The sequence below is a fragment of the Monodelphis domestica genome, chromosome 3 (assembly GCF_027887165.1).
Source record: "Monodelphis domestica isolate mMonDom1 chromosome 3, mMonDom1.pri, whole genome shotgun sequence".
Taxonomy (NCBI): Eukaryota; Metazoa; Chordata; class Mammalia; order Didelphimorphia; family Didelphidae; genus Monodelphis; species Monodelphis domestica.
This window is the reverse complement of record NC_077229.1, coordinates 6,972,153-7,033,100: the sequence shown is the minus strand read 5'-3', so window position 1 is coordinate 7,033,100 and position 60,948 is coordinate 6,972,153. Positions and strand designations below refer to the sequence as shown.

The window sequence follows — 60,948 nt, the reverse complement described above, 5'->3', positions numbered from 1 at the left end:
GAATCAGAGGATACAACCTTTGATTTTCCATACCCTGATGTCTTACTGCCTGTTGTCCCTATCCATTGCCCCCCATACTAATTAGCCCCATGTAACATTAAAGGTTGGTAACACCTATTATGATTGCCTTTTGGACACTCCAGCCCATTTGTACATTAGTACAACTCCATCTGGAGAACTCAGGAGAAAGCATTTCTTCCAAGAACTCTCCACAATGCGCCTGCTTGACAATCACAAGGATTTTGTTCTCTGACATCCCGTAATCAGTCCTGCAAGATTCACAAATTCCCTGTTCTTCTACAATCCTTGATTGCCTCAATGGAGCAATTCTCGAAAAGAGGTCACTCCGAACGCAAAATCTATCCACATAGTACTAATTATGATCCTTAAAGGGTTTGGTACTATTAAGTGTCATGAATGCTTTGTGTCTTGAAAAAAGCCCATGAAGGTTTGAGAGTGATTTCAGAACCATGCTTCAAAGACCCAAGTTCTAATCTTGCCAGAGTTTACTTTTTAAATGTCTTCATTTTGAACATTTTCCCATGCTTACATGAGCCTTGACTTTTCCCAGCCCTCTTCCCTACCATTTCAAAGGACCAAGAACTTGAGGCTGACATCACTGTCCTGTTTCAGGGGATTTTCTAACAAAGAAATCCTTTTACTGAAACTTTGCTCTACAAATTCCTCTTGGTTCCCTGTTTTCTTCTGAGGAACTATAGACGGAGCCCTTCCAGTTGTCTGTGATGCTCCCTTTAGAAGATTCACAAATATTTGCCTCTCATTCAACTTCCATTGGAATTCCCTTCTATCACACAATGTAAGAGGAAGCTTTTCTACCATTTATCTGAGGCCTCTAGGAGCTTCATCAGAATGACATTGAAGGCAATGTTAGAAACTGACTGTCACTCCCTGCCTGCCCAGAGCTCCCTCCTACTCCTGTCCAACATCCGCATTAGGGCTCTCAAAGGAAACTGGAGAGGGGCCCCCTTCCCCCCGCCACCATTTCATAAAACAATTATGGAAGCATCAGGCAGGGGGAGAATGAAGTTACTGTTATAACTTCAAAGTTATGAAGCTCTTCTGATCTTCTACTTGTCTGGAGTTGATAGTTCCTGACTGGATTGCATCTGTAATTTAGAGATGATCATAGACTCTGACCAGTACTAAGTCTAATTTGGCACACAGCACTAAGATGAGAGTTATGACAAATATGTGATACAATTTGTAAATTAAGCTCCTTTGATCTTTAGCATAAATTGTAGGTAACTTCCAGGTTCCCCTTGTAATCTTATTCCCTGCTATAACATTCTTATTGACCAGGAGAGGGAGTGGCCAGTGGGACCAGAAAGAGGCAAAATTTTAAGCCAATCTATGCCCTGGTGTCCTGTCCACCATGATGCACCACCATGTCTAGACAGTAATCCAACCAAAATCATAGCAAAAAGAACAACATAAAAAAATCATGACAGAAGAGTGTAGGCCAACTTCCCCTCATCTAGTGTGATGAGTTCTGAGTCTGAGCACAGAACAACTTTGAGATGCTGGGACTCAACCTAAATCAACAGCAGAACATCCCATGCCTAACCTTTGAAATCCGAGGCCCCGGCATTGGCCTGAATTGAGGTCCTCAAGTCTCTGAAGCTTGGTCTAAGCCTGTGGTTTTGAGGCTCCTGGACACAGGAGCTTATTGCTTATTAATAACTGCTTATTAATATGATCAATTATGTGGATGATTTTCCTAATATTGAACCATCCTTGCATTCCTGGTATGAATCCTACCTGGTCATAGTGAATAATCCTTGTGATGACTTGCTGGAGTCTTTTTGCTAGTATCCTATTTAAGATTTTTGCATCTATATTCATTAAGGAGATTGGTCTATAGTTTTCTTTCTCTGGTTTTGAGATCAGTACCATGTTTGTGTTGTAAAATGAATTTGGTAGAACTCCTTCTTTACTTATTCTGTCAAATAGTTTATATAAAATATTGGGATTAGTTGTTCTTTGAATGTTTGATAGAATTCATTTGTGAATCCATCTGGACCTGGGGATTTTTTCTTAGGGAGTTCTTTGATGGCTTGTTCAATTTCTTTTTCGGATATGATGTTGTTTAGGTAATTTATTTCTTCCTCTGTTAGTCTAGGCTGTTTATATTTTTGTAAGTATTCATCCATATCACCTATATTGCTATATTTGTTGCCATATAATTGGGCATTATAGTTTTTAATGATTGCCTTAAGTTCCTCTTCATTAGAGGTGAGGTCTCCCTTTTCATCTTGGATACTGTCAATTTGATTTTCTTCTTTCCTTTTTTTAATTAGACTGACCAGTACTTTGTCTATTTTGTTTTTTTTTCAAAGTACCAGCATCTAGTCTTATTTATTAAATCAATAGTTCTTTGACTTTCAGTTTTATTGATTTCTCATTTGATTTTTAGGATCTCTAATTTAGTCTTCATCTGAGGATTTTTAATTTGTTCACTTTCTAGGTTTTTAATTTGCATGCCCAATTCATTGACCTCTGCCCTTCTTAATTTGTTAATATATGAATTCAAGGATATAAATTTTCCCCTGAGTACTGCTTTGGCTGCATCCCATAGGTTTTGAAAGGATGTCTCATCATTGTCATTTTTTTCAATGAAGTTATTGTTTCTATGATTTTTTTCTTTAACTAACCAGTTTTGGAGAAATGTATTGTTTAATTTCCAATTAACTTTTTATTTACCTCTCCATGTACCATTACTAATTATTATTTTAATTGCATTGTGATCTGAGAAGGTTGCATTTATTATTTCTGCTCTTTTGCACTTGTTTGTAATGTTATTATGCCCTGATACATGGTCAATTTTTGTAAATGTACCATGTCATGCTGAAATGAAATATTCCTTTTTGTCCCTATTTATTTTTCTCCACATCTACTAACTCTAATTTTTCTAAGATTTCATTCACTTCTCTCAGCTCTTTCTTATTTATTTTTTTGGTTTGACTTATCTAGTTCAGAGAGAGGAAGGTTCAGGTCTACCAATAGTATAATTTTTCTATCTGTTTTATCTTTGAGCTCCACTAGTTTCTCCTTTAGAAATTTGGATGCTATGCCATTTGGTGCATACATGTTGAGTATTGATATTTCCTCATTGTCTATACTGGCTTTAATCAGGATGTAATAACCTTCCCTGTCTCTTTTAACTAATTTATTTTTACTTTGGCTTTGTCAGATATCACGATTGCGACTCCTGCCTTCTTTTTATCAGGTGATGCCCAATAGATTTGGCTCCATCCCTTTACTTTCACCCACCCTAGGCTTATCTACCTTCCTCATGTGTGTTTCTTGTAGACAGCATATGGTAGGGTTTTGGTTTCTAATCCACTCTGCTATTTGCTTGCATTTTATGGGTGAGTTCATTCCATTCACATTCAGAGTTATGATTACCAGCTGTGTATTTCCCAGCATTTTGATTTCTACTCCTAGTCCTGCCTTTTCTTCTTTCACTATTTCCTTCTACATCAATGTTTGTTTTTATCAGTCCCCCTAATTCCCACCCTTATTTTACTTCCATTTCTACCCCTTCCTTCTTATTCTCCCCCTTATTTTCTTTACAGTCCTTTTAAACTACCCCCCCATCTTCTCCCTCCCTTGTACTGCTTCCCTCCCCACCAATCCATTTGTTACCCTTCTACTTCCCTATAGGGTGAAAATCAATTCTCTGCCCCAATGTATTGGATTGTTCTTCCCTCTTGGGGTCAATTTCAATGCATGTAAGAGTTGAGTATTTCCTGTCTCCAACCTCTTTACCCTTCCACTGTATTGATATTCTCCCCCTCCTGCCATGAGCTTCTTTGTGACATAAAAATTTACCCCTTTTGTTTCTTTTCCCATTTCTTTAAGTACTAACATCTTTTTTTTAGCTCGAGTTGTATATATATATATATGTATATACACATGAATATGTATTTATGTATACATATATCTATATACCTATTTATGTCTATGGCTGGATGTGCCCTGAGGCCAAAACCTCCTGGAAGGCTTGAGCAATATGGAGGGACTCCGCAGCTCGGTCCAGGCTGCCAGCTCTGTGTTCCCTCTCCAGCTCCTTCTCTGCTGCCTGTTTTCATGCTCTGAGCCTGGCACAGCCCTGCCCACAAGGTACATTCTCCTGACCAGCACCTTTGTCCTCCAAGAGGTTCCTGCTGCCGTTGGAGGCTTAGCATTCTAGGTGTGGGGGGGGGAGGGTCCTGGATCTTCCTTCTGCATTTCCGTTAAACCCAAGTTTTCTCAGATTCTGGCTTTTGGGGGGGGGGGTTCACCTTTTGGATTGAGTCCAGCAGGAGGGTTCCTTGGCTCTGTCCTGTTGTTAGGTTTGATTTTCTGTCCCCTAGGAGCATTCAGTTTGTGATTGGTAAGGACCCTTCCTTACCAATTTTCTTTTGATTTAATCCAATCAAAAGCTTCCAGAGGACAGGGAAGCTCAAACTCCAATCCCCCCCCCCCCCCGACTGCTGAACATTAATATAATCCAATCAAAAACCTTTACTGGTTTTCAGAGATCTGAACTTCTTCTGCTTCTAAGCCACCATCTTGACTCCATCCCCTTTTCTGTACTTTCTGCTGTGTTGGATGTTAAGCTTTCATCATTTGTTGTGGTTGTAGGTATCTGTGTTGATCTTTTGCATGTAATTCTAGAGAATGTTTCTTTTTGATCAGTCTACAACATTGAGTTACTTGTAATATGAGGTGTAAAGGGAATGTATGATGGATCCTGTTTTCCGTCTCAATCTGACATGTTTTCAAAATTTAAAGAAATTTATAGTTTGTGGGTGAACAGACAGCTATGATGAATGTTTTTAGCTGTGTTTCCCCATTCCCATTCCTTCCCTTCTCTTGCATCTTCCTGTTGGTGTTTAAGATCTCCCATGTCTTTCTATGTTAAGCATTCAGGACATAATTTACTTCCAATATGCATTTCAGTGCTGGAAGCCTGAGTTTGTGATTTTACTATCATGGATGTTGTTGTTTCTTGGTATCCCTGTTAATGCTTTTGGATGGAACTCTTTTCTTTTGGCATTTAGTTTTGATTTCTTTTCAGTGTCACATAACTTTCCCTTTACAAAACATTTCCTAGCATTCCTTGGTTTGGAAGACTGTGTGCTTGGGTGCTGGAAACTGCTTTTTGTCCCTCACAGAACTCTTCAGCTAAGTTTTCCTGTTTATCTTCTGCCTTTTTCATTTCAAGGTTTATGGAACATTCAGGTAGCCTTATATCTTTTGCTGTTATTGCTTTTTTCCAGTTTTGGATAATTTTTGCTTTGTATTGAGGACTTTGTACGTTTTCTCCTATAACTGCTACACATTATCTGTGCAAGTTAGAAACTATTCCATGTGTGTCATAATGTGGTTTATGCTATTTTCATTGTTTTCTTGCACCACATTCTATGTTCCAAAGATTTTGTTTTTTATCTCTGTGACAACCCTAAACATTTCCATCTCCTCTTCAATCTGTTCAAACTTTTGCCCTTTAGTTTTATATCCCCATAGCTTATTTCTTCCACTAAGTATTGTGCACCCAGTTCCTTTACCCTGCAACTTTGCTTGCACCTATTTTTCAGTTATTTTTGTTAGTAATGCATTTTCCTGGCTTCATAAAGTTAATTCTTATTCCCAGTTGATAGAACAGAGGAATACTTAGGGTGAGCCCTCTGTGAAATCAGTTTTTGCATTGTATCCAGGTCTGGGACTTTGGTCTTTAGTTGGCAGTGGTCACAGCACTGGGATCTATTGTTTCCCACATTGGTGTTCCTATTCTATTTGTATTGGTTGTTGCTATTAGATTTTTTGCCATTCTTTTGATTTATTTGGGCTTTTAGGGAGCAAAATCTCACTATGTTGCCAATCCTGCCACAAAGGAAGCACCTTTTGGGGATAGATTGCTGGAATTGAGGTCTGGGTTGTCTATAGGTTTTACAAGTGGCTAGGTTTTTCACCTCCTCACTCTCCTATTTTATGGTGTTATTTGCCTCTTTCAGTTTTTGTTTGAGGTCTTTAATCTGTTCATCCCTCTCTCAGTGCTGTTCCTGGTTTGAGCAAAATAAATATGATGAAGTATCTTCCAGGTTCATTGAGTCAAATTTGGGACAAAACCCATCTTCACTTCCAATAATGAATGGCATCAGGAGGAGAAGAAATCCTGGAATCAACTGTTCTCAAACAAGCACAGCTTAATGAAGATTGTCCTTGTCACCAGCTTGAATCCTCCCACCCAACCACCCATTTACCTCAAGCAAAGTGGTACCTACTTCCTCTGTCCATCCTTCCTTCCAGAGGAAGCCCATCACACTCTTTGGCATTACTCACAGTGGCAAAGCTCATTTAATCCCTTCAAATATCTGAAGACAGCATGTGCCCCCAGAGTCTTCTAGATACACACCCCTAGTTCCTTCAAACTTATCCTCTTATGGGATGAACTTGAGGTTCTTTACAATCCTCCACATACCCTCCAGGGTGTGCTAATAGCAGCAATCACTGATCCTTAGGGCCTAACAGTTGTTTGAGTCCAGTAAAACTTGTTTTGAGGAAACATGCCTTTCTTGTGATAGGCTTGTCTCTGCTCTGCATCTGTCCTTTCCTCCTTCCTGACAATTGCTCCCTTTTTCTCAAATCTTTCCTGCTAGAAACTTTCATGCTTATTTGTAGCCTTACTAAGTAGATCTCTTGGATAGGATACCAGAAACAAGAAATTATCACCAAATAGAGACCCTATTTCTCCCTCTAATCCTGGTCCTGGCCTATTGCATGGCTGACCTAGTAGGGAACTGAGTTAGAAAATGCATATGGACCCCATTTCCCCATGGATTTAGAGGTCCTGGCTCCTGGGTGCCTTTGTAGAGGAGATAGGGCCTTTGCTAATCCATACTTTGATTGATGAAAAGGACTTGCCCCAGTAATGGAAGCTAGGAATGCCAGTCTCAAGAATGTCCTTTGCTGAACCCACTTCATCTTACCATAATTCACTAAATGCTGTGGCCATGAGTTTCCCAGTATCCCTGCCTTTCCCTCGGTGCTCCCTTACCCAACTGTCACCATGAATCTCACTCCTTTGTTCCCATGAGCTAAGGGGTTTTGCTTTTAGCCTCATGGGCTAGCCTACCCTGGTGCCTAGAATAACAAGAATAGACTGATATTCCATAGGGTTTTCATTTCTTCCTCCAGTTAACCCTATGAGATAAGTAGCATGGGGATCGCTATCTACTGCATTTAACAGATGAGGAAGGTAGCCCAATAGCAATGATCTTTAGCACAGCTCGCCAAATCAGGAAGTAGGAAAGTGAGATTGGATCCCAGGGCTTTGGCACCTCCATCTAGACCATCTAGGTGGTCACCCTACCCTGTCCCTGATGTTGACTGAAGCCATGCAGGTGAGTTTGGGAATGGAACCAAAAAAGAGTTATGCATGGAAGCCCAGAAGGTACAAGGCTTGTTCTAGTTCCCTCTGCCTGCCATATTTCCATCAGCCACTTCAGAAGCAGGAAGGAGGACCATGGACCCAGAAAAGGAGTTTCCAAATCTCTTAGAATAGGCTCAATTGGTCTGGGCTGGGAGGACAGGGGGACCTCCTCATTTGCAACCTTAGGATGAAATGTGCTCATTTCATGAGGAACCACAGCTGAATATTGTTAGATGTACGTATAGACTTCTATTCAGGTATTACATGTGTGTGTGTAGATATAATGACATAGATGAAGGGATAGATGCTATAGGTATAGATTTGTAGGAGAGAAAAATCAGATCCAGCATGCAAAAGAACAGCCCAAATGGGGGAAGGGCAAAGAAAGACTGAAAATTCCAGAAGGAACACAGATGAGCTGAGAGAGTGAAACTGCCAGATGACTTTTCTTGTCAGCTCTCCTGGAGTGGATGGTCTGAGAGAGGACCTCTGAGATTGAGGATCCCTCTGGACATTGACTATCATCCAGTGAACCCCTGAATCTTTCTGGTTTCCAGATGGAGACAAAAAGTAGATTGGGACTTTGTAGAAAGCCATCTACTAAAGAAGATTTCTCTCCATCCACAAATCCTGTCCTGGAATTCATCTCTTTGCTAGAATAGCTTAGGAGGAAAGAAGTTAGTTGAATAAGATATAGATGCACATTGTTGGCATTCAATTGTTTCAGTCATGTCTGACTCTTCATGTCCCCATTTGAGGTTTCCATGGCAAAGATACTGGAGTGATTTTTCATTTTCTTCTCCAGCTCATTTTACAAGTGAGGAAACAGACAAATAGGGTTAAGTGACTTGTCCAGGGTCACACGGAGTCTGAGGCCATATTTTAATTCCAATATTCCCAACTCCAGGCTTGATGACCTATCCACTGTACCACCTAGCTGCCCAAGGATATACATATTTAGATAGCGAGAGGGACTGTGGCCATCATTCCCTTTGGGGCTCTGCTGTGGAGAAGAGAAACAAACCAGGAAAAGGGGCCCATGGACAGTATGGGAACCCCAAAAAGAGAAGAACATGAGGTGATTCCTACCAAGGGTATAGAGGCTCATACACAGGATAAAAAAGGGGACTCATCTTCTCCAGGACTTGGCCCTCTGACAGCTCCAGTCATGCCTCTCCTAACCCTAAAGGGAAGGGAAAGGAATGAGCATTTCTATTGTGCCTACCATGTGCCAGCCACTACACTAACCCATTTTTTACAAGTATCTCATCTGATTCTCACAACAACTCTGCAAAGGTAGGTGCTGTTATCCCTATTTTATGGCCAAAGGAACTGCGACAGAGAGTAAAGGACTTGCCCAAGATCACACAGCTAGTAAGTGTAGGAGGCCAGATTTGAAGCAAAGTCCTCCTGATTCCAAGCCCAGAACTCTGTTATGACACCAAGTGTCTCAAATATCCAAATGGGGCTTGCTGTGGTGTCAGAGGAGAGTCATGAAGGGCATGAGAGTCTAGCCCACCTGGAGCCCTAACAGAAGTCTCAATAGTAATGAGAGAAAACTGAGGCATATAGGGATTGAATGGCTTGACCAGAGTCATATACCTAAGAGCTGAGACTAAATTTGAACTCAGGACTTCCTGATTCCAGACCTAATGCTTTTTCCACTCTGTCACCTGGAATATCAAGGTTTTACTGACATTAAAGCTAAGCTTATCTCTCTGTGATCCTTCCTCATCCCGTATAGTTCTGTCCTCCAAACTAAACAAAGTATGCCTTGTCTATGCGGAAGCCTTCAGATATATGAAGACAGTCATCATGTCTTTAGACAAGGTGCCTGAACACAAACTATAAGTTTTCCAAGTACAACACCATATTGTCACCACACAGGGATAGTATCATCTCCTCTTCCCCAAGCTGATTCCTTTCACTCCTTTCTCTCATCTTCTTCCTATGGCTAGAATTTCTAGAATAATATCAAGGACCAGTGGGGAAATGGGCATACTTTCATCATGCCTGTATTTGGGGGAAAAGATTCTAGTGTATCACCATTTGGCTGCAATATCTGCTTGGTTATCAAATTCATTAACTACTGCAGCTCCTATATAGTGCACACCATCTCTCATGAATGAAGAACCATCTGTAAATAATAGTAGTAGTAGTAGTCTCTCGGTAACCGAGGATGACGATTTTCTTTGTGCATTTTCATCTATGGTGTATAGTTGAGTGTGCACAAAGACACTTGTGCGTGAAGGAGATTTAAGTGGAAAAGTCATTGCACAGACAGTCTCACTTTCTTGGCGTAGGAAACCTGGGTCCAATGGCACGAAAAATCATTACACCTGGAGACTTCCTCAGCTGCACTGGATGGCTGTGTTGTCCTTTGTGCTCCAACACATATATAGGGATAATTGGCATTAAAATATCAGCGTCTAGAAAATCAAAGGTTTTGTTCTTTGATTCCAAGGCACCCCCCACCCCCAGGTGCATGGGTAATTTTCCGAATTCTCCACACTGATGGGGATTTTCACCTTGGGTATAGCGTGGACAAGCTCCATTTTTATATATTGTAGTTGAGTATTTTGTTGTGTATATTCATTTGTCTCAGTTTTGAGAACTGTCATTATTCTGATTAGTATTATGATTCCTGTGGTTATTATAGTATTTCTATCAGTCCTAAAGTTGTAATTTCTGTGATCATTATTATAGTCATTTCTATAGTTATTATTTCTAAAGTTGTTATTTTTTCCCATAGCCAGTTTTCACAGACCATCATTACATATTCTCTTTTTCCACAGTAAAGGCAGTTTATTGATTTATCTATGGATTCCTGCAAGGGGGTATAGTCTCTCCCTGATTTTTCAGTTTTCTTTTTAACATTTTAATTTCTTTCTCTAAGTCTTCCACTGACTTAGTCCCCCCCACCCCCCATCTTTTTGTATGGCCCTTATAAACATAGACTGCTACTCTCCTCAATTCTTTGAGGTCCATAAGAGTCCCAGTTTGGGCAGCTTGTTTTAAAGTAGTCTTTTCCTACTGAACAACAATGCTTAACGAATTGTCTACGTAGTTGTCTAATGTCCCTTTCTCTGGATTGTTCAAAGTCCATATACATGTTGCCCACAATAAGTCTGTCCATAAACTGGGAGGGAGTCTCATCTATTTCTTGTTTGGTGCTTTTGAATTTAGACCATGAATCGGGTCTATCAGAGCAAGCTCTTGTGGTTGTCAATAATGCTTCTCTGGCCTGGATTATTTTTGTATAATCTGGTTCAACATTTGGGTTCCAATGTAGATTTTCAGTTGGTCAATTGTTTGCTCCCTTACCTCACTCGATTAGCCAAAGAGATGACTTTTATTTTTGTTTGTCAGAAATTTTTCTAATATATTTTCAATACCTATCCAAGTAGAGTCAAACGTTTTGAATACGTTCTCCAATCTTTTTATACCTAACATTGGGGCTTCCTCAAATGTGGGAGGATCTTCCTTGAATTTGTTTAAATCCTCAGGACTGAAAAGTGTATATTGTCTTATAGATACCAAGTTCCCATTTTTATTGAAAATTGGAACTTCCCTTAAGGGGAATAAACTTCTATTTGAATTATCTTGTGTTCTTGTCCCATTTTCAATGGGGTAGGTAAGAGAAGGGGAAGGGGTGTACAAGGTGAGGGGGAGAGGCTGTGGGGCCTGGAGTGTTAGAAGGATGAGATGTAGGAGCAGTATGAGAAATGAATTGGGCAGGGTGAGAGGAAGCATGGTCGAGGGAAGTGGTGGGATGGTTAGGAGGGGATTAAGGTAGTGTGGGCAGGGTAGGCAGTATGGGTGGGGGGTAGCAAGGGCAACAGGGTTGAAGCTGGAGGCATCATGGGTGGGGTGGGGGCTAGGACCAGTGTGTGTGGGGGGACTAGGAGCCATGGGCAGAGGAAGGGGCTAAGACTGAGGGGGAAGGGCAGGGGGAGGAATGGGTTGGGTAGTAAGGGGAGGAGGAAGTTGGGTATGGGAGGGGGCGGTTTGAGAAGAAGCCAAATTGTATAGAGCAGGGTGGGACAGAGATTCTCATAACCATGAAATGTGGAGAGATAAATCACTCCTATTCTGGGATGTTAAGTTCCTTTTAATCCTTTTCACAAAAGCCATGAGCTCCCCCAAACTTTCCTCTATGAACTCAAGGCGAGTATTTTGTTCCTCATACTGTTGAATAGGAACAATTGGTCGGGTTAGGTGGGAAATGTTTTCTAAGGAGAGACTGACATAATTCTCCTATTTGATTCTCTATCTTATGTATGGTATTTTCCAGGTCTCTCTTAGAGAAAAATAGATACAATATTATAACTCCAACAACTGAAATCCCAACCAGGCACAGTGTGGAGCTTAAGCATTGCCATAAGTTCGCTGGGATGAGCCATTTCAAAGAGACAAGCAACAATACATTTCCAAATTTGATCATGGCACTAAAAAGACAGTTATTAAGGACCATGTGCTTTCCTCTTTAAGCAAAGCCCATTTAAAATTTAAAAACCAGTGAGGCTGGAAAATAGGAAAGTAGACTTTAATACAATCACTCTCTCTTGGAGGGCTTTCTCCAGGTTTTCCTCACTGATAGTTAAGAGCAATCCAGCCAGCTAGTATTGTGAGGGTTGGCTAATTGAGTTCTTTGTTTCCTAGGACAAGAGAGAATTGGAAACACATTTCCCAGCTAGGACCCAATTGCTAAGATTAAAATGGCTGTGTTCTATCTAATTTAAGGAAAAAAGAAAAAATTGAACTTACCTTTACAGCTGATCAAAATAAGCTATTAAAAAGTGACTTAGGTAGTCACAACAGTAAGGAAAAGTTTAGGAAAGTTAAGAAGATTGAAGGTATTTTGCCACAACTGACAATGGATGGGCTGAATATTTAATTGGTCACCAGGGATTTAATTTCTAAATCCCAAAAATGAATTACTAATGTCAAATTGAATTTATGGTAGCTTATTTTAAAATAGAGGGAAGATATCATGGAAGACACAGAGAGCTAGAGATCCTACTTCCTCTGACCCTCAAAGCAATTCTAAGGCCCCAGCCAGAGGAAAGGAGTCTCAAGATGATGGGCCATGACTGGAGACTCATGCCTCCAGAAAGGGCAAGGAAGGAAGTCAGTATTTACACTCACTATGGTGTCAGTTCAATCAGCAGATTCTTACCTTCCCACTCAACTTCAAGTACTGTATTTACACTCCTGGAGTTTAACAGACAGGGGATTACAATTCAACATTCAAAATCAAGGAAGCAATAAATGCCTTCATTGTTACAACCAGTGGATAGACAAATCCAATCTTCACATGTTCTGTGCTGGTGTGAAAAATAGACCTTAATGTAAAATAGGCATAAGACTTCATATGCAAGTGATGGGTTTAGAAATTGTGGAAATAAGTGATTGTATCAGTTGCTACATTGGCCTCTGGGTGCAATCAGTATAGGGTACAAAGCTATTAGATGCATGGTGATTTTCTATATTATACAATTATTCTGATAATGCAATCAACTGACTTTGGAAAGCCAATAATTTTATTTCATATTTGAAATTGACTTCATTTGTTACCTTTTAATTACTGCTGCCCCAAAAAGGGAGAAAGGGGTATCTCCACACAATAGCAAGAATGGAGCTTCAATGTGAACATCTTTCCACATTTCTTACATTCATAGTTTCACCCTAGTGTGAATAATCTGGTGTCGAGAAAAATTGGAGCTACGACTGAATGACTTTTCGCATTGCTTGCATTTGTAAGGTCGCTCCCCAGTGTGATTTCTCTGATGGTTAGCAAGACTGGAGCTCTGACTGAATGACTTTCCACATTGCTTACATTCATAAGGTCTCTCCCCAGTGTGGATTCTCTGATGTCTAACAAGACAGGAGCGCATAATGAATGTTTTTCCACAATACTTACATTCGTAAGGTTTCTCCCCAGTGTGCCTTCTCTGATGATCAGAAAGACTGGAGCTCTGACTGAATGCCCTTCCACACTGCTTACATTCATAAGGTTTCTCCCCAGTGTGATTTCTCTGATGGTAAGCAAGATTGGACCTCTGACTGAATGCCTTTCCACACTGCTTACACTCATAAGGTTTCTCCCCAGTGTGCCTTCTCTGATGATCAACAAGACTGGAGCTCTGACTGAATGCCTTTCCACACTGCTTACATTCATAAGGTTTCTCCCCAGTGTGATTTCTCTGATGGTAAACAAGACCAGACCTCTGACTGAATGCCTTTCCACACTGCTTACATTTGTAAGGTTTCTCCCCAGTGTGCGTTCTCTGATGGTAAGCAAGACTGTGGCCATGACTGAATGCCTTTCCACACTGCTTACATTCATAAGGTTTCTCCCCAGTGTGACTTCTCTGATGGTAAGCAAGCAAAGATTTCTGAATGAATGCTTTTCCACACTGCTTACATTCATAAGGTTTCTCCCCAGTGTGCCTTCTCTGATGATCAACAAGACTGGAGCTCTTGATGAATGTCTTTCCACACTGCTTACATTCATAAGGTTTCTCCCCAGTGTGGATTCTCTGATGGTAAGCAAAACTGGACCTCTGACTGAATGTCTTTCCACACTGCTTACATTCATAAGGTTTCTCTCCAGTGTGACTTCTCTGATGTTCAGCAAGACTGTGGCCATGACTGAATGTCTTTCCACACTGCTTACATTCATAAGGTTTCTCCCCAGTGTGCCTTCTCTGATGTAAAGCAAGATTGGAGGTCTGATTAAACGTTTTTCCACACTGCTTACATTCATAAGGTTTCTCTCCAGTGTGCCTTCTCTGATGTACAGCAAGACTGGACCTCTGACTGAATGTCTTTCCACACTGCTTACATTCATAAGGTTTCTCCACAGTATGCCTTCTCTGATGTCTAACAAGATAGGAGCTACCACTGAACGCCTTTCCACATAGCTTGCATTCATAATGTTTCTCCCCAGTGTGAATACTGTGATGTCGAACAAGACTGGCCCGGTGCATAAAATTCTTTCCACACTGATGACGTTCACTAGATTGTTCTTCAGTGTGCATTCTTTGATGTTCAATACAGGATGAATTTTGAGAACCAACACAGAATTCTCTGGAAGCAAAGATATTGGGACCAACACTCATGAATCTTTGTATGTCCATTTCTTCCACAGGAGGGATCATCTCTGTTGGATTCACCTTCATTTCAGGTATGATCTCTCCTAAAAGAAACAAACAAAAGAAATTTTCAGGTTAACATGGTTGCAGTGTAGAAGCAGGACTCTTTCTCTCTTTATGACCTATGTTAAAGTTAATTCTGATTTGACTCTGAATATGAGTAGTCACCAGGGATTGAATTTCTAAATCTCAAAATGAGATTTAGGGAGGGAGGGAGAGAGAGAAAGACAGGGGGAGAGAGGGAGAGAGGGAGAGAGGGAGAGAGGGAGAGAGGGAGAGAGGGAGAGAGGGAGAGGGAGAGAGAGAGAGACAGAGAGAGAGAGGGAGAGGGAGAGGGAGAGGAAGAGGGAGAGGGAGAGGAAGAGGGAGAGAGGGAGAGGGAGAGGGAGAGAGAGAGAGAGAGAGAACTCTAATTTCAGTTAGAAATTCTTGCAGGAGTCACTTGAACCCCATTGCCTAGCCCTTACCACTCTTCTGCCTTGGAGCTAATACACAGTATTGACTCCAAGACAGAAGGTAAGGGTTTAAAAAAAAGAAAGAAAAAAAAAAGAAATTCTTGCAGGAGTTCCTCCAGTCCAACTCCAAGTCACAGATCTCCTCAATCCCTTCCATGGTCCTCTTTTTAAGGATCGTTTTCTCTTGTGTCTTGGGTGCAGAGATAACACAGAGAAAGGTGTCACACAGAAAAAGTCTTGAAGACTGAAGAGGTGGCCTCAGCCAAAAATCATGTTCCCTAGCTCCATACACAGAGTCTGCCCTCACTCAGACTTCTGACTGGAAAGTGAAGGAAAAATCAGCATAGTGATGTCAAGAAATGCCCAGGAAATACAGCTTCTAAACACCAAGAAGAACAAGAAGAAGGCATTGACCATGGATAACTTTTATGGAGAAAAAAAAAATCCAAACCACAGAGGAAACAGCAGAAGATGAAAAACAAGTAAATGCATCCAACCTCCGTCCCCCCCAAAAATGGAAATTGTCTACAAACTCTCGAAGAATTTAAATCAGAGCTTAGGAGAAATAGTTCAAAAAGAAAATAATATTGAAAAGACAGGAACTCTCAATTGAAGACCAAAATTAAACAGCTAGAAGCTATGAAAAGCAGAATAGGCCACACCCAAACGGAAAATCAAAAGATTATATACCAGAAAACCAGTCTTTAAAGACCAGAATTGGGCAACTGAAAGCCAATGATCTCACAAAACAGGAAGAAGGAATAAATCAAAGTCAAAAGACTGACAAAATAGAAACATAAAATATTTCACTGAGAAGATGACTGACCACAAAAACCAGTCTAGAAGAGACAAATTGAGAATCTTTTCTTGTATTTCTGTCTCTGGGCTCTGTGAATTCTAGATTTTCTCCATTTTGCTTAGTTTATCACCCAGGAAAGTATACATCCACACTACACTGTCATGTGCTAGCAAGTGACGAATCAGAAACAACTGACTGTCCCCTGGCCTGTCCTAAGCCAAGCTTGAGTAACTATTGGCACATGTGACACAGGAAGTGATACAGAGAACTGCCTTTGGAGTTTGTGTCACTTCCTATGGGGACTGCCTGGGCACCAGTTGACCCTGGAACTTGAGACTGGAGGACCTCCTAAGACGGCTTCCTTGAGACTGTCATGTGGTGAGTTATAAAACTGACTTCCCTTTCCCTTGGCTCTCTGGGGAGGCCCCCCTTGGCTAAGGCCTTTGAACTCCTGCCTGGCTCAGCCTGAGCTGGAGTAGTCTAAATGAACTCTTTTTCCTCTCTCTCTCTCATCCTTAATTTCTTCAGCCTATTGTAAGTAAGTCACTATAAAATTCAATTCTGAGTTGAATGCTTCATTGGAATTTAGAAAATAAATCCCGGGCAACCAAATAATTTATATTCCATCTCAACCCAAAAATTTACCATTTACTTGGAGCCCCTTGCTCCATTTTCAATGGGGTAGGTAACAGGAGGGGCCTAGGTGGTCAAGCCGAGAGGGAGAGGTTGTAGGCCCTGAGTGCCAGAAAGATGAGAGGTAGGAACAGTAAGGGAAATGAATTGGGCAGGGTGGGAAGGAAAAAGGGGTAGGGACTGGGGGGGAGGAGTCAGAGAAGGTGGGGCCAGGAGGCATGGGGAGGAGGTAGGGAAGAGGGGGTAGAGCAGACAGTATGGAAAAGGAGGGGTTAGGAAGGGGGGGGAGGGGGGGAGGCCAGGAGGCATAGGCCAGGTGGCGGAGTGTGGGCAGAGGGGGAGGGGCAGTCAGCATGGGTGGGAGGAGGAATGTGTTGAATATTTATGAGAGGGAATGGTTTGAGAACTAGGAGTCATTGTGTAGAGCAGGGTGGGACAGATTCTGATAATGAGGAAGTATGGAGAGATAAGTCACTCCAATTTTGGGGTGGTTTTAAATTTATTTTAATATTTTTCATAAAAGCCATGATTTCCCCCAAAATCTCCTCCATAATTTCCAGTTGACTTGAGTTATACTCAATCTGAGCTTTTAGTTCTGCATTTTGTTGAGTAGTAGAAGGAACAAATGCTCAGTTTGAACAGGAAATGTGCTTTACAAGGGGAGGGTGACCGGAATCTCTTATTTGATTTTTTAGCATATCTATGGTACTTTCCATGTCTCTCCTAGAGAAAAAAAGATACAACACTGTACCAATAACAATTACATCCAGGAACAGTGCAGAGCACAGCCATTGCCATACACTCTCTAGGATTATGAAATAGACAAAGAACAATGTTTGTCCAATTTTGGTTATTTTACTGAAAAGCCAGTTGTTAATTTGGCTGTATACTGGCTCTAACCACATTTTTTTAGGTGTTTGGGTGTGGTCCTTTTTAAAGTTTTAATCCAATTAACTCTTCTGGGTGTAAAGACAGAGTTGGACAAGGCTATTTCACTCTCTGTAGTAGGGCTCCATTTTCCAGGTTTTTCTCACAGCTATTTAAGAACACTCCAGTCAGTTAGTATTGCCAGCAAGGGTCACAGAATTGGGTAGACTGTTCTCTAGAGCAAGGGAGAATTGGAAACAGCAAACTTACCTCTTAGCTGATTTGTGTAGATTCAAAATAAGCTATTAAAAGTTGACTTAGGGATAAAGGAAAAGTTTAGGAAAGTTAAGAAAATGGAGGGTATTTCATCACAGCTGACTTCGTCAGCCGGATTGTTAAATTCATGATTGGATTGAATATATTTAATTGGTCAGCAGGGATTTAATGACTAAATCCCAAAAATGAATGACTAAAGTCAGCCTTTACACACACCATGTGTCAATTCAACCAGCAGATTCTTTATCAGCCTCAACTCCAGTAAAACTGCTTCTTACAGGAGGTTGCACCTCAAGTGTCTCTCTGTACAAAAAGTGTGTCTAAGAGTGTCTGTTTCCACTTTTAAAGACCCTTTTCCCTTGCATCACTTCACCTAAATTTTTACATCTACCAATCACAAATGATGCTCCACTCCAGGACTGCCCGCTCTTTCACACATGGGTCACAGAAATGGGTGTTCATTCCTTTTTGTGGATAAAATCCAAAATGGGTCCATACTCAATTTTGAGTAATGTGCTTACATTTTGGGGGATTAAAATCTATAAATAGTCAAGGGATTACAATTTAATCTTCACAATCAAGGAAGAGCTAATTCCCTTCAGTGTTATAATCAGGGGAGTGCCATATCCAATGGTCACAGCAGCTAGAAGCCTCTCTTGACGCCGACTCTCCCACTCCTTTCCCCCTCCCTCAACTAGGCAGCAGCTACTGAGGCCTTCTTGCTCCAGCATCCATGGGGCTTCCCTCTGCTCCAAATAAGATAGGATGTCTTCTGAGGGTGCTGGAAGACCTTAGCAATGGAGAATGAGTTAATGAGGAAGATGGAGAAAGTTGTCACTGAGTTCTCTTTAGGGAAAGTGGGGAGTCCAGTGACTCCACTCAGAAACTCTGTCCATGGGGTTCCCAAAGGAGTCTGATCTCACCCATCAGTGTCTATAATGCAGGACCCCAGCATAAGATGTTCCCGTTACCCTTCTGGGGGACCTCAAATGAGAAACAGCCCTGTGCCCCCATCCTGTGCTGGTCCATTCTGGCAAAAATTCCTAAACTCTCAAACTCAGTCTGAGGGTTTTGTGTCAGTCTGAAGCCCCAGACACAGGGACCTTTGTAAAAATGGGGATTTGAACCCTGGACTCCAATCCCCAGAAGTCCTTGGAACTTCCCAGATTGCCCTATAATCTTCCTGAATCTCACCTGAGTGCAAGATCACAAATTATTATTTAAAGGGGCTTTCCACCTACTCTCGCTCCGTTTCCACTTCCAAGCACACCCGTCTCTCAGGCTGTAGAGTAAGTAAAACTGAATGGGCCTTTCGGCCCTCCTAGGCACGTGCTGTCTTATTTTGTATTTTCTTTATATCTTAATCTTTAATAAACTTCATAAAAATATACTTTTAGCAGAGAAACTAATTTTAATCTTAAGTTATGGCAACCACTAGATTGGATGAGAACTTCTCAAAATTTTTAGCCTAGATAATGATTTCTAAGCCACTTTTCTCCAAGATGCATTTTTAGAAAACCATTTTGATCAGCTCCTGCCTGCAGCAATCCACCTCAGACTTTCTTGATTCAATATTGCTAACCTGGTCCCAACCCTTCCCAACAGCCCGGCTGCCTACTTCTGCCCGCCAGCAATCCGGACCTGTTTGATTCAGATCGCTCCTGCTCGGGTTCTTGCTCCTGGCCTCTCTCTCGATCACCTGGCCCAGCAACTCTGGCCTCAGAGCAGATCGTTCATCGCCCCAGGCCCAAGACTCACTTCTATTTGGTAAAAAACGTTGGTGCTTTTTCTTTCCTTAGGCTACAATTAGCCTCCACATGGACTGGGGGCAGGGGATCACCAAGAGGGAGAAAGAAAGAAGAGACTTTCCCAATAAGGAACTTAAAGCATGGCTACTTTAAAAGAATATCTTTTCACTATACTGATCCTTTTATTTACTTCACCTGAGTGCAAGGGGAAAAATTCAGCTCCCTGCAACTCTTTAGCTAAATTTGAGATTCCTAAAATTCACCCTTACTAATGGGAAGGCAGTTTAGTGGCTCAGTGAATTGAGAGCCAGGCCTAGAGACGGAAGGTTCTTAGTTGAAATCTGGTCTCAGACACTTCCTGGTGGTGTGGCCCTGGACAGATCATTTAACCCCCATTGGTAACTACCCTTTACCAAACTTCTGCCTTCTGGCAATAGGCATCTAAATGGATAAAAAAGCCAACAAAATTTAAAGAGACTGGAGGTTTTATTTTTAAGGCATTTCAGACTCCAATGTTTTATAAAAATCTCTGTATTCTATTGCATTTTGCTGATTGTTTTGTTTAAGGTTTAACTTTGTGATTTTAATTTCATATATTACTGCATCCAATACTATTCTGTTACACTGAATCATTTTAATGTACTGGATTTTAATTACTGTTAAATTCTTTTCCCCTATAACCACACTGAACAAACATTATTGAATAAGCCCATATAAAAACAGCTTTTCTATTTTTGATTTTGTAAATTGTCACATAGAGGATAGATGGACTCCATCAGAAAATTGCTATAACAACCTTTGGAAAATTTAATGAGCTAAATATCTCAAATTGATTTTAAGGGTTCTTTAGACATGATATTTAGAAGTTTTCTTAACAATCTCTTGTCATTTTGCCTGCCCCTAACACGAGAGGTGAGGCCCATTTCAGTAGCTGAAGTGAAATACAATTATAAACCCCAATTCCTACATTTATAAGAATGTGAATGGAAGTTGGGAAGATAATCCCAGGGGATATAGTACCCCTAGAAGCCTCCCTCCACACCCCCAAAAAGGGGAGCATCTCTCATTTACACTCTTCAGCTAACTTTACAGAGGTTTGGGTTTTTCCTAGACTCCTCTGACACAGTTTTTGCAATGATATCTAGATTTCTTGATGATATTCTAGACCCAAAATAATTTTTACTGTGTTTAAAAACATGTTTACCAAGATTCAAAGATTTGCTATGTTTGTAAAAAATTGTGACAAATATCCATCAGTTCATAGGCTTTTAACAATGCCATACAGCAACTTACATGAAATATGATAGTGGGGTTGTTATTGAAATTAACTGGACTATTGAGAATTTTGGAGATACTCATTCAACTGTTACCTTGTGAAATTCATTTGCTTGTACTCACAGTGGATCATGGCCAGATATGAAGAGGAAATGGATCTCATTTTTGGTAAGAAAACCTTGTATTCCTTATTTTCTTTGCTGACACAGTGTGTCAATGATTATAAGCTACATTTTTATTTTTAAAACTCTTATTGTATTTTTCTTCATGTGCAATATACTATTTCAGTTTTTTCTCTTTTTGTTTGAAGCACATATCAACTAGCATTAATATTTTCTTTAACCTTTTGATTTTGTAGTAGTATAAGTTTAAAATACATTTGCTAATGCATGCCCCAAAAGCTTGAGAGGGTAAAAGTGATGCCACTAATTGTTTTTAAAAAATTATAGGACTTTGCTTGATGATTCTGTCTTATTCCAGGATAAGATATACAAAAGAGCCATTACACAGGACCAAAGATGCACTTCCAAGCCAATACAAAGGACTTAAACCTAGTGTGAACTCAAGGTTGTGACGCTTAGCATACTAGCATACATTAAGACATAGGCCTTCCTTGTATCCACACTCGCTCTGAAAATACTTACATACGAGTATCCCAAACATGGCTCTTACTTGGCTTCTATAATCTAGTCCCTTTTCTGTCCTTCATAGAGTGGCAAACTTTCTGTTGTCCTGGCTACTGACTGGATAAATGCATCATTGCTTAGATCATTTTAATTGGGCCCTGATTCAAGGACCTGTTATAGATTTACTTTTCCTTTACTTGCAATTTTTACACATAAGACTTTGATAGTCTATATTTTCATCCAGAAATTATCTTTTTTAATTGGGATTTTTCTGATCTCTTTTTAATTTCTCTTGCCAATAGATTCATATACCTCATAATTCAGCCATGCATCCCTAAGTGATCCTGTGTTTTACAATCTTCAAGGGGAAATGTAAAAATATTATTATTTTTTAAATTGCAAAGTTTAAATTCTTTTTAAGAAGAATTTTAGGTTAAGAAACATGATACCTCTCTGAATCTAGAAACTGAACTGTTTGGAGAAGACACCATGAAGATGCCTCCAGACCACAAGCTGCAGGAGAAGATTAATAATGAACTTTGGGTGTGACTGATAGAACATTTATTTGTATGTATACTTTCATGTCAAAGGGGACTGCCCCCTAAGTGGCTTTTTGTCAAAGCGTCTAGCAATTATTAGTTTTGTTCTTTTTTCCTCTTTTTTTTTAAAATAAAACCCTTACCTTTCATCTTGGAGTCAATACTGTTTATTGGCTCCAAGGCAGAAGAGTGGTAACGGCTAGGCAATGGGAGTCAAGTGACTTGCCCAGGGTCACACAGCTGGGAAGAGTCTGAGGCCAGATTTGAACCTAGGACTTCCCGTCTCTAGGGCTAGCTCTCAATCCACTGAGCTACCCAGCTGCCCCGCTTTTTTTCTCTTATCCTCAAATTATCATAATCATTAATTTATGTTTTCATGATCCTTTTGGGGAAAATCTTTCCCAACAAGGATCAAATGGTGAAATGTAAAAATGGAGATGTGAATCCCGGATTTCAATCCCCAGAAGTCCTTAGAACTTCCCAGAATGCTCTATAATCTCCCTGAATCTCACCTGAGTGCAAGATCACAAATTATTATTTAAAGGGGCTCTCCACCTACTCTCACTCCCTGCTTCCACTTTCAAGCACAGGCATCTCTCAAGATGTAGAGTAAGTGAAATTGAATGGGTCTTTCAGCCCGCCTAGGCACGTGCTTTCTTATTGTGTATTTTCTTTATTTCTTAATCTTTAATAAACCTCATAAGATATAATACTTTTAGCAGAGAAACTAATTTCAATCTTCACACCTTGAGGGATCAGCTTTTGTCCTCTCACCCTGCCTGCTTCTCTCTCCCTGATACCTCTCTGAGTCTTGTGGACTCTTCTCTCAGGGAGTCTATGCCTGTTCCCCTGGGGAATTCAACAATCTCTGTTAGGTCAAAGGCTGTCTCTGAGCCAGTCCATTCATCTTGACAATGATAGATGAGGGCAAGCAGGGTCTGCAGTTTATGGAGCCTCCTGGAGGAAGAGTCTCCACAGCATATAGGGTGGTGAGAGGAGTGGAGAGAAATTCAGGGAACTAATCTGGAACCTTAATGTTAGGTTCTGTGCATTTTCTTCAGAGAAGGCTGGACTCAGTCCATAGTGTTCCATTATCTGGAAATAAGAGGCAGTAAGAAGAACAGAAGGCAAGGGCCTGGGATTAGAGACAGCAAGGCCTCAAGTTTGCATTTTGATGAACAGCTCTTATGTGGGTGACTCAGAACAAGCCACTTGTTCTGATCGAATCTATTTTCTCAAGGATAATTGTGTCACTGAATTAGGAAGATGGTGAGGAAAAAGTGCCATAACAGAAAAAACCTCAGCAAAGCCCTGGGCCAGGAGAAGGACTTTATAAATGCTTAATCCCTTTATTCCCTTCCTTATAGTCTCTGCTGGAGCCTTACGGCATGTGAACCTTAAAAATTCTCAGACCCTACTTCATAAGGTTGGGTTAAGACCAATCCCCACTTTAAACAATGAAGGAACTTAGATCAGCAATGTGAGACCTCTACTTAGATCAGGAATGTGAAGACCTCTACTCCACCCCTACTTAAGCCTGCTTTAGGGGAAGAAACTCCTTGCTGAACAATGAAAGATACTTAAACCCATACTTATAGTAAGACAAAAAAATTCTTAAGCTGTGCCTATTTTTAGATCTAATACAAAAGGATGTTAAGTACCTATAAAGGTCAGGCAACTTGTGAACTTACAAGGAGCAAAGAGGTGAGAACTTACTCAAAGGTTCTAGGCTACTCAGGTGTGAATTAATCAAAGGATTAGTCTACTCAGGTGTGAACTAAGAATGGTCTGTCCTTTGAAAAACATCTACTGTGATTGGTAGATGGAAGAACTTAGGGGAGGTGACATAGGAGATAATTCCCTTTAAATAGGAGCTCAGATTCATTCAGAGACATTCAGATTCAGGATTGAGCTGGTGGAGTCAGCTGAGATGAAGCTGGCCTGGTGTCACTAGAATCCTTGCTTGGACAAATCTTGTGGTGAGTGATTTAAGACTGAGTAATCTCTCTCTTAAGACTCAGGTCTACGCCATGTTGGCTTAAGGCCCTTAATACTTATTCCTTTCTTATTCTCTCTCACTTTCTTTAATTCTTCATTTGTATGAATTAAAATCTCTATAAAAACCAGTTGACTTTGGTATATTTCATAATTGGGAATATTTCCCTGGCAACCACCTTATATTTGATTTAAAACAAGACACTGTCTTGAAAACATATTTTCTGCGGTCACAATTTACTCATCCACTCTTATATCTACTACAATTTAAGTCTTCCACTATTTTAATCATTATAGTTTATGGCATCAACTATTTTAATTACGACAGGCAATAGGAACGAAGACTAATGACAAACCATCTCTCCTGGGGACATCTAGGAACTATGAGTTATGAGTTTATGCTGGTTTCAGAGAAAAAGATCCCCAATAGTAGATCCACCCTAGAGGGGAAGAGGATGGAAGGAAAACCTTCCTGAACAGTTTTCCTAAAGGGGTTTGGCAGAAACAATTCCGTGCCAGGGAGAGGTGAGACGGAATCAGCTCTGATATCATTTTTACGTCTGAAATTCTCCAACACGCATTTAATCTTAGACTTCAGGAGCACCAAAGGGAGCCCCCAATGTCCCATTACACAATGCAAAGGCCTTTTACAGGAGAAGCAGGCAGAAGGAGGGCCCTGGCTCTGGGACTTGGTATACCAATCCTCGACCCTTCCTCCTGATGGAAAACTGCTCCCAACCCTGCCGGCCGCTGAGAGTGGTATTCCCTTGGATGGCAGACTTGGGCGGCAGAGAGAGGGCTTCTTACCCATAGAAAGCAGGTTCTGGGAATTCTCCAGCATCACTTCCTTGTACAGCTCCTTCTGGGGAGGGGACAAGAGGCACCACTCCTCCCTTGTGAACTCCACAGCTACATCCTTGAACGTCACCACCTAGAGCAGGCCAAGGCAAAGCAAAGAGGGCTGAGAGCCAAATGACAATGAAGATAACACCTCTGTTCAGTTAAAGGAGACAACTGACCCACAGAGAAAGGAGGGGCCCAAAGGTACTGCCCATTGTCGGGCTCAGAACCAGCCCTAGAAGCTGAATCTATTAAGAACCCAATGGAGGCTTGAGAAAAGCAGCTCTTGGATGCTCTGGAAGGAAGGCAAGGAGTTTCTAGTGTGTGAAAAGAAATCTCTAGAGGACGTCCAATGCAGCCTGGATCCCAAGGGTCCCTGTGGTGGGATGTAGGAGTTAGTCATGTGTCTGTTGCTCTGTTGCTGTGTCTGAGAATCACCAACGTGCCAGAGCCCAAGCCATGGAGGGGGTAGCTGGGCGGAAAGTAAAAGGCAGGAGACAGAAGGAGAGAGGGCTTTTATACCTTTCCCAGAACTAACTGGCTGTCTGGGCTGGGGGTTTCTCTCTGAGCTTTTCTGATCTCTGGCATGCCCAGCCAGAGCAAGCTAAAATGAGGAGATCTAGAAAGGCTGAGACCTCTCTCTCTTTCTACTAATAAATGCTCATCACTCTGGTAATGAACCCAATTACATTCGATTGTGCCACTGTGTATTGGTGTCTGTCTACAATGCTCTCCTGGTTCTGCTCCTTTCGATCTGCATCAATTCCTAGAAGTTGTTCCAGTTCCCATGGAATTCCTCCACTTTATTATTTCTTTGAGCACAATAGTATTCCATCACCAACATATACCACAATTTGTTCAGCCATTCCCCAATTGAAGGGCACCCCCTCATTTTCCAATTTTTTTGCCACCACTAAGAGCACAGCTATGAATATTCTTGTACATGTTTTTTTCCTTATTATCTCTTTGGGGTACAAACCCAGCAGTGCTATGGCTGGATCAAAGAGCAGACAGTCTTTTAGCGCCCTTTGGGCATAGTTCCAAATTGCCCTCCAGAATGGTTGGATCAATTCACAACTCCACCAGCAGTGCATTAATGTCCCAACTTCACAACATTCCCAATAGCAGAAGGCTGTCTGTTTCCCTACAAGGAATGTTCTCCCTCCTGTCTCTGGCCTTGGAGCTTGTGAATTTCAAAACTACTTCACCCTATTCAGACCATTCTTTAGAAGATCAAATTTAGCTATTTCCTGATCAATAATAATAGATACTTGGAATAACAGAATCAGGTCTTGGAAACTACAATCTCCACCCTACTCAGTGTAACAAGATCAGGAAGGGCTGCAGCAAACTCAAGATTTAATTATTTGAAAATATGCCCCCCTTCAACAGACATTGCAAAAAAAGGACAGACCACTGGGCAGTCCTAGATCAAGCTAGAGCCACTATTGGCACATGTGAGACACAGGAAGTGAGTTAGGGAACAGCCTCTGGAGTTTTTGGGACTTCCTGTGAGGAGGGCTAGAGTTCAGTTCTAGCCTGGAGCTTGAGGTGGAGGAGCCCCACAGGCATCTTTCCTTCAGATCAGTCACATGAATAAAGGACTGATTCCCTTCTCTGCCTTGGCCTTTCCAGGCCAAAACTCCCTCTGGCTCTGCAAGAAGGTTGAGTTAAACCTTTTTCCTCACCCCCTTCTTTCCTTCTCTCCCACTCCTTCTTTCTTACTCCAGTTGTGATTAAACTGCCATAAACCTCCATTCTGACTTGAGTGTTTCATTTAGGAATTTCATAAGTGAATTCCTTGGCGACCTTAAATTAATATATATCAGTCTTTTCATGTGATTTCAATATCACAAGCTTCCTTTGAGTCTCAGCTGAATCTTCCCCTTGGGAAACAATGATCTCCCCCTTAGTGTCTTGCCTCCCTCCATTGTACCCGAACAGAGTTTCTTTGGACATGGCTGCTGAGGGGTCTCCTTAGTCAGTCCCTACCTTTGTGCTGAGCAGTACCAGGCACAACCAGGGTCTTCCTCCACCTTGGCTGACTTGTGCTAAGAAATGGGAAAGTGGAAGACTTGAGGACTTGAGGCAGAAGCCAGTGAGCAGAACTAGGGAACAAAGTCTTCCCTGAGGATGGCACAGACCAGGGGACACCCTCAGGCTTTGCTCCAGACCAGACTCAAGAGGGAACAGGTGAAAAAAGGCAGAGGAAGAGGATGCGAGTGTCACCAGGCAAGCAGAGAGAGCAAGGATACAATCCCTGGGAAGAATAAAGAGTCAATGGTTGTACTTGGCGCTCATTTGTGATGGGGAGAAATCTGATATGGGAACTAGTGCCTGGGGTCAGCTCTTGGGGTCTGAGCTACCCAAGGGCCAAGGAATCACTCCCAAAGCCAAGATGAGAGCCAAGAACTGCTGTTCCTCCTGCCTAGGATATGAGGACCGAAATGACCCAGTAGGTAGGAGGGAGCAGCTTCCCAGCCCATCTTCTGTCAGAGCCAGAGAAAGGCCTCATTGCCTGATGGGTGTAAAACTGGAGATTTGAACCCCAGACTTCAATCCCCAGAAGTCCTTGCTCTGGTTCCCAGGATGCCCTCTAATCTCACTGAGATCTCCTGGGCGAGATCTAAATTTCTATTTAAACTGGCTATAAAGCCTACTGACTCTCTTCCTACTTCCGCTTACAAGCAGACGCATCTCATTATGTAAGTGAAACTGAATGGGCCTTTCTGCCCTCCTAGGCATGTGCTTTCTTATTTTGTATTTTCTTTATTCCTATATTCTTTATTCCTAATCTTTAATAAACCTCGAAAATATAACACTTCTAGCAGAGAAACTAAATTTAACTGCTACATGGGGCTCCCATCTGGGATGCTGGAATGCACTGACCTGGGCTGGGAGTCTATCCCTCTCAAAGGCCATCCATGAGACTCCAGGCTCTCTGTAGAAGCAGCAAAGTAGCCCCAGTGAGTCCATCAGGTGAAGCTCCTCCATCTTTTCCCAGCCTTGACTCTGTAACAGTTAAATTGGGAGTTTTGACAAAATAAGAGAGCAGCTTTTAATCATTTAAGTTTTCATGAGAATCGAGTTGTAAATTAATATTATGAAAACTTCTAGCAGCTTTTAACAATTAACAATTTAGTTAAATTAAAATAGATAGAAAAAGAATATAGTAAAATGAATATAGTAAAGGAGAGAAACATAAGAGGTAGAGAAAGAAAATATCCCAATTTTTATACTAATTATCCAATAACTACCTATAACTACCGAAACTGACTATATCTACCTATAACTGCCTCAAACTAACACTAATAAGAATCAGCTCACAAAGTTCCAGCCCAATCAAAACCAACTCAATCAGTAGTTAATCCAACCCCAATTAAGTCTGTCAATGAAGACCAGCCACCTTTCAAAAAGTTCACAAAAGAAAAAAAATCTTAACAGCCCAAACCCAAACCCCCAAACCCTGTAAAGGTTAAAGTCAAAAAGCCCTCTCAGTAAGCTGAGACCTGTCTTTACATTTCAGCAACTAATCGCTGTCAACAACTGACAGAATGACCAACTGATGCTGGTCCCCTTTAATATACCTTTCCTACCTAACTTCCTGTCTCTATGGTTCCTCCTTCCTATCTCTATGGTTTCTACTTCCTATAACTTTGAGCTGGTTAATCCCTACACATCTGTATGGTAAGAGGACCTCCAGTTTCCCAGTTAAATTAAAAAGGAACAAAAAATTACTTTTTACATCACTTCACTCAGGGTCTAGAGTCTCCCTTTATTCCCTGCCCCCCCCCACCCCAACCTTCTAGCTCCCCAAATGGAGCTCTAGCCAAAGTTCTTCCCAACAGGCCTCCCATGGCCTAGGGAACATCTGACTGCTCAACCCTTCTGAGCAGCAGGAGCTGACCTGGAGCCCCGCTCCCAGGGCACTCCCTCTCCTCTTTCACCCTGTGTGGAAAAAAGTCCATCTTCTTCACTGCCTTTGAGCTCACTCTCTGGGCCAATTGCTCTTGGTGGAATTTGAGAAGAAAGCCGCCCTGATCTGCATCCCAGCTTGGATCTGGCTCAGCCCCATCCCTCCTGGGGCCAGGCCCTGGGCTTTTGCACCCTGAGATGGGGAGAAGGGACCCTGAGGGGCAGAGGTTTTCCCTGCTCTTCCCAGATCCTAGGCTGCCCCACAGGGATCTACAGGGAGTGAGATGCTACAGGAATCACCAAGGGCCAGGCTTGGCCTCGGGGGAGAGCCTGCTACCAGCAGAGGGGATGGGGAAGCTTGGGAAGAGAAGACAGTCTGAAGGGGCAGATGAGCACTCTGTTCCTCCTCTTCTTCCCCATCCTTTCTCTCATGCTCCCAACCCCCAAGAGGCAGCAGGGCTTTGGGATCCCACATAGAATGGGCCCAAGAAGAACCTCCAGGGCTAGGGATGGGAGCCCAAGTCCCTCTTGTATGAAAGGGACTTAAGGGCTCTGCCAGAAGTCGGAGCAGGGAAGTATGGGGAAGGGGAGCCAAGAGAGGGGCTGGGAAGTCACATGGTCCAACAGAGCTCCTAGCAAGGAGGTGTAGGAATGAGACTGGAACAAAGGGGGACCATTTAGAATGTTGGAAGCAACAAAGAGGCTTGTGGGAAAGAGAACTAAGGAAGGGGTCTTTTGCACTCTGGACTCTGAGGGAGATGGGAAGGGAGCACCTGGGCTCAAGACTCAAAACTGAGATACCTGAGATTTGCCTCAATTTCCCCTTGCCCTGAATAAATAGAAAGATCACTCAAATCACTGGAGCACCTACCAAAGGAGCAGAGATACCATCATCATCAGCTGCTATAGGGCTTGACCTGAAACCTCGTGGAGTCACCTTAAAGACCTGTCCCAACCTGTGCCTACCCAAGGAGGACACTAGTGGCCTGCTGTAGTGTAGTCTAATAGATAGTTTAGGTAGGAGGAAAAACACACAGAAGCCATAACCGTTTGGCTCAGCTGAGCAGAGAAGACACAAACTGCTCGTCTGAGTGTCTCTTAGGGTTTCCTAATCCCTCCTCTCTAACCTTCCCTTGTTCCCATACCTAATAAAGCACCCCTTTCTAAATAAATTACAGTCAGATCAAAGTTGTCTTCTAGAGGATAAGAAAGAAAGAGAAAAGGAGAGAGAGAACTGGGGAAGGCTGGTCAAGGAAATCCAGAGTACAAGCCATTCAGCCTTTCCCTTCAGGATTGTGTACAGAGAAGAGGTTTTCTTGGGTCCCAGGTTACAGCAAAGCCCTGGGGGAAAAAAAAGTTGGTTCCTCAAGTCACTGAAGACTCTTGTTTGGGGCAATGGTCTCTGTCCATCCTTGCTCAAACATCACCTCAGGGATACCCGTCTTGAGACCTTTAGTGAGATGGAGGAGAGCCAAACGGCATCTAACTCATCTCTGATCATCTCTCACTCACACACACACAGTCTCTGTCTCCATCCCTTTGTTCTCTTCTCCTTCATCTATTATAAGTGTAACGGAGGGCAGAGACCCTGGAAAGACTCAAGTGTTCCTGGGGGTGGCTGAGCCTGGGGAAACAGGACGAAAGGTTGCTGGGGTCTCCTTGGGAGATGGGGACCAGCCCAAGGGCCAGGGGACCAAATGAAGGGGCCAGGAAAGAGCTTTGGCTCCTGGGCAGCCCCAGGGGAAGAAGGCAGAGCTCAAGGATCCTCACAGAGGGCTGGGTCTGAGGGCAATACAGAAGAATCTCTAAGCAGGAGCTGGGAAACAGGACACCTGGGTCAGGAATCCTTAAAGCCCTGGAATGGTTCCTCTCTCCTCCTAGACTCCACCCAAGGGTTGGGATTCCCCCTGGGCCACCACCACCAGGCTGGGCAGGAGAGAATTCCCTTCCCCCAACATCCAGTCCCTCTTTCCCTCCCCCATCATTCATCCGGACCCACCCCTGCCCTCACCTCCCCCAGATCTGCCTAGATATAGCCTGAGGAATGTGGGGGCAGCAGAGAGCTCCTGGGTGAGAACAGGACCCATGGGGTGGGGGTTTGAGGGAATATGAGGCCCACAAACAGGGGCCATCTGGGAGTTCTGGGGTGGAGATGCAGTTTGAGCCATCCCAGGAGAATCAGGCAGGTGAAGGAGAGGAGCCAGTGGGGGGAGGGGGAGGAAAAACTGGAGAACCAGAACAAGGAACGGGCCTGGATGTAGCCAAGAGACCAAGGGAGGCCCAATCTGACAAGAAACTGGCTCAAAGCCCAAGCCCTGCTCTCAGGAAATGGGGGAGGGGCTGCAGGAGGACCACCTGGTCTCTCCCATCCCAGAAGTCCTCAAGTGCCTGCTGGAGGCCCCCTAGGACTGGGGGGTGGGGGGAGGCGAGGAGGGGGGCTTCCAATGCTGGGGGGGGGGCTCAGTTAGTCTCCAGGGGGAGATCCTCCAGCCAGTTCAGGGTTCAAAGATGAAAGATGGAAGCCCACAGGAGCACAGGAAGGATCTGAGGCCAGATTGGAACCCAGGCCCACCCCACTGGGCTCCCTAGCAGCCCAGGTGGGACTCCCTTTGCCAGAGGGCTGTCCTCCCTGTGAGGAAGACCCTCCTCCTCCCTCAGCCCCCACTGCAGGGCCTTCCTGGGGCTCTGCTGGTCTCCTGGGCTCTCTTCCCCCTCCCTGCCAGCCTCCATTCAGCCCCTCAGGTGACTTTCCTTGGGTCTAACCTACCCTGCATCAAATCCCCCATGATGCTCTTCAGCCCTCCCAGCCCTAATGGCCCCATCACCCTACTTCCTGCCTCACCCTCTGCCCTGGGACACACCAGCCTCCAGAAGAGTTAATGAACAGCACCTCCAGCTCCTGGCCAGGAGCATCTTTTCTCTGGCTGTTCCCAGGGGCAGCTCACAGGCTCTCCCTCCCCAGCTCGGACCACTGCCCTCCCTGACTTCCCTATAGTCCAAAGGACAATTTCGCCTCCTCTGGGAAGCCCTCCTGAGCTCCCCTTCACTCTCTGCCCTCTCTCTGCCCATTATTGCCTGTTTAGCCTGAATAGAGCCTGCTTAGGGTGACTGAAACAGAGGTTGCCCAAGGGGGTTGGGAGCAGGAACTTGGGGGTCCGGGGCCAGCGGCTGGGAGGCAGGACTCCTGGGTCCTTACAGAGCGCAGTAAAACTGCATCTGGTACTTCCTCACCCCTCCCCGGACACCCCCTCCAGGCAGGACGTTTCCGCAGAAAAGAAGATCCTGAAAGAAGAATCCAGAGAGCACAGCCAACCCCTGACAGACACCAGAGCAGCCCCGGGATAAACTCGCACCCAGGCACTCGGAGCCTGACCCGCTCCTCTCCGGGGCCAGACAGTCCCGCTCAGCTGCAGTCTCAGGACGGGGGGGGGGGGGGGGGGGCGGGCTCCCGGCTTAGGGGGGATCCAGGAATTGGGCTCCAGGAGGCCCGGGCGGGAGGTGTCTGCCCCAGAGGAACTCGTAAAAGGGAGGATTCGAACTCAGTCCAGCTCTCCCTTCCCGCCCTCCCCTCGGCCCCCCTTTCCCGCTGTCCACGCCACCACTTCAGAATTACCGAGGCTGCAGGCGCGGGGCGGAGGAAGTTCTACAGCAGGTTAAGGAGCGAGGCGGGAAGAGCTCTGGGAGAGGAGGAGGAGGAGGAGGAGGAACTGGTACGACCTTCACTTCGCTGCAGTCTCGGGGCTTCCGGGAGGAAAGAAAAGCGTCCCGGGGCCTCAGGCGTGCGGAGTTCCAGGCTCTTCTGGGTCCTAAGACAGTGTGGGGGCCTCAGGGAGATTCTCCCCACGCGCGGGTGGCTGAGAAATGGAGGCGGACTGGGCGATTCGGTCCTCGTGCGCGGAAGGAGCTCCCCAGGGGGGCGGGGCTTTGGGCAGCCTCGGTCTCGGGCACCAATGAAGGCCCGGAGAAGGGCGCGTTTCCGCCGCGGGAAGTTCCCAGCCAGGTAGCAGAAGTTTAGTAACGGGAGAGCTCGCGAGCCTGGGAAGAGGAGACGGCGACTTCCGGGGATGGAGGGAGGTTCCGCCGGCCTTGGTGCGGGGATCAAGCGCGTGGGGAGCGCCTGTAGGACGAGGAAGGCAAGCTGAGGGGATGTCCCGGGCCTTGTGGCTGCGGGCCTTCCTCACCGAGGGGCGCATGCGCGGGCCAGCCTTGCAACCACTCCCCATCCTGGAGAGGAGAAAGCTCTAAGTGGCCTTGCAGAGCCCCGCAGTGGGACTCGAGCGGAACAGTGGCTTCCCTGAAGTTAGAGGAAGCCCCCGAAGCTGTCATGGAACAGGAAGGGAGTCTGAGAGCTCCTCAAAACCGCAGACGTGGGGACAGTTTTACTATATTAACCGGGACCGGCACCTGGGGAGCTCCCTGAGGGCAGGGGATGTCTGCCGCAGCCCTGGATGTCCCCCTTAGTTTATAGCCCAGGACCTGGCACAGAGCGAGCCCTCCTGAAGGGGGATGAAGCTTCTGGACTCACCTGGAGACAGCGCATAGGCACTAGGGTTCTTCGCATGAATGTCCTGTTGCATTGGAATTTGTATGCCCCAATCTGGCCAGGACCTGCTGACATGGGTGGGGTCCAGCTTCACTCGAGACTCCAGGGTTCCCGACAAGTGGTGAATGATCAGTCAAAATAAATAACTAAGGGAAGACGGCTTAATCATTTTGGCCATGGGACTGCTTTGCATCTGACAGTTGCTCCCCCATTCCCAGGCCTGGGATTTATTTTTATACCCATTTTCTTGGCATGCAGACACATTACCTAACACACATGTTCAAAGAGAGATAATTAGAAAAGTGATACATTAACTTTTAACAAATAACGTGATTAACATTCTATATTCTTGTATTGTGATTAAAGACAGTAAAGGTTGCACACAAGATAAATGATTTTGTCACAGGTGGCTTAATTTTCTCATTGCCTTGTGTGAAGTTTTGAGCTTGCAACAATCAAGGAAAATTACTTATTGCTTTTAATAAAATGGAATAATTAATCAACAATTCTTAAAAGCCAATTCAACAATCATATCATTGAGGTTGAGGGGTACTGAGAACACAATTCAAATTTAGACTGATCATTTCTCAGGGTTTTTACTAGGGAGTTCCTGAGTTACTGGTTTGTGTAATCGAGTCACTGAGGCATATTGAAGCTTGATGTACTTGTATTTATCGCATGGTCCTCTATGATTGATTTGTGTGCCGGCTTCATGAGAATAGGTTTCTGTGAGTGGGAAAGTTTTTTGGGTTTGGCCTGTAGCTCCGGTTTTACTGGGAATTATGTACCTAAATAAAAGTTAATCCATGATAGTCTTTTTGGGATTGGGCTTAAGGGTCTGATCTTTTTGGTGATGTTTTGGGGAATAAGGGTACATGTGTTTTACTCTTGCATTATTTCTTTTGAGACTAGGGGGAATAATGATCATGTCAATTCATAGGTAAGGGGCATTGATGAAAGAGGTCATATAAAGGGGTATTGGGTGGGCAATCACATCTCCCCAAGGATCACTCTGTGGTCTCCACAACTACCACAGGTGACTCTGTCAAGGCATTGTGGTCTGATGGCTCCCATCAACCTGGCAGCTGTAAAAATGGATACTTGAATCCAGGACTTCAGTCCCCAGAAGTCCTTGCTCTACTTCCCCAGAATGCTTTGTAATCTCCTTGTAACCTCACCTGGGCCTAGAGCGAGATGGGGTATTTAACTTGGTTGTAAAAAGGCTTGGCCTTTTGGTTTCTTATCCTACTTCCACTTGGGAGCAGACACGGCTCTCTACCTAGCAGGCAAGATATGAGTGGTCATGAATAGGCTCTCTGTGCCTAGACACGTGCCTTTCTTACTTGTATTTTCTTTATATTTTAATCTTCAATAAACCTCATAAAAATATAATACTCCTTGCAGAGAGAAACGAGTTTCTACCATGCCTTCAGCTTTCCCCAAATTTTAATCTTAACATTTGGCGACCCAGAGAGGACAAAAGACTCTTTTTTTTTTTTTTAAAGGATAGCCTAGTTTGTTTGTTTTTTAAGCCACGTTTCTCTGGCCGAGGTTTTTTTTTTTTTAACCCGGGCAAAGTTGCTGCTCGTTCCAGCCATTAGATAGCTCATATGCTCCCAGCTCCCGGCCTTGCCTGTCTGTGATCTCTGGCCGGCAGCCATCCGCTTTGGACTTTCTTGATGCAATATTGATCACCTGGTCACAGCCTTTCCGGCCTGGCTACTGTTGCCTGTAACCTAGACCTGTTTGCTGTTTGTCACTCACCTGGTTCCTGGCTGCTTCGTTCTGCCTGCCTGTTTCTCCTGCAGCTGCTCCTGGCCGCTTTCCATCCTCACCTGGTGCTCCTGCGCCTGGCCTGACCCTTCCCTGCCTGCCTGGCTGCCTGGCTGCCGCCAACTGCTTCAGACTGGTTTGCTGTTTGACCCACATTGCAGCTCACCTGCCCACCCCCATGCTCTCTCTTGCTCACCCGGTCCCTGTTCAACCCAGATCCTTGGAGCAGATCTCTCAGGACTCATTTCTACTAGCTGGTAACAAACAGGGGTATTGGCTCCATGTGGGCGGATTGGATGGTAGGAGGGGAGAGAGACTAGAGGGAAAGAAGAAAGTTTTTTTTCAAGCAGGAACTTAAAAACGTGGCTATTTTACAAGGATATCTTTTAATTGCATTGATCCTTTTATTGACTTCACCTCCATGTCAGGGAAAAAAATCGGCTCCCTACAACCATTTAGCTAACTATGGGGAGAAAACTGTACGGCTCAGCGAACTGAGAGCCAGGCCTGAACTGAGGTCCTGGGTTAAAATCTGGCCTCAGATACTTCCCAGCTGTGGGGCCCTGGATGGGTCCCTTAACCCCCATTGCCTAGCCCTTACCAATTTTCTGCCTTCTGATAATAAATGGATGATTAAAAAAAAACCCAAAGAACTTTAAAAAGACTAGAGTCTATATTTTAAGGCATTTCAGACTCCAGTGGTTTATATAAATCTCTGTATTTCTATTACATTTTACTGTTTGCTTTGTTTAAGGTTTAACTTTGTGATTTTAAATTCATATATTAGTGCATTCAATATTATTCTGTTACACTGTTCATTTTAATGTACTGAGTTTTGACTACTGTTAAATTCTGTCATTTCCCCCCTATAACCATATTGAACAAATATCATTGTAATTAAGCCCATATATAAAAAAAGCTTTTCTATTTTGACTTTGTAAATTGTCACATAGAGGATGGATGGACTTCAGAACTGGTTATAATTGCTATAACAACCTTTGGAAAATTTAATGTGCAAAATATCTCAAATTGATTTTAAGGGTTTTAAAAATATGATTCTTGGAATTTTTTTTTTACAATCTCTGGTCATTTTTGCCTGCCCCTACCACGAGGTAAGGCCCATTCTAGTAGATGACATGAAATACATTTTATAACCCACAACCTTTCAGCATTTCTAAATATGTGAATGGAAGTTGGGGCAGTTAATCTCAGGGCATTTGTATCCCTAAAAAGCCTCCAAAAAAGGAGCACCCCTTTATTTATACTCTTCAGCTCACTACTTAACTTCCACCAGAATACCTAGATTTCTTGATGATGTTCTAAACCCAAAATGAGTTTTACTTTGTTTAAGAATGTTTATTATCAAGGTTGAAAGAATTGCTGTTTGTAAAAATTGTGACAAATGTTAATCAGTTCATAGGTTTTTTAAAATTCCATATAGCAAACTTATGTGAAATATGATAGTGTTTTTTTTTGCTTTTGTAATTAATTGGGCTACTGAGAATTTTGGGGATTTTAATAACTACATATTTGTATTGCTGTTCTTTAACAATGAAAAATATTACCTTGTTCAATTCATTTGCTTATACTCACAGTGGATCATGGCCAGATATGAAGAGGAAATGGATCTCATTTTTGGTGAGAAAGCCTTGTATTCTATTCTTTATTGCCTTAGCTGACACAGAGTGTCAATGATTATAAGTTATATTTTTGAATTTTTTAAAGCTCTTTTATTATTATATTTTTCTTGCATGTGCAATATACTATTTCAGTTTCTTTTTTATTTTTTCTCTCCTTTTTATTTTTGAAGCACATGTCACGAGCATTAAGATTTTCTTTAACTTTTTGATTTTTCAGTACTATAAGTTTAAGATACATTTGCTAATGCATGCCCCAAAAGCTTGTGACTATAAAAATGATGCCACAATTTTGTTTAAAGAATCATGGGACTTTACTTAATGATTCTGTCTGATTCCAGGACAAGATATACACAAAAGAGCCATTGCACAGGGCCAAAGAAAACCCAATCCAGGATGGATTGATGCACTTCTAGGCCAATACAAAGTTTTTAAACCTGGTGTGATGACTCGAGGTTACTGTGTTTAAAATGCTAGACATAGGCTTTCCATGCGTCCACACTCACTCTGAAAAGACTCACAGACGAATATCCCCAAAACCTTGGCTCCTATGATCTGGGCCCCTTTTCTGCCTTTCATAGTGTGGTACCTTTCTGTAGTCCTGGCTACTGCCTGGGAAAATGCATCATTGCTTAGATCATTTTGATTGGGCCTTGATTCAAGGACCTGTTATAGATTAATTTTTACACATAAGACTTTGATAGTCTATATTTACATCCTGAAATTTTTCTTTTTTATTTGGATTTTTCTGATGTCTTTTTAATTTCTCTTGCCAATTGATTCATATACCTCATACCTCAGCCATGCATCCCTAAGTGATCCTGTATTTTTCAATCACCCTCTTAATGGGGGAATGTAAAAAAATATCATTATTTAAATTGTAAAGTTTAAATTCCTTTTGAGAAGAATTTTAGGTAAAGAAAGATGCTACCTCTCTGAATCCAGAAACTGAACTGTTAGAGAAGACACCATGAAGATACGTCCAGATCACAAGCTGCACAAGAATGAACTTTGGATGTAGTTGATTGAACATTTATTTGTATGAATACTTTCATGCCAAAGGGGTCTGCCCCCTAACTGGCTTTTTGTCAATGTGTCCAGAAATTATTGGTTTTGTTCCTTTTTTTTCTCTTATCTTCAAATTATTATAATCTTTAAATTGATTATATTTTTATGATCCTTTGGGGAAGTCCTTCTTCCCAGAGGATCAAACAGAGAAATGTAAAAATGGATACTTGAATCCAGGACTTCAGTCCCCATAGAGAGAAGGAATTAAGGAAGAGAGACAGAATTAATTTAAGTTGTTCTGGCTCAGGTTGAGCCAGGCAGTAGTTAAAGGCTTTGGCTAAAGTGGCCTCCCTGAGCCTAAGGGAAAAGGAGTCAGTCTTATAACTCACCACGAGACTGTCTCCAAGCTGGGTTCCAGTCCTCCACTGAATTCAATCTCCTGAACTGAGTTCAGAATCTAATTCCACTCTGAACTGAATTTTAAACTTTTAGTCTCCTTTTAAAGCGAATTTTCTCTTATGTCACCTCCCCTAAATTTTTCACATCTACCCATCATAGTAGACGATTTTTCCCAGGACTTCCCACTCTTAGTTCTCACCACTCTTTAGTTCTCACCTTCTCTGCATAGATTATATCTTCTGAGTACTTCACAGTTCTTTTGTTATGCTTGCCTTTTGTAAGTTGCTTGACCTTTTAGTGATTAATTTAACCTTTATAGTTACTTAACACCCTTTTGTGTTAGATCTAAATATAGCTTAAGGTTCTAGCTTCACTATAAGGTACAAGTTAAGTACCTTCATTATTCAATCAGGAGTTTACAAATTTATCTTTGCCTAAAGTATATCTAATTAAGATGGAGTAATTTTAAAATTCACAGGGGAATGTATAGGGATTACTGGCATTAAAATATCAGGGTCTGTCCCTATTAATTTTTCTCCATATGTCTATTAACTCTAATTTTTCTAAGATTTCATTCACTTCTTTTACCTCTTTCTTATTTATTTTTTTGATTTGGTTTATCTAAATTTGATAGTGGTTGGTTCAGATCTCCCACTAATATGGTTTTATTGTCTATTTCCTCCATCAATTCTCCTAGTTTCTCCATTAGAAATTTGGGTGCTATGCCATTTGGTGCATACATGTTGATTAGTGATATTTCCTCATTGTCTATAGTCCCTTTTAACAATATATATTTACCTTCCCCATCCCTTTTAATCAGGTCTATTTTTGCTTTGGCTTCATCAGATATCATGATTGCAACTCCTGCCTTTTTTCTATCAGTTTAGGCCCAAAAGGTCTTACTCAATATAAAATACTTAGGAATCTATCTCCTGAGACAAACACAGGAACTATATGAATACAACTACAAAACACTCTCTACACAATTAAAACTAGACCTGAGCAATTCAAAAAACATTAACTGCTCATGGGTAGGATGAGCTAATATAATAAAAATGAACATCCTACCCAAACTGATCTATCTATTTAGTGCCATACCCATTGAACTTCCAAATTTTTTTTTACTGAATTAGAAAAAAACCATAACAAAGTTCATTTGGAAGGACAAAGGATCAAGGATATCCAGGGAAATAATGAAAAAAAAAATACAAAGGAAGGGGGCCTTGCAGTCCCAGATCTTAAACTATACTATAAAGCAATGGTCATCAAAACAATTTTGTACTAGCTAAGAGACAGGAGGATCAGTGGAATAGACTTGGGGTAAATGACCTCAGCAAGACAGTCTATGACAAACCCAAAGACCCCAGCTTTTGGGACAAAAATCCACTATTTGACAAAAACTGCCGGGAAAACTGGAAGATATTGTGGGAGAGATTAGGTCTGGATCAACACCTCACACCCTAAACCATGATAAACTCAGAATGGGTGAATGGCCTGAATATAAAGAAGGAAACTGTAAGTAAGGTGAACACAGAATAGTATACATGTCAGACCTTTGGGAAGGGAAAGACTTTAAAACCAAGCATGACATAGAAAGAGTCACAAAATGTAAAATAAATAATTTTGATTACATCAAATTAAAAAGTTTTTGTACAAATAAAACCAATGTAACCAAAATTAGAAGAGAAGAAACAAATTGGGAAACAATCTTCTTATCAAAAACCTCTGACAAAGATCTAATTACTCAAATTTATAAAGAGCTAAAGCAATTGTACAAAAAATCAAGTCATTCTCCAATTGATAAATGGGCAAGGGACATAAACAGGCACTTTTCAGTCAAAGAAATCAAAACTATTAATAAGCACATGAAAAAAATTATCTCTCTGATAATCAGAGAGATGCAAATCAAAACAACTCTGAGGTATCACCTCACACCTAGCAGATTGGCTAACATGACAGCAAAGGAAAGTAATGAATGTTGGAGGGGATATGGCAAAGTGGGAACATTAATTCATTGCTGGTGGAGTTGTGAATTGATCCAACCATTCTGGAGGGCAATTTGGAACTATGCCCAAAGGGCGATAAAAGACTGTCTGTTCTTTGATCCAGCCAAAGTACTGCTGGATTTGTACCCCAAAGAGATAATAAGGAAAGAGACTTACACAAGAATATTCATAGCTGCGCTCTTTGTGGTGGCCAAAAATTGGAAAATAAGGGGATGCCCTTCAATACACAGAGATTGATACACTGTGGTTCAATTGAACGTAATGGACTTCTCCATTAGTGTCAATGCAAAGTCCCTGAACAATCTGCAGGAATCTAGGAGAAAAAAACACTAACCACAAGCAGAGGACAAACTGTGGGAGTAAAAACACTGAGGAAAAGCAATTGCATGACTACAAGGGTTGAGGGGATATGATTGAGGAGAGACTCTAAATGAACATCCTAATGCAAATACCAACAACATGGAAGTGGGTTCGAATCAAGGACACATGTGATACCCAGTGGAAATGCGCATTAGCTATGGGAGGGGTGGTGGGAGGGGGGGAGGAAAAGAAAATGATCTTTTTTTCCCCAATGAATAATGTTTGAAAATGACCAAATAAAATAATGTTTAAAAGGGAAAAAAATACCAGGGTCTGGAAAATCAAAGGTTTCACTCTTTGATTCCAAGGCTATAGAGACCCAGAAGGGAGATACAGCAACCCCTCATGTGAGTCCTATAATATCTGTCTGTGGGAATAACCTGAGGTGGAAAGAGGAGGCTAAGGAAATGGGAGAATAATAATGACTCAAAGACAGAAGTAGAAACACATGGGGAGTAACATGAACTCTGAGGAAGCAAGAAGAACAAGAGGACAGGTGGGGAGTATCAAACCCTTGATACTCCTATAGACAATAGAGTCTGAACAACAATAGGAAGCTTTGGGGGGGCAACTGCGATGCTAGAAAAGGTGGGAGTCAACTCCTTGGTGCCAAGGCACTGGGGCAACAGGGTCACTAAGAAAGAGATAGAGAGAAGCAAGAGCGGTAGGAGGAGAGGAGGGTAAGGGAGAGAGGAGAGAGGCAGTGAAGGCCGAAGGGCCTAGTCATAGAGAGCTGGTAAGAAAGAGCAAGAGAGGAGTCCCTAGGGGTAAGAGAGGGGTCAGTAAGAGAGGAATTTGAGAGAGGCATCAAAGGCCGAAGGGCAAAGGGGAGGAGTCCGCACTTGTCCCCTGGTATTTATTGAGGGTCTTAGGAACATATACGTATCATGACATGGGTTTTTACATTGGTTGAATTTGACAATGACAATATCAAAGAGGTGGAGTTTAATCCATTCCGCGCTTTTGTAAATGAAGTCCAAGCCGGTAACGCCCTGATTCAAACTGTGCTATGTTAATGACCTTGTTCCGAGCAGAGGCAGTGTGGCTCTCTCCATGCCCAGCCCAAGAATTTGCTCATCCTTTGCTAGTGCCTAGGTACTGTCCTTTTAACATCAAGAGTTCTGACCATGTGTCTGGTAATACAATATCAATACAACAATCATACTTCCAAAATGCTAATATGCCTGGTATTTACAAAGGCCTTCAACTCCCCGCCTTCACACCTTCATAAAGATGCTTGGGCAGTTTTCTGGGATCCCTTATGCTGATGGGGATTTTCACCCAGAGTATAGTGTGGACGAGCTCCATTTTTAGTATATTGTTCTTGGGCATTGTGTTGAGTATTATAATTTTCCTCATTTGGAGCACTGTCATTATTTGGGCATTATGATTTCTATCATGGGCAATGGCTTCGACAGGCCAGCTAAGTCTTGTGAGGGTAGCCATTGGGTCATAGACCTCTGGTGAACTAGGGCTTTGCTCACTCAGCAGGTGAAGACTGCTTCGACCGAACAGACGGAAGAAACCAATAAGAACGTTCAATGGCTGAGATGGCGATGCAGCAAAGCACTGTGGAGTACTTAGGGCGTGTTGGAGCACAAAAGACAACATAGCCATCCAATGCAGCTGAGGAAGTCTCCAGGTGTAACAATTTTTCGTGCCAATGGACCCAGGCTTCCAATGCCGAGAGAGTGGGACTGTCTCTGTGCATCAACTTTTCCACTTAAATCTCCTTCATGCACAAAGACAATCATCATACTTGGTTACTGAGAGACTACTACTACTATATGATTCCGATAGTTAATTTTTTCCTGTAGCCAACTCCTGCAGACCATCATTATATGGCCTCTCTTCCCACAGTAAAGACATGTTAATGATGTACCTCTGGATTCCTGCAAAGGGGCTATGGTCTCTCCCTGATTTTTCCTTTGTCCTTTAAACATTTCAATTTCTTTAAGTCTTCCACTGACATATTGTGTTCCTCACGTCTTTCTGCATGACCCTTATAAACATAGGCTGCTACTCTCCTCAATTCTTCAAGTTCAATAGAGTCCCAATTAGGACAGCTAATTTTAAAGTAGTCTTTTACCACTGAACAATTCTCAATGAATTGCCTACAAATTTGCCTAGTATCCCTTTCTCTGGACAAATCAAGGTCCATATATGTATTTCCTTTGTCAATTAGTATATCCATAAACTGGGAGGGGGGCTCATCAATTTGTCGGGTTCTTTCAAATTTTGACCATTTTTCAGGTCTATCAGAGAAAGCTTTCATGGCTGTCAATAATTCTTCTCTGGCCTGGTTTAGTTTTGTATAATCTGGTCCAACATTGGGGTTCCAATGTGGATCTTCAGTTGGCCAATAATTTCCTCTCTTTACCTCTTTTCTGATTAGCTAGAGATGACATTATTTTTCTGTCAGAAATTTTTCTAATAAATTTTCAACATCCATCCAAGTGGGGTCAAAAGTTCTGAATATGTTCTCCAATCTTTTTATAATTAATATTGACTCTTCCTCAAACGAGGGAAGGTCTTCCTTGAATGTATTTAAATCTTCAGGGTTAAAAGGTGTGTGATATATTATAGATATCAAGTTCCCATTTTAATTGAAAGTTAGAACTTCCCTTAAAGGAAATAAACTATCTGAATTATTTGGTGTTTCTGTTTCTAGGCTTCTTGCTCCATTCTCAATGGGGTAAGTATGATAAACAGAAGAGTTGGGCACACTAGGGGGAGAGTTTGTTGTCCCATAGTGCCAGGATGAGAGGTAGGGACGATATGAGAAACGAATTGGGCAGGGTGGCAAGGAGCGGCAAAGGAAGACAGGACAGTAGCTGGGGGAAAGGATGCAGAGGGGTTAGGGTAGGAGTCATGGACAGGGTATGATCTCAAATGGTGAGATGTGTAGGTTTCCTCTAGGCCTGCTTCTAAGATAAAATAGGGCCAGAGGAAGAATTTCAGGCCATTTTAAATGGGTCTCAGTGCATAATTTGCCAATCATAGTTTTAAGTTCTCTGTTCATTCTTTCAACTTGACCTGAGCTCTGGGAATGATATGGTACATGAAATTTGGGAGTTATTCCCAAGCAAGAATATATCTTATTTATAACAGAATCAGTAAAATGACTTCCTCTGTCTGAATTAATACATGCTGGCAGGCCAAAGTGAGGAATATCTTTTAAAAGCACCTTAGCAACAAAAGCCGCTGTGGCTTGACTACAGGAAATGCTTCTGGCCATCTGGTCAGTTGATCTACTATGACTAGACAAAATTTATAATGTCCGGCCTTTGGCATTGTTATGAAATCTATCTGTAGATGTTCAAAAGGTGTGTAAGCCAGAGGACACCCACCAAACTCTTTGCCACGAAATGCATGTTGGTTATATGCTTGACAGGTAGAACATATTGTACACACTTTAGAGGCTATAGTAGTTATATCAGGGGCTATCCATACTCTCTTAACAGAGTCTATGATGCCCTGGGTACCAAAGTGACCATTTTTATGAATAGATTGGCAAATCTGGTGATAGAAACTTCTAGGGAACAGAGGTTTTCCTTCAGATGACACCCATACTCCATTAATCTCTTTTGCTTTGAATTTTTGCTTCCATTTTCCCACATCCTTTTTATTATAGGAAAGTGATAAATTTCAGTCATCAGTGGTTGTTAATGTTAAAATTAATTCAGGCCCTTCTATGGCTGCTCGCTTTGCAGCAGCATCTGTTCGATCATTTCCCCTAGAGACAAGGTCAGTGCCACCTGTATGGTGTGACAAGGAAATCACTTTAAAAGACTGATATATATTAATTTAAGGTCGCCAAGGAATTCAGCTATGTAATTCCTAAATGAAAACTCAAGTCAGCAGTCAACCTTTTATGGAGTTTAATTACAAACAGGAGGAAAAAAGGTATTAGAGATAGAGAGAGAGAGGGAGAGAGGAAGGGGAGAGAAGGGAATAGGGCTTAAATACCCCTTCTGTTTAGGCTGGGCCAAAAGGCCCAAGCCCTTAGATAGCTGGGGCAAAGAAAGGAGATCAGTCCCTATTACTCATGTGACCAAAATGAAGAAACAGTCTCAGGGGCCTCCACCTCCAGCTTCCTTCAGAGCCGACTCTCAAAGCACCACCTCTCCACCCACCCCCATCCCCCCAGTCCTCAGACCCCTCTCTCTTTAAGGAAACCATCCAAGTTCCCTCCCCTCAGTTCTCACATCTACCAATCACTGTCCATGTCTTCCCTGTGCCAATGGTGGCTCTAGCTTAACCCAGGACCACCCAGAGGTCTGTGGCTTTGCACATGTCTGTTGAAGGTCATATTCTCAAATAATTAAATTTTGATCTATGCTGCAGTCCTTCCTAAATCCTGTTAGGACTGAGTGGGGTGGAAATTGTATTTTCCAAGACCTGGTTCTGTCATTCCAAGTATCTCTATTGTATCAATTCTAAAATCAATCATGACTCAAAGAAATTCCTGTTCTATGCTTAAGCATAGGTCAAAGCCCTTTCCATTGTTCAGCAAAAGGTTTCTGTCCTAAAGTAATCTTAAGAAGGGAGGAGGAAGAACCTCCCATGCCAATGGGGTTCACATTCCAATAGAGTTCCCACTCTCAATAGGAAATTTTTCAAGTATGAAATTTCCCAATGGTGAAATTTCCAACATTTATAAGCCTAAGAAATTTTAAGGTTTACAATGGGCAGAGCAATGAACTAGGGCTTCAGGTAGCTGGAGAGCAGAAAGAACTTCATTAATAATTTCAACATTTGTTGATATTCCAGCTGAGGTTAAAAATGCTTTCTGGAGCTATAGCATCCCTATTGAGTAACAAGTGTCAAAAGCATATCTAGAATCCATATACATTGTTGCCTTATTATCCTTGGCAATTATACAGCCGTGTTTCAGAGCCATGAGTTCTGCACCCAGAGAGCTAATATTAGAGGGCAGTGAAGCTGACCACTCAGTGGCAAATTCTGTGACTATAGCAGCTCTAGTGTAACATATGCCATCCCTCATAAAAGAGGAATTATCAGCAAATAAAACCAGATCTGGATTGTCTAAAGTAGTGTCTAAGAGGTTATCTTGAGGCTTTTCAGCCATGAACACTAGTGTTTCAGAACTGTGTAATGGTTCTCCTGAAGTTGGTAAATCTGGAAGCAAGGTGGCAGAGTTAAGGGTTGAGCAGCTTTTCAAGGTAATGTTTTCATTGTTTTACAAGGTTATTTCATACCTTGTAATTCATTTATCAGAAAATGCCTGTGTTCTATGCCTTAGCAACAATGCTTCTACCTCATTTAGGCACATTATTGTTAATGGGCATCCCAAAACTAGATCAACAGTTTTTGTCACTAGTAAGGCTGTAGCAGCTACGACTCTAACACATGGTGGTGCTCCTGATACTACTGGGTCCAGTTGGGCAGAATAATAAGCAATTGGCTGCTGAGAAGGTTGCAAAGTCTGAGTTAAAACACCTGAAGCTACCCCTCTTCTCTCATGTACATACAAAGTAAATGGCTTGTTGTAATCTGGGATGCCTAGAGCGGGGGTAGACAGGATAGCCTGTTTTAGATCTGATAGAGCTGACAGGTGTTCTGGATTCCTGCAAAGGGGCTATGGTCTCTCCCTGACTTTTCCTTTGTCCTTTAAACATTTCAATATCTTTCTTTAAGACTTCCAGTGACGTATTGTGTTCCTCACATCTCTCTGTACAACCCTTATAAACATAGGCTGCTACTCTCCTCAATTCTTTGAGGTCCATAGAGACCCAATTAGGACAGCTAATTTTAAAGTAGTCTTTTACCACTGAACAATTCTCAACAAATTGCCTATGTGTTTGCCTAATGTCCCTTTCTACGGACAAATCAAGGACCATATATGCATTTCCTATGTCAATGAGTATGTTGATAAACTGGGTGGAGGTCTCATCAATTTTTTGTCAGATTCTTTCAAATTTTGACCATTTTCCAGGTCTATCAGAGAAAGCTTTCATGGCTGTCAATAATTCTTCTCTGGCCTGGATTAGTTTTGTATAATCTGGTCCAACATTGGGGTTCCAATGTGGATCTTCAGTTGGCCAATAATTTCCTCTTACCTCTCTTCTGATTAGCTAGAGATGACATTTTCTGTCAGAAATTTTTCTAATAAATTTTCAACATCCATCCAAGTGGGGTCAAAAGTTCTGAATATGTTCTCCAATCTTTTTATAATTAATATTGTCTCTTCCTCAAATGAGGAAATGTCTTCCTTGAATGTATTTAAATCTTCAGGGTTAAAAGGTGTGTGATATATTATAGATACCAAGTTCCCATTTTAATTGAAAGTTAGAACTTCCCTTAAAGGAAATAAACTATCTGAATTATTTGGTGTTTGTTTCTAGGCTTCTTGCTCCATTCTCAATGGGGTAGGTATGAGAAACAGAAGAGTTGGGCACACTAGTGGGGGTTTGTTGTCCCATAGTGCCAGGATGAGAGGTAGGAATGATATGAGAAATGAATTGGGCAGGGTGGCAAAGGAAGACAGGACAGTAGCTGGGGGAAAGGATGCAGAAGGGTTAGGGTAGGAGTCATAGGCAGGGTATGAATTTAGGGTGGAGTGGTTGGGGTAGGAGGCAAGGGCAGTTTGTAAAGTTAGGGTGGAGGTGGTGGTGTGGTCAATATTGGTGGGTGGAGGAATGGGTTGGGTAGTAGTAAGTTGGGTGTGCTAGGGGCTCATTTGTGAACTAGGAGCCATATTGTCCAGAGCAGGGTGGGGCAGAGATCCTGATGATGAGGAAGTATTTAGAGATAAGTCACTCCTATTCTGGGATGTTATCAAATGTCTTTTAGTACTTTTTATAGAAGCTATGAGCACCCCTAAACCATCCTCTACAAGCTCAAGCGGAGTATTTTGTTCTGCATACTGTTGAGTAGGAGGAGGAACAATTGCTCGGTATGGCTGGGAAACATATTTTGCAGGGGGAAATTGACATAAGCCTCCTATTTGATTCTCTATCTTATGCATTGTATCTTACAGGGCTCTCTTAGAGAAAATTAGACACATTACAGCTCCAATAAGTAAAATCTCAAAGAGGATTAGTACAGTTATTATACATGGCCATAAGTCCTCTGGGTTGAGCCATGTCAGTGATAAGGAATAATATATTTACAAACTTGGTCATGGAGCTGATAAGACAGTTAAGTAAGTTGTGAACTGGCTGTAACCACATATTCCTAAATTCAAACAATAAGTTGCCTGTAATTTTGCCTTTTGTCAGTAGATTGCTCTACTGCCAAGGGTCTTATTTTGTTATGAATTTTCCTAGAGGGCCTCACAAGTTTTACATCCTCCACATTTGCCTCACTGCTAATTAAGCGTAACATAGGCTGTATTTTCAGTGAGGGTTGCTTAATTGGGTTGTTTGTTCCCTAAGGGAAAGGGTATTCATACATAAACAGCTTCCCCAGTCCTGCTGCTTTTAGGATTTGAAAAAAACAAAACCAAAAAGGGCTGTGTTCAATTCAAATTAAGGAGAAAAGAAAGGAAAACATGTTTTATACTAACCTGCTCTAGCAGCTATGTTTTGAAGGTGAGGTAGCTATTTAAAAGACTGACTGATTTGAGGAAGTAATAAAGAAATAAGATTTCGCAGAAATTGGAGGGTTCTGGTCATCCCTTTGTGGTTGCAAGACTGTAGATGATCATTTTTGGGTTGTGACCTAAAATAAATTAATTTGGTTGCCAAGGAATATCCCGATTAAATACCCAAGTCAGTTTGGAAATTTCCAGTGGTTTAATTAATATAGAGGAAAGGAATTAAGGACACAACAGAGGGAGAGTGCAAGATTTCTCCCACCTGGCCTGTGCCACCCCTCCGCTGTCCAAGATGCCAGAGAGAGGAAGTGATGCAAAATATGTAGACATTTTTTACATCACATTCCTGCATCTCACATGCACCAATGGTAACTCAAGCTTGACTTGGGGCTGCCCAGGGGTCTGTCAGGTGGCTCTGACTTGTCATTTGCTAGCTCAAGTCTGTCATAGGCCAGTCTCCTAAATATTCAATCCGTAAGTATGGGTGTAGACATTCCCGTTTTTGTACTACTTTTGACTAAGTAGGGTGAAGTAATCCAAAGTTTACAGTAGGTAAATTCATAAACCCTGGGCAGTAGACTCATCTGAAAGTTGAAGTGTCAATCATTTGAGGTGCTAACAGAAAATGTTTCTTGAGAAAAGATTCTGAAAGGTACCATTTAAAAGGATGAATTTAGAATTGATGGGGCTGTCTTAAATCAATTACAATGTAGTAGCACTTCAATTCACATCTATTTCCCTATAAGGAATTACATCTGGTCTTATATGTGTGGGTATGAAACCCCCTGCCCCATTTTATGATTAAAATAGCATTAGCTTTCACGATTATTCTTATAACACATTACATTAAAGTTCATAGTTACATAATGTATTTGCTTTACACAAATTACAATCATTAATGAAGAAAATTAGTTTAGGTTGCTATCAAATCTTGTTTACATCCTAACCTTAAGGCTATAACCCAGGAGTTTCTATAAATCCTACCACACCCCTCTTGGGTATATAACAAAATGATGAGACAAAAAGAGGAAGGATGGTCTTGTTTGTAGAAGAAAAGTCCCACAGGAAGTGGAGGGCTACTCTCCCTTCCACATATCAGTTAACCAAAAATACAGACCCCTATTATTACACCACAATCATTAGTAAAAATGCCAAGATCTTGAGTGCTTAAAAATTACCAGATTGTTTTTACACTGATCAGATTAGTAAGCACATGTGTCATTAAGATGTACATACGAATGATTTTGCACCCATTTTTTAAAATTATGACTACTTTCTGTCACTGCATCATCAGTTTTCTTGGCATAAAAAAGGCTATCTCCTAACGCTCTAGATTTGACCAAAATCTGGGATTATTGAAAGTCTGGCCTCCTCCAAATAAACCTATTTAACTTAGCATTCTGTACTAGTGTGATAAATGTTTGCCACATAGGTAGCATGGACCTTAATGCAAAATAGGCGTAAGATTTCATATGCAAGTGAAGGGTTTAGAAATGGTAGAAATAAGTGTGATTGTATCAATTGTTACACTGGCCTCTGGGTGCAATCAGTCCACAGTGTCAAACTGACAGATACATGGAACATCAATAGTTTTATTTCATATTGGAAACACACATCATTAGTTATCTTTTTATTTCTGTTGCTTCAGAAAGGGATAGGGTAAATTTCCTTCACACAATAGCAAGACTGGAACTGCAATGTGAATATCATCCCACATTTCTTAACATTCATAATGTTTCTCCGACATGTGAATTCTCTGATGTACTGTACAGTAAAATTAGAATACAGCCTGAATGCCTTTCCGCATTGCTTGCATTCACAAGATTTCTCTGCAGTGTGGGTTTCATGATGTCTAGCAAGACTAGCACTCAAACTGAATTTCCACATTGTTTGCATTCATAAGGTTTCTCCCCAGTGTGCCTTCTCTGATGTACAGCAAGATCAGAGCTCAGATTGAATGTGTTTCCACACTGTTTGCATTAATAAGGTTTCTCCCCAGTATGGATTCTCTGATGTCGAACAAGATTAGCACGATGACTAAATGTCTTTCCACATTTTTGGCATTCATAAGGTTTCTCCCCACTGTGCATTCTCTTATGTGCAGCAAGACTGGAACTATGACTAAATGTCTTTCCACATTGTTTACATTCATAAGGTTTTTCCCCAGTATGGATTCTCTGATGTGCAGCAAGATTGGAACTCTGATTGAATGTCTTTCCACATTTTTGGCATTCATAAGGTTTCTCCCCAGTGTGCCTTCTTTGATGTACAGCAAGAGTGGACCTCCGACTGAGTATCTTTCCACATTCTTGGCATTCGTAAGGTTTCTCTCCAGTGTGCATTCTCTGATGCTTAGCAAGACATCGCCTCTGACCAAATGCCTTTCCACATTGCTGGCATTTATAATGTTTCTCCCCAGTGTGGATTCTATGATGTTTAGCAAGATGATACCTCTGACCAAATGACTTTCCACATTGCTGGCATTCATAAGGTTTCTCCCCAGTGTGCATTCTCTGATGCCTAGCAAGATTAGCACTAGAAGTAAATCTCTTTTCACATTGCTTACATGCATAAGGTTTCTCCCCAGTGTGGATTCTATGATGTGTAGCAAGATGGGATCTCTGACTAAAAGTCTTTCCACATTCCTGGCATTCATAAGGTCTCTCCCCAGTGTGCCTTCTCTGATGTACAGCAAGACTGGAGCGCAGACTGAATGTGTTTCCACATTGTTTGCATTGATAAGGTTTCTCCCCAGTCTGCCTTCTTTGATGTTCAATACGGGATAAATTTTGAGACGCAACAGAGAATTCTCCAGAAATTAAGTTATTGGGACAATCTCTCATGAATCTTTGTAAGATCATTTCTTCTACAGGAGAGTTCACCTTTGTTGGATTCAACTTCATTTCAGGTATGATCTCTCCTAAAATAAACAAACAGAAGGAACTTCTGGGATAACATGAATGCAGTGTAGAAGCAGGACTCTCTCTTCACCACTTACCATTATAAACTACTTCAAAAGGTCAAAAAAACCAAATTCATATGAACGAAGGGACTCCACTGTACGGCACAGCATTGAAGGTATGTGGGATTTCGGCATTTCCACACTATAAAGGGTGGAAATAGCTTCAACCAAAACGCAAGCTGATCAACCCTCCCACACCCCACGTACAGAGACACATACTCAGAGCCAACGTGCTAGAATCAGCAAGCGAGGGGCACCTCGAGGTCCTTGGCAGCCGACTAAGATCATAAGGGACCTACCCCTGAGAGCTCCTAGACGAACCCCCAACACACTGAAGACTGTGGAACTTATAATCAAAAGATTTAAACAGAAAACCAGTCTTTAAAGACCAGAATTGGGCAATTGGAAGCCAATGATCTTGCAAAACAGCAAGAATTAGTAAAGTGAAAAGAATGACAAAATAGAAAAAAACATGAAATATCTCACTGACAACATAAAACTGGTCTAGAAGAGAAAATTTGAGAATCATTTGTACTACCTGAAAACCGAGAAATAAACAGAAATCTTGACATCATACTACAACAAATTATCTTAGAAAACTACCCTGATGTTCTTGAACAAGAGGGCAAAATAGACATTTGAAGTTCTCTACACTAAATCCTCAAAAAACAACCTGCAAGAATGGAAAAAAAATAATCTAGACAAAGTACCGGTCAATTCAATTAAAATAAAAAAGGAAAGAAGAAAGCCATTTTAACAACATCATAGATGAAAAGGGAGACCTCACCTCTAATGAAGACAAAATGAAGGAAATCATTAAAAACTATTTTGCCCAATTATATGATAATAAATATGGCAATCTAAGTGATATGGATGAATATTTACAAAAATATAAATTGCCTAGATTAACAGAAGAAGATATAGAATTCTTAAATAATCCTATATCAGAAAAACAAATTGAATAAGCAATCAAAAAACTCCCAAAGAAAAAATCCCAAGAGCCAGATGGATTCAAAAGTGAATTCTATCAAACATTCAAAGAACAGCTAATTCCAATACTATACAAACGATTTGACATAATAAGCAAAGAGGGAGTTCTACCAAACTCCTTTTATGACACAAATATGGTACTGATTCCAAAGGCAAACAGGTCAAAAACAGAAAAAGAAAACTATGGACCAATCTCATTAATGAACATAGATGCAAAAATCGTAAGTAGAATACTCACAAAAAGACTCCAGCAAGTGATCACAAGAGTTATTCATTATGATCAGGTGGGATTTATACCAGGAATGCAAGGATGATTCAATATCAAGAAAACCATCTATATAATTGACCATATCAACAAGGAAACCAACAAAAATCATGATTATCTCAATAGATGCAGAAAAAGCCTTTTTTACAAAACACAACACTCATTCGTATTGAAAACACTAGAAAGAATAGGAATAGAAGGACCTTTCCTAAAAATAATCTAAAACCATCAGAAATTTTCATCTGCAATGGGGATAAATTAGAAGCATTCTCAATAAGATCAGTAGTGAAACAAGGATGCCCATTATTACCTCTATTATTTAACAGTATATTAGAAAAATTAGAGAAGAAAAAAAATTGAAGGTATTTAAAATAAGTAATGAGGAGAGCAAGGTATTACTCTTTGTGAATGATATGATGGTCTAGTTAAAGAATTCTATAGAATTCTATAGAATCAACTAAAAAGCTAGTGGAAATAATCAACAACTTTAGCAAAGTTGCAGGATACAAAAGAAACCCAGAAAAATCATTAGCTTTTTTAGAAAGAGAAATTCCATTTAAAAATCTCCCTAGGCAATATAAAATATTTAGGAAACTATCTGCCAAGACAAACACAGGAACTATTTGGACACAACTACAAAACACTTTCCACACAATTAAAACTAGATCTAAATAATAGGAAAAACATTAATTAATCAAGGGTAGGATGAGCTGACATAATAAAAATAAAATTCCTACCCAAACAATCTTACTTTTTTAGTGACAGACATATCAAACTACTCAGAAACTTTTTTATCACATTAAAAAAAATAACAAAATTCATTTGAAAAAACAAAAGATCAAGAATATTAAGGGAAATAATGAAAAGTGAAGGAAGGTGGCCTAGCAGTATCAAATCTTAAACTATAAAGCAGTGGTCCTCAAAACTATATGGTACTGGTATTACAGGTAAAAGTAGTGGTTTTTGACTGAATGTACTAAATTAGTGGTTGCCAGGGATTAAAATTCAAACCCAATGAAATACTCAAGTCAGTTTGGGATTTTTAATTACAACTTACTCCTGCCTTGAGTAAGTTAAAGGGAGTTCAGAGGTCTCAGCCAAGGGACCTTTCTCAGAAGATTGAATCTAGCTCGGCTTCCAGCCACAAGGCCACCTCCAAGATGAGGGGCCTCCTAGGAGGGTAGTGCCTTTCAGGAGGTCAAGGAAAGGAGGAATCAGCCTAAACACTCACCAAGGTCACTCAGAGAAGATGGCTTACCTAATCTACGCTACAGAGCCAAATGCCACAATCACGCCAAAATGACATCAGGAGCTGCCAATGCTGCTGAGAGAGCCCAATGACACTGAGAGACTGATCACAGGAAGTGATGAGAAATATATAGGCAGTTCTTTACATCACTTCCTGTGTCTCACAAGTACCAATGGTAGCGTAAGCTTGGCTTAGGACAGCCCAGGGGTCCAGTCAGTTGTTTTTGATTTGTGACTTGCTAACAAATGTCGGTCATAGGCCTTCCTCCACCACACATAATCCTTAAGTGGGGGTATATACATTTCTTCTTGTTCGAATTCTAAAAACTAAGGAGGATGGAATAAAACTAAAATTCACATTGGCTGAGAGACAGAAAAGAGGATCAGTAGAATAGACTTGGGGTAAGTGACCTCAGCAAGACAGTCTATGATAAACCCAAAGATCCTAGCCTTTGGAAGAAAAATCCACTATTTGACAAAAACTGCCGGGAAAATTGAAAAACAATATGGGAGAGATTAGATTTAGATCAACATCTCACACCCTACACCAAGATGAACTATGAATGGGTGAATGACTTAAATATAAAGAAGGAAACTAAGTAAATTCGGTGAACACAGATTCCAACATGTCAGATCCTTGAAAAGTAAAGATTTTAAGAGAAACAAGAATTAGAAAAAAATTACAAAATGTAAAATAAATAATTTTGATTACATTAACTTAAAAAGGTTTTGTACAAACAAAGCCAATATAACCAAAATTAGAAGGGAAGCAACAAATTGGGGGGAAATCTTCATAACAAAAAAACTCTGACAAAGGTCTAATTACTCAAATTTATAGAGCTAAATCAATTGTACAAAAAATCAAATCATTCCCCAATTGATAAATGGGCAAGGGACACGAATGGGTTATTTTCAGATAAAAAAAAACCCAAACTATTAATAAACACATGAAAAAGTGTTCTAAATCTTTTATAATCAGAGAAATGCAAATTAAAACAACTCTGAGGTACCACCTTACACCTAGCAGATTGACTAACATGATAGTAAAGGAAATAAATGTTGGGGGGGATGTGGCAAAATTGGGACATTAATACATTGCTGTTGGAGTTGCAAATTGATCCAGCCATTCTGGATGGCAATTTGGAAGTATGTCCATAGGGCACTGCTGAGTTTCTATTGTAAACAGATAATAAGGGAAAAGACTTGTACCAAATATTCATAGCTGCACTCTTTGTGGTGGAAAAAATTGGACAATGAGGGGACACCCTTCCCTCAATTGGGGAATGGCTGGACATATTATGGTATCTCTTGGTGATGGAATACTCTTGTGCTCAAAGGAATAATGAACTGGAGGAATTCCATGTGAGCTGGAATGACCTCCAGGAATTGATGCAGAGTGAAAGGAGCAGAACCAGGAGAACCTTATACACAGAGAATGATACACTGTGGTCCAATCCAGTGTAATGGACTTCTCTAGTAGCAGCAATACAATGTTCCAGGACAATTCTGACAAACCTATAAGAAAGAACACTATCTACATATCTACAGGAAGAACTATAGGAATAGAAACACAGAAGAAAAACAATCACTTGATTACAAGGGTCAGTGGGGATATAATTGGGGATATAGACTCTAAATGATCACCCTAGTGCAAATATCAATAATATGGAAATAGGTCTTGATCAAGGATACATGCAAAACACAGAGGAATTACATGTCAGTTATGGGAGGGGGGCTAGGTGGGGGAGAGCAGGTAAAGAACATAAATCTTGTAACCATGGGAAAATATTCTTAATTAACTAATTAATTTTTAAAAAGCAAAGAAAAAACAGTAAAATACACCTATATAGTGACTTATACACATATATAACTTTAATCTCCTTTCATCCACTGTCAGAACATAAACTGCTTTATATCCTATTTCCTCAGATAAGAAGTCTTCCAACTTAAATGGGCACAAACTATCCATTGAAAATGCCATTACCTCAATTTAAATAATAAAGAACCTCCTCTGTGATCTCATTTGCTCTTCATAACAAATATCAGTTTTTGGACAGGCTAGCTTTATTACATTCCAGAAAGGCTGGATGAGTGACTTGACCCAAAATCCTAGCAGCTGAGACCAAATTTTATGACTCGCAGTGCTCTATCCACAGTACAAGACTATTCACTTTCAATCTTTTTGCTCTATACATTCAATCCTCTCTTCATAGGTAAGACACCACTGAGTGTATGCAGACTAAATAATCCTATTATTTCATCAGCTAGCTTTTCTGTAAGCATTATCTAATTCACTTCATGACTGCTTTGATCTATTTTTTCTTCTAGTATCTGAGATCAGATGAAGAAATTCTGTTCCCTACTCCTTGAGAGTAGCCATTACTTTTCTTTAAATGTCTCTTTTCACTAAAATAAAATCCTTCAACTAAATACAATTGAAAAAAACAAAAACAAAAAAATGGCATCTCCCACGTTTAAAAATTTGTCTCATACAGTAAGTTGAGTCCATGATCCTTTTATAAGGAAATGGGCAAGAAAGCTAGTACAACTATCTTCCTATTACCCCCCTTATATACCTACTGACTTTTTCACGATATTCTCCTTAAAAATCCCAATACAGGTGGTGGTGCGTTCTCATTGTACCTCAGAAACTTGCTAGGACTTTTAAGCCTGAGCAAGTTACAGGAGCTCTCTTGGTCTCAGGACTCTCAACTATAACATGGACATAATAATATCAAGTGACTCCTAGGGTTCCTATGAGGATCTAATGAGATAATATTTATCAAGTGTATGATATATACTAGAGGCCATATGCAAATGGTGATGTTTATTTTTATCATTAGAATTTGGATGATTTCCTCCTTGCATTGCTTTTCTCCTTAAACTGTCATTCTCTTCACTCCTCTAGTTCCTGATTTATTTCCCTGTTCAATTAAATGCATTTCCATTCCCAACACTCCTTTCTCCCTGGATCATCTCAGAGTGAGATTCAGGATCTGTTCCTTCTTTCTAAACCACCCCTATGTTTGGGTTCTAGATTGTGACCTCCAGGATGGTCCAGACTGCTGTTTACCTTCCTCAGTAGGCTCCTTACATTCTGGTCTCTCTCCTGGAAGGCAAATGCAAGCTCTGGCCTGTCCTGTTTCTGTCTCTCCCTTGCAATTATTACTCAGCAGTCAATAATAACTCCATTGGAACTAAAACAGACCCAATCCTGAAGATCCCAGAAACTTCTCTGTAGGCTCTCATCTCCCTAAAGTGAAGTGCTGTGGTCACCTGATTGTCTAAGAACAGGATAAAGACTGAGCCCCAGAGACCAGGAAAGGCCTGGAGCTGATGATTGAGGGAAAGCTTAGCTCTGCATCACTTCCAAGTAAGGCAGCAGCCTTCACTCCTGCTCATGGGCTGCAGGTCAATGGAGTGAAGGAAAATCAGGAAACCAGCTGCCTGGCTCCACTCAACATTGAGGCTCCCTGACCTCAGCTATGTCCTTACCATGGCCAGGCAATCCTATGATGTCTCCCTCATGGTTTCCTTTTGCCACCCAGCACAGCAGCCTTCCAAATATTTCCCAGATCTCCAGCTCTCCCTTATGGCATCCTCCCATCCCCTGCCTCACCTTCTAAGCTGAGAAGTTGGCTTTATATTACACTGAACAAAAGCTGGACCTCTCTGCAGGGCTCTCTTATCTTGAACATCTCACCCAGCTCAGCTGCCTCCTTTCCTCTTGGGACTGAGGATCAGAGGAAAAGGTCATTCTTCTCCTAGCTAAAGAAAATCTCTTTCCATGCACAAAGAAGCCCATCCCATCCCTCATGTAAACCCATCTACTCCTCCCTGCAGTGCCCCCATTGTTCTTTCATCTTCAGCCTTTCCCACACTAATGAGCTAATGACTCTCTTCCTGTGAGAACCAATAAACCACTTCTCCCCAATGCTCCAAACACTCTCACTTGATCTCTTCCTCCCCCTGAGATACAATTGAACATCTGTCCTCAGGTTCAGGGCTAAACTTCTAGAGATGACCAGGTGCAGTGAGTTGTGCCACTGCCTTTCCCTTGATTTCTCTGCTATACTTTCCCCGAGAATCCTCAGTCTGGCTCTCCCGAAGCTTGTAAGAATTGAATTAATATTTCTACCCAGAAATATTCTTAATAAAGTTTAATAGAAAGCGTAGACAATCATAGTTTTAAAATCTCATCATTCCTCTAAGTAACCTGAACACGAGTTGTCTAGCTTGCCAGGCCCTCCGTCTTTCCCCCTTCCCTGCCTGCTCTCTTCCCTCCTTTGTTCAAAGCCAAAAGCCAAAAGCCTAGAAAAGACCTGCCCCTTCCTTTTATTGACATACAGCATGTTCCTGGATGCAAAACCTGGCATAACTGTGTTATGTGAGGAATGCTGAGGGCCAGGTCAGGCTACTCAGAAGGAGGAGGGAATGAACTTTCTTGACAGGAGCTCCAGGCCACTTCCCCCCATTAGATCTCTAGTGCTTCTTTCCTTCAGAGCCTTCCCTCTCTGACTAACTACTCTGGAGGTGGGATCTAGAGGTCTTCTACAGAACTGTTGGCATGCTGCTACCTGCTTCAGCATAAAGTGAGCTCCATGAGGGCAGGGGATTGCCCACTACAGCCCTTTATGTCCCCTATAACTTAGCAAAGGACCAGTCACAGAGCAAGCCCTCATACGTGTTTCTAAATACTAAAGAGCTTAGAGGGGATAAGCTCGGCCCTTCTGGCATCTGCAAGAGACTTTCAGGCCCTTCAGTCCCAAACACTAACTTCTTAGAGGGTCACAGACCCATGAAGGGAGCTTATAGAAAATGGAGTCCAACAGCCTCATCTTACAGATAGGGAAACTGAGGCTGAGGGGTTCAGTAACTTGCCCAGGGAGCTCCTGCTAAAACCTCTGAAAAAGAATTCCAAGTCAGAACCGCTTGTCCCCAAATCTAACCCTGACTTCACCAGAGCACACAGAAGCCTCTGGTCACCCCAGCTCTCCCGCACCTCTTTCCCCTTCCCTCACCTGGGCAGCAGCTCCTCAGGCCTTCTTGCTCCAGCATCCATGGGGCTTCCCTCTGCTCCAAATAAGAGAACCCGTCTTCTGGGGAAGCTGGAAGCCCTGAGCAAGGGAGAGTTAGTCAAGTAGGAGGATGGAGAAGCTTGTCACTAAGTTCTCTTTAGGGAAAGGTTAGGGAGTCCAATCACTCCAATAAGATTCTCTGCCCATGGGGTTCCCACAGGAGCTTGTCCTCTCCCCTCTGTGTCTGTAATGCAGGATTCCAGGGTAGGATGTGCCTGTTACCCTGCAATGGGGACCTCAAATAACCAACAGCCCGGCTCCCCCATCCTGTGCTGGTCCATTCTGGCAGAAACTCCTAAACTCCCAAACTCAGTCTGAGGGTCATTCTGGGTCAGTCTGAGATGTGAGAGATTGCCTTTTGCCCCATTACCCTGCCTGATTCTCCCTCCCTGACACCTCTCTGAGCCTTGTGGACTCTTCTCTCAGTGAGTCTCTACCTCCTCCCCTGGGGAATTCAACCATCCTCCTTGGGCCCTAAGCTGTCTCTCAGCCAGTCCATTCATCTTGACAATGATGGAGGAGGGCAAGAAGGGGCTGCAGGAGGTTTATGGGGCCCCCTGGGGGAGAGTCTCCTCAGCATATAGGATGGTAAGAGGAGTGGGGAGAAGTTGGGGAACTAATCTGGAACCAGAATCTTAGGTTCTGGGCATTTTCTTCAGAGAAGGCTGGACTCAGTCCACAGTTATCCATTATCTGGGAATGAGAGGTAGCTAGAAGGGGAGGAGGAAGGGGCCTGGGATTAGAGGCAGGAAGGGCTCATTTTACATTTCGACAAACAGCTCTCATGTGGGTGATTCAGAACAAGTCACTTAATCAATTCTCTTTTCTCGTCTGAAAAATGGGGATATTTCTGTCACTGAATTAAGAAAATGAAGGTTAGGAAGAAATGCCATAACACAACAGAAAAAACCCTCAGCAGAGCAGCGGGCCAGGAGCACGTCATTATAAACTCTTCATCCCTTCTCTCCCTTCCTCATAGGCTCTGCTCGAGCCTTAGGACAATAGGAAGGAAGACTAAGGACAAACCATCTCTCCTGGGGACACCTAGGAGCTGTGGCCTATGGATTTATGCTGGTTACAGAGAAAAAGATCCCCAATAGTAGATCCACCCTAGAGGGGAAGAGGTTGGGAAGAAAACCCTCCTGAACAGTTTTCCTAAAGGGGTTTGAGAGAAACAATTCCATGCCTGGGAGAGGCAAGACGAAATCAGCTCTGAGATTACTTCTATGTCTGAAATCCTCCAACATGCATTTGATCTCAGATTTCAGGAGTACCAAAGGGAGCCCCCAAGGTCCCACTGCATGATGCAAAGTCCTTTTACAGGATAATCAGGCAGCAGGAGGGCCTGGCTCTGGGACTCAGCACACCAGACCTCATTCCTTCCTCATGATTAAAAACTGCTCCTAATCCTGCCTGCTGCTGAGGGCGATAATCCCTTGGATGGCTGATTTGGGAAGCAGGGAGAGTCCTTACCCACAGAGAGCAGGTTCCGGGCATTCTCCAGCATCACCTCCTTGTACAGCTCCTTCTGGGGAGGGGACAGGAGGCGCCACTCCTCCTGTGTGAACTCCACAGACACATCCTTGAATGTCACCACCTCCTAGAGCAGCCCAGGTCAGAACACAGAGAGCTGAGAGTCACATCACAATGAAGAGCCCACCTCTGGTCAGTTGTGGAAGGAAACTGACCCAGAGAAGGGAGGGGCCCAAAGCCAGAGCTTGGAGGGGGTGGGGTGGGGAGGTAAAAGACAGGGAAGGAGGAAGACGGGGGCTATTATACCTTCCCCAGAACTAATTGGCTGTCTGGGCTGGGGGTTACTCTCTCAGCTTTCCTGATCTCTGACAATCCCAGGCTGAGCAAGCTGAATAAAGAAATATCTAGAAAAGCTGAGACTGACTGACATTCTTCCCCCCCCCTTTTCTCTTCCTTAATATCTTCCCTCTATTGTAAAATAAATGACCATGAATCCCATTTAATGCAGTAATGCATTTTGGGACTTATTACTTAAACCTCTGTTGAACACCAATTAAATATTCAGTCCAACCATAAATTTAACATAGGGGAAGTGCAGAATCCAGCTCTTGGGCACTTCATCACTGTTTTAGTGTCATTTCAAGGCATTTGCTGGCCTTGGAAGATTCAGTCCAGCCCCAGGGAGTCAGATCTAGCCTTTCTACACCCCCTTTGGGCCCTGATCTTGCACTGGACTCACACAAGAATCTCTTCTTAGTCTGAGGAGAGGAGGAGGGCTGGGGCAGGGCTGGCCCTTTATTATTGATTATTCCAGTCAGTCACAGTGTCCCTGACTAGCCCAGCTCTATAACCAATGGTGACCCTCCACCCTATGAAAGACATCACTTACCCTATGTGTTCTTTGTTCTGTGTTCCCCCAAACCTATCAATGAGATCTAGCCTTCTCCTTAGGGTTTGGAGCATTAACAGAGGAAAGCTCCTGAACCCTTTTATTGACAGGCAGCATTCCCCTGCTTGACTTCCTTGGAGAGCTGTTGTAATTTACCCTTTGGTTAAATTTCACTCCCAACACCTGCAAATAG

At 42.0% G+C, this 60,948-nt stretch overlaps 2 protein-coding genes across 5 annotated transcripts in view; both read right to left on the bottom strand.

The window, feature by feature from the left end:
- Nucleotides 1-12,958: 12,958 nt before the first annotated feature.
- LOC100619360 (zinc finger protein 345-like) lies at nucleotides 12,959-34,493 on the bottom strand. Its single transcript, XM_007490624.3, has 4 exons — nucleotides 32,177-34,493; nucleotides 27,538-27,660; nucleotides 24,616-24,739; nucleotides 12,959-14,639 (listed from the first exon to the last, which is right to left on the bottom strand). The coding sequence occupies exons 2-4, from the start codon at nucleotides 27,640-27,642 to the stop codon at nucleotides 13,114-13,116; spliced, it is 1,755 nt and encodes a 584-aa protein (XP_007490686.1). The 5' UTR covers nucleotides 27,643-27,660; nucleotides 32,177-34,493; the 3' UTR covers nucleotides 12,959-13,113.
- A 14,929-nt stretch (nucleotides 34,494-49,422) lies between these two features.
- Nucleotides 49,423-60,948, bottom strand: part of LOC103098320 (zinc finger protein 79-like) — a 24,055-nt gene continuing 12,529 nt past the window's right edge. For all 4 annotated transcript variants that reach the window (XM_007490620.2, XM_056820449.1, XM_056820450.1 and 1 more), the window contains 3 exons: nucleotides 59,867-59,993; nucleotides 58,337-58,432; nucleotides 49,423-50,770 (listed from right to left, as the gene is read on the bottom strand). In XM_007490620.2, coding sequence (XP_007490682.1) covers nucleotides 49,830-50,770; nucleotides 58,337-58,432; nucleotides 59,867-59,993 — 1,164 coding nt within the window. In that variant the 3' untranslated portion in view covers nucleotides 49,423-49,829. The remainder of the gene's footprint in view (nucleotides 50,771-58,336; nucleotides 58,433-59,866; nucleotides 59,994-60,948) is intronic.

Excerpts from the sequence above, each read along its gene's own strand:
- LOC100619360 (XM_007490624.3), bottom strand. The coding sequence starts at position 27,642 with ATGGAGGAGCTTCACCTGATGGACTCACTGGGGCTACTTTGCTGCTTC. Across the intron at positions 24,740-27,537 it reads GGGATAGACTCCCAGCCCAG|GTGGTGACGTTCAAGGATGT; the intron begins GTCAGTGCATTC and ends GGCCTGCTCTAG. Across the intron at positions 14,640-24,615 it reads CCAGAACCTGCTTTCTATGG|GAGAGATCATACCTGAAATG; the intron begins GTAAGAAGCCCT and ends TGTTTCTTTTAG.